The 72,089-nt window shown below is 44.3% G+C and overlaps 3 protein-coding genes and 1 long non-coding RNA gene across 4 annotated transcripts in view; 3 read left to right on the top strand and 1 right to left on the bottom strand.

Annotated features, from left to right (window-relative positions):
* LOC121404235 overlaps positions 1 to 966 on the top strand; it is a 4,345-nt gene extending 3,379 nt beyond the window's left edge. The window contains exons 3-4 of the mRNA XM_041593515.1: positions 1 to 670; positions 755 to 966. The exon at positions 1 to 670 is cut by the window's left edge and continues 2,739 nt beyond it. Coding sequence (XP_041449449.1) covers positions 1 to 670; positions 755 to 966 — 882 coding nt within the window. The remainder of the gene's footprint in view (positions 671 to 754) is intronic.
* Positions 967 to 29,421: 28,455 nt separating this feature from the next.
* On the top strand, positions 29,422 to 30,795 carry LOC121404236 (nucleolar protein dao-5-like). Its single transcript, XM_041593516.1, has 2 exons — positions 29,422 to 29,734; positions 29,837 to 30,795. The coding sequence occupies exons 1-2, from the start codon at positions 29,422 to 29,424 to the stop codon at positions 30,793 to 30,795; spliced, it is 1,272 nt and encodes a 423-aa protein (XP_041449450.1).
* An 11,973-nt stretch (positions 30,796 to 42,768) lies between these two features.
* Positions 42,769 to 43,081, bottom strand: LOC121404249. The gene is made up of 3 exons (XR_005967830.1): positions 43,056 to 43,081; positions 42,923 to 42,989; positions 42,769 to 42,806 (listed from the first exon to the last, which is right to left on the bottom strand). It is a non-coding gene; the product is annotated as an uncharacterized LOC121404249 (long non-coding RNA).
* A 9,669-nt stretch (positions 43,082 to 52,750) lies between these two features.
* LOC121404243 (cytoplasmic polyadenylation element-binding protein-like) lies at positions 52,751 to 55,879 on the top strand. Its single transcript, XM_041593524.1, has 2 exons — positions 52,751 to 53,099; positions 55,852 to 55,879. The coding sequence occupies exons 1-2, from the start codon at positions 52,778 to 52,780 to the stop codon at positions 55,863 to 55,865; spliced, it is 336 nt and encodes a 111-aa protein (XP_041449458.1). The 5' UTR covers positions 52,751 to 52,777; the 3' UTR covers positions 55,866 to 55,879.
* Positions 55,880 to 72,089: the final 16,210 nt, after the last annotated feature.

Raw genomic sequence — 72,089 nt, forward strand, 5'->3', positions numbered from 1 at the left:
CGAGTCACATTCTCCAGACCGTTCACATACACCGGAGTTGACTTCGCCGGCCCCTTCGACGTTAAAAGCTTCACAGGTCGCGCCTGTCGCATCTCAAAGGGGTATGTGTGCGTGTTCGTCTGCTTTTCCACGAAGGCCATCCACTTAGAGGCCACGTCCGACTTATCCACCGACACCTTCCTAGCCGCCTTCGCTCGTTTCGTGGCGAGACGAGGTTGTCCTCATGAAGTTCAATCCGACAACGGAAGGAATTTTGTCGGCGCGTCCCGCTCTCTGGCTGTGGATCTTCTCGAGGCACTTCGCACTCGGACTTCTGCGGTGTACAGCCAGCAGGGGCTATCGTGGCGGTTTATCCCTCCCGGAGCCCCACATATGGGGGGCTTGTGGGAAGCAGGTGTGAAGAGCTTCAAGGCTCTGTTCCAACGGTCGATGTGTACGTCCAAATACACATTAGAGGAGTTCGCGACCTTACTTTCGAAAATTGAGGCATGTCTTAACTCGCGACCAATCTCTCCTATGTCTGAGGATCCAACGGATCCGTTGGCCTTAAGCCCAGGCCATTTCCTGATTGGTGGTCCGCTACTATCCGTGGCAGAGCCAGAAATACAAGCGAGCGCCTCCTCGATCCTAAACCGCTGGCAACATCTCAAGGCTCTCAACCAGCAATTCTGTTCGCGCTGGAAGACAGAGTACCTGCGAGAGTTGCACAAGCGCAACAAATAGCAGCATCCGACAAGAGACCTCGAGGTTGGAGACCTCGTGGTGATCAAGGAGGAGAACATCCCCGCTCAGGAATGGCGTCCCGGCCGTGTGCAGAACGCGTATCCTGGAGCCGATGATAAGGTCCGTGTGGTAGACCTACTCACGGCCCGCGGCCTTATCAAGAGACCGATCACGATGGTGGTTCTCCTGCCTATGGAATCGGATGTCCTGTCCACCTACTCGCGCGGAGGCTCCGATTCATAAGCCTCCGTCCTTTTGTTCTGCTTAAATCCAACGTAGTTATCCGTACCCGTATCCGTACCCGTATCCGTATGCCAACCCATGCCAGCTCTTTACTAATGCTCCGGTGATTCCTTTCTTCATCCTAGTTTTTTCCAGAAGGCAGCTATGGCCCCTCAAACCTCATCACGTTCCCGATCCAGCCGCAGGTCGGATCGCTCACGGGCACGAGGAAAGACTTCCTTCCAGTGTCGAGTGTGTCCCGGAGTTCACCCGCTGAGGAACTGCCGGAAGTTTATCCGGTTGAGCGTCGAGAAGAGGCACCGAGCCGTACTCCTTCATCGGTATTGCTCGAACTGCCTGGCTCACGAGCACTCGGGCAAGGACTTCCGCAGTGGAGACCTATGTAAGGTGTGCTCCCGGAACTACCACACTCTGCTCCACCTGCCCGGGTCTCGGCGCCCTGCTGGCTCCTCTTCGGCTCCGTCGACTTCACCTCCGTCTCGGCGCCCTGCTGGCTCCTCTTCGGCTCCGTCGACCTCACCTCCGTCGACGTCACCTAAGTCTTCCCGCGCCAACCCACGCCCTCGTCTTCCGGTCAGCCGCCCTGTCGTTGGAAATCCGGTCCCGACAGCAAACTCCTTGCTCCAGCACCAGAGCATCAACGTCCTCCCGACGGCGATGGTGGTCCTCGCAGGCACTAAGGTGATGAGTGCGCTGATCGACCCCTGCACGCCGGTCAGCTGCATCGACGCCGAGGTGGCTAGGGAGCTGAAATTGCCCACTACTTGCATCGGGGACGAGCGGGTGTGCACCGCCATGATCCGGGCGAAGATAGGAGATTTTAAAGTGGAGGCAGTCTTCAAAATCGAGCCCCGTCTGCGCGTCCGTACGCCGATCCGTCAACTGAGCGACACCGTCCGTGCTCGTTTCGACGACTTGAGGTTGGCCAACGAGCAATTCCACAAGCCGACGACCATCTCGCTCGTCTTGGGTGCGGACTTGTATCCCAGGGTCATCCAACCTGGGTTCCTCGCCCGCGCAGACGGCCTTCCCGTGACGCAAAGCACGGTGTTTGGGTGGATCGTGTCTGGTGCATGCACGCAGACTTAAAAAATCTTTGCATTCCTGCAAGGGGGGGAGAATGTTCAGAGTGAGGATGGCGCTTGCGGGGCAACCACTTTGTGGGCATTCCAGCCACACATCGCTGTTAGCGTTCCAGCTACACAAGCGGTCGCCCTCGCTCTCGCCCTCGAGACAGTTTGCACTACAGTTTCCACTAAGTCCATCCCAATATTGGCCAATATCAGGCCACATTTTAATCTCTACTAATTCTACAACCGCATCTTTAATTACAGAGAGGCCTGCCGATCTCACTGTGCTCTGTCTGGCGCTTTTGAATGGCGGCTCTCTCTCTTCGTTTCCTGGGCCTACTTGCTTCACATCTACTGGTTGCCATGGAAGGAAGTCTACATGTCGACTCTGCAGCTGCTTTCAAATCTCACTCATAACCCTGGGTTGACAGTCTCTTGGCCCATAGCAAAGGTGTTCCAGTTTATTCCCGGAGGAGCTGTCGTTTCCCGTGTTGCAGTGCTAAAATGGCATCAGGAGCTACATCGAATCAGCCACAAGCGACGGCTGTGAAGCCCTTCAGCATCTGTGAAAGTCAGGCTTTCAACGGGGGGAGTATGTCTGGTTTCCCAGCTTCAAATTCCCCAACAAATCCCTCGAATAATAGCCAGTGGCGCAAAATAACGTAATTTCACATTTGTTTGCTATTTGCAATGCCCACTGCATATAAATATTGTATCCGCTTATAATTACTCAATCTAATAGCCTATGCAACCGTTCTTTCGTCTCTTCGACTCGTACCTTTCTCCTTTACTTTACTATCTCGCTATATCACTCTCTCGATCTATCAGCTCTCTCGTTCTCTCGAACACTCCCTCGCTCGCTATTTCGTAGCATCGCGTAGGGCACGGGCAATTCGGTCCGTCTGCCCTAACATGCCTTCGCAATGGTCATGATCTGGTCCAGCACTTGCATGCCTTTGCAATCTCTCGAACTTTTCTGCCGTCGCATATATACATACGCATATATTCGGTGACACACGAATCGCGGGCTATATATGCATCTCGTTTACAGCTTTCGTGCGCTATCGTTCTCTTTATCTATGCTGATCTCTCGCATTCTTTCTCTCTATCTATTGCTCGTACTCGGGTCAGCAGCAGCCCGAGCTTCTATCGCTTATTTTGCTCTCTCTCTCGCTTGCATTAGGGCACGGGCAATTCGGCCCGCCTGCCCTTTCACATTCTGTTATTGATCATCAGAACCGTCGGTCTTAATACCTTAAGCAATACGCGTACTGCCGCTACTAAACATTAACAAATTGATATTATAATAAACCTTCTCGGCTCTTTTATTAAAATTAGACCCTAAAACAATAGCTATTAAAAACGCTTAATAGCTTAACAATTTGTATTTAAAATGTTTGAAAATAATACAATCTGTTGGAACACTAGAAAACAGAATTCAGTTGCAGTCTCTTCCACTGAAGCAGAATATATGGCTTTGTTTGAAGCCGTGAGAGAAGCTTTATGGCTAAAATCCCCATTTAAAAGTATTAATATTGAATTAGATAAGATAATTATGAAGATAATCAGGGTTGTATAAGCATAGCTAACAATCCCTCATGTCACAAGCGATCTAAACATATCGATATAAAATATAATTTATCCAGAGAACAGATTGAGAATAAATAAATAAAAGTTCAATATATACCCACAGATAAGCAGCTAGCAGACATATTCACTAAACCATTGCCTGCGGTTCGTTTTGTCAGCTTGAGAAGCCAGCTGGGACTTCAAAAGCCAAACTGACAAAAGGCCATAGTAGAGTCCATAAAACGCATTCTGAGACAATTCTCAGAGGCGGGAGGACGTACATCAAATGATTTGATAAAATCACTATGGACTCAAGCACAAGAAGTCCATTTTAATATCCACGAGGAATATGATAACCCAGAAGAAGGAGGATACAACATGGAAGCCTACCTAGCTCTGGAAAAAGAGGTACAAAGAGTATTGGCAAAACCAGCCACATCAAACAATAATGACGTGCAGCTTCCACGCATCAACATTCCCAAGTTTGATAGGGACATACTAAAATGGTCCCAGTTCTATGACCTGTTGTCATGTATGATACATGAAACAAACATGCCCACAGTACGGAAGATGTGGTATCTAAAAACAACCGTAACTGGAGAGACAGAAAGATTAATCCGACATATCGATCTAAAGGAAGAAAATTATGTGAGCGCCTGGGAAATTCTGATTGATACATACAACAATTCCATAGACGTCGCTAGCACGGTATTAAACCGCTTCCTAAATTATAATACAGTTAATGACGACTCCAAGTCCTTAAAAGAGTTGTACGTTACAACTATCGAATCCCTGGCATCACTAAAGGGATTAGGCATCAATATATCCGCCTGGGATCCAATATTGATTGCCGTCATCAAAAATAAACTGGATGTCACTAACAGAGCCTTGTACGAGCAATCATTGGGAAGCTTAAAGGAAGTACAGGCCTTGGACACAATGCTTCAGTTCCTAGAACAAAGAGTTCGAGTTCTAGGAACAGGCAAAAAGACACAAATGTCAAGGAAAGAGCCAAAAGGCACAACATGTGCAACAGTAAACACTGGAAAATCGAAGACGCCTCTCTGCTCATTCTGAAAGTAGGCAAGCCATTGGCTCCACGGATGCGATGAGTTTCGCTCCAAATCACCATCAGAACGACTATATTGGGTACAAAAGCATAAATTGTGTGTCAAATGTTTTAAAACAAGCCACAACACAAATGCATGGCCAGGTGGGACATGTTTCAAGTGCGACAAAAAACACAATACACTACTGCACATGGACCTACCATCGGGCGTAAGTACAGAACCAAGAGCACCGACGGTTGGCGCAGCAAGTAACTTTTGCTACAGCAAAAGTAGCAGCAGAAGCAAACAGAGACAGAGAGCCAATTTCAGAGCCTTGGTGGATTCAGGATCACAGATCAACCTGATCTCTGAACGAATGGCATCAATGTTGTCAGTAAAACTTAATGATACAACATTACGCATCGAAAGAATTGGAGGTCAGTCAAAGACCAGCAATTGACCACTGGCAGATCCAGATTTCTATAAACCGGGAAAAGTCTGCTCATCGGAGCAGAGCACTATTATTCGTATTGGATTTTACAGTATAATCTCCGAAGTAAAGAAGCACGCCAAATTTGTATTTAAATATTCCTTTATTCCTTTAATTATTTTCGACTCGACTTGCCACGCCAATTATGTTTTCAAGAGTGAGCTGAACCGAGAAACCAGCAGAAGGCCGGTTGATCTCCAATACATACGCATTACTGTAACGCAATGGTTGTCTCGCTCTAACTATTTGATCCCTGACTATTTTGTATGTCACAGCAACACATACAAGAGTACGAAATATATGTATTGTGCAATACTCATAATTATTGCATCAGCAATCTAAACATATATATATATATATATTTGGGCTATTCCTGTTGTTGCTGTTGCTGTGAAGCCAACACACCTCCTCAAAACAATCATGGATCATTCACTATTAAGTCAATCCTAATACTAAAGTGACAAACCGAGCATTCTGGGCAGTGTTACATTATTTGGTCCAACATTTGTTGAATAGGTTAGGGAAACCCAGGAAAACCTAACCAGACCAAAACAAATTCAAGCAAACAAAATTCTTTCAATGTTACTTTACATTTTAAGACTAAATATAATTATATATATTGATATGGTATATTCGTATATGTACTTAACAAAATCAGCTTAGCTTTTTCAAAGTTTTGCTTTCGTTTCTAAATCAAAAAAAATGTTGTTCAACAACAAAGAAAAATTGACAATTTAAATTGTATTATTATTATTTGGTATAATCAGTTCGTTAGACCAATTTGACTTCTCAGGTCAGCAAATCGGGGTCCAGGTAAAGGTTTGGTTAAAATATCTGCCAGCTGCTTATCTGTGGGAAGATACTCAACAATAATTAGCTTATTTTCGATTTGCTCTCGTGTAAAGTGGTATTTAATATCAATATGTTTTTATCTTTTGTGACACGTTGGGTTGTTTGCAATACTTATGCATCCCTGATTATCTTCATAAACCTTTATAGGTTTATCTAATTCTAGTTTTATACTCATTGCCAATTACCTTAACCACATAGCTTCTCTTGTAGCTTCAAAGAGAGCCATGTATTCTGCCTCCGTAGATGAAGCTGCTACAGAATTTTGTTTCTTTGTATTCCAACAAGTCAGACTTGAATCAAACATCTTAAACAAATAACCTGTTGTGCTTTTTCTATCTGTTTCATTCCCAGCCCAATCTGAATCAACATATGCCGTAAACATATTTTCGTAGTTTAATACTTTTACAAAAACCAATTTAAGATTCACTATACCTTTTAGATATCTTAGCACTCTCTTCAGACACTGCCACAGCTCTCTATTATTTTTGTTGGTATATCTACTCAGGATTCCAACGGATGTGCTTAAATCTGGACGAGTACATAACATTATGTACATTAAACATCCAATTAAGCTTCGACATGGAGCATCATAAAAGTAGTCAGAATTTAGTGCATCATAGTTTAATTTGCTTGGGAGAGGTGTAGAAACTGGATTACAATTTTCCATATTAAATTTAATTAAAACGTTATTTATGTAAGCAGACTGTCTAAGTTCTATCTGATTATCTTGTCTGAAAAGTTTGATACCGATAAAATGTCTAATTTCTGATAAGTCTGTCATTCTAAATTTTCCTTTTAAATAGTTTTTAAAATTTGACATTATTTCTAAATTTTCCGTTGCTATCACTAGATCATCTACATATAATAACAGATATATGTTCTTAGCAACATCTCCCTTGTCAAGAAGATAAATACAATGGTCTACTACTGAATTAACAAATCCAATTTCTTTGAGTGTATGCTCAAACATTTCATACCAGCATCGTGCTGCCTGTTTAAGCCCATATATAGATTTGTTCAACTTGCATACTTCATTCTGTTTTGCAGTCAGACCCTCAGGAATATTCATATATATCTCCTCTTTCAAATTTCCATTTAAAAATGCGGTTTTCACATCCATATGATGAACTTTTAAGTCAAACTGGTTTGACAAGGCCATTATAAACCGAAAACTTGAGATCCTTGCTACAGGGAGCAAATGTTTCCTCATAATCAATCAAATATCGCTGTGTAAATCCACGAGCGACAAGCCTGGCTTTACATTTGATATAATTTCCATGTTCATCGTTCTTGATCGTGAAAACCCATTTGCAGTCAACAATGTTTTTATTTTCTGGCTTTTCTACCAAAGTCCAGGTCTCATTGAGAATGTGAGAATCTAACTCTTCTTTCATTGCTTGTTCCCATTTGATCTTATCATGCCTACCTTTTACTTCATCATACGAATTCGGTATGTCGCAAAAGGTATTTTGTGAACACAGCAAACTACCATGGTATTTTGTGAACACAGCAAACCACCATTTAATATCCTATAAGATATTTGTGGTTTCTCTTGCAGTCGATTACTTCGTCTGACTTCAAGATTCTCATTTTCTCCACCTTCATACCGTATATCTTCCGTGCTCTCCTTCAAGAAACTGCCGTCCGTACTCTCATTCGGGACATTAAAATGTACATCTTCCTTACTCTCATTCAGCAAATTTATACCATCCGTACTCTCATTCGGGACATTATTCTGTACACTTTCCTTACTCTCATTCAGGAAATTTCTACCATCCGTACTCTCATTCAGGACATTACAATGTATATCTTCCTTACTCTTATTCAGGAAACTTCCACCATCCGTACTCTCATTCTGGATATTACATTGTATCTCTCCCATACTTTCATTCTGGGCATCAATTTCTTGTTCTACACTCTCGTTTGGAAACACCATGACAACATCAGAGCCTTTTGTTTTTAGGGAGTCAACATCGGATTTATATACATACATTTCATCCACTATCACATCTCTGGCTACTATGAATTTCTTATCTTCTTTCGCCCATATCTTAAAACCATTTGCTGCATACCCAATTAGTATACCACTAATTGATTTGTCGTCAAATTTTCTTTTTCTTGTCTTGTTGTGAATGAACACTGAAAATTTAGAATAGTTTTTCTAATTAACGAAACCGAAATACTTGGGTGGCGTAAAGATTTATTAAAAGCGGGGACGAAATAATGTAGGTGCGCTCGATCGAATTCAATTTCAACGATTATATTTGTTAATGTGTGATTGTGTGTGTTTTGGTATGCATACGGTACATAAACCGTCTACAAATTTGTCGTCGCAACTAGAACTTGAACCAGTTGGACTGCGGAGAGGGATTCCTACGTCGAGCAAATGAGGGTCTGAAGACACGGCGACAGCCTCTGTTGATTGCAGTTGTAGAGAATGAGTGAACAGGCAGTGATGGTACTGTTTCTGATACTGATTTTATTCAACAAACTTAATTTCTATTTATAGGTAACAAAAGGTACAGAAAGTGCTGAGTCTAGTAAGAATATGGTAAAAGGGAATTGGAATTAATATTGAATTAATTTGGATTTAATATGATATTGTGTTATTGGGCAATTGTGATAGTCAGCAATTGCACCAGTGTTTTTGCCCTCTGACGAGCGATCGCATCGTTGGCAGAAATTGCTGCAGAAGCGGTTATTTTTGACTCAGCTACAATGCTTTGTCGTTTGTTATTATGTCTCCCGTTACATGGGTCGACCTGACTTATTCGATAAGTGTATATTATGTAATATTAATTACTGCATAAATATGCGACTGAACATTCTCCCGGCCGTTGAACTGGTGTTCAACCATCGCCCAAGTCGACTGAAAAGCGGCGTGGAATGGGGATTGGGGGTGATGATCCGCGTGGCTCTGCTTGGTTGATTGTTGACGGCCTTGGGTTCCATGATTGATACTTCTTCCGGAGAATGAACGCAATAATCAATAGCATTGATATTGCTAGGGCAGCATAAGTAGCGATTTGATGATGCTGCACTGTGTTGAGATGGTGTGGCAGCCTTTGTTGATTGATTGCCACTAATTGCAGGCGTAAATCTTCCAATTCTTGAAGATAGTCTGATGTCTGGTTCTCCAATTGTGCAGTTGCTGGCGAAGGGGGTGTCGTTGGTAAGCGTATGTCCCCAAATCGAGTGTAGGTTGATTTGACTTCACTGATTGTTGTGCTGAAGGTACTGATGCTTATTTCTGTATTGCGAGCAGTGCATCCAGGTGACAGTGAGAGCAAGCCAGTTCCTTCTAGTTGTATGGTTGATGGAGACCCGTTGCAAACTGCCTGAAGTCTCATTGTAGAGTGTGTTGCAAAAATCCATTTATTTGCTTGCTGAGTTTTGGACCACACCATGTCCGCCTTCGTGTGGGTCACTTCACATAAAGGTGCTGTTTTATTGTTAAACAGCTGAAACTCACAGCGATTGTCGACATTGAAGACGGTTTGATGATCAAAGCAGATGTATTCTGCGTTGAGTAGTTTAAAGCAGCGTCGAAATTCTTCTGGAGTAAATCCCATGAATTGATCTCGGTGAGTGTTTACAGTGATTAGGGTTGTTTTGAGATTGAACAAGCTCCAACTTGTTGAGTCCCAGACCGGAATCGGCATGATACTGAAAACTTCGAGCTGAAATGTTGAAACTAACGGTAGTGTCACCTTGAAAATGACGTGTGTGGTAGTCAGTGTTCCTTCAGCGCGCATTAGCCTGTATAATTGTATCACATTTTGTGTTGTGACAGGCAACATTTGATCAGCTGGCAAGTGATCCCGGATTTGGTCTAGTTGCTCTCTTAATTGCTCAGGAGATACTAGCGTTGGGCTTATTGTCCGATGGTGAATGCCGATTAATACATCAGATATGTCAGACTGCATACGTTGAAGACTCGTTGTCAGCAGAGTTAGTTGTGCTGTGAGCCCTAGGTATGACTGAATTAGATGATCGCCATGATATGTTCCTCTTTCTCGGCTGATGGTTGCCACTTGTTGTTCCAATACCTTTAGGCGGTTGTCCATGGCTGACTTATCCTTCCTGATCACGTTCATTGTGGAGTCGACAATTGACGTTTGATTTCGTAGTAGATGTAGCAGAAAGTCTTCGTTGGTTTGTACCCTTTCGATTACTTTAGCCATTTTCTCAGCATATGTAGAGTCAAGTACACCGAATAGCTGGTGTGCCACGTTTCCTACTATATCCAGCGGTGATCTGCGTTGTCGAGAGGCCTTCATTAGCATATTTCCTGTTTGTAGTTCTTTGTACAAATGTTGAAAGTGGTGAAATATGGAGTTGCACGCTGGAACATTTTTTAGTTCAGGGCACATGTGTCAGTTCGGACATTCCGGCTGACATGACTTGCATATCCTTCCAATATGGATCCAAGTCGTAGTATACAATCATGGTCCATTCGGAAGTGGTCATTCTTGAGGTTCCAAGTTTCTCATAGAATATTCCGGGCTGTTGAGGTCACTTTATTGATTGTGACCATGCTAATGGCAGCATGAGAAGTAACACTACCAATGTGGATGTTAGTGTAGGTAATGATAACCTTTTTCGCTGTGTTGGTGGCTCCTTTATTTCCGCAATGTCTTGAATAGCATTTTTGGAGCGTTTTGTTGCTACCTCCTCTGAGAATAATGGGCGAGACGACTGATGGGGCGTTTGTATACGCCGGACGATGTTTTGACATCAACCACTCGTACATGGTTGTCTTGCCCAGGATAAGTTTTGATGATGCGACCCATTGGCCATTTCATTATGGGGTTGTCCCTTCACCAAAACTAATAATCCTTCGGTCACGTTTGGAGCGGTGGTTTTCCATTTATGGCGAGTTTGTAGTTCGTGGAGGTATTCCGTAGACCATTGTTTCCAAAATGCATGTTTTAAGCGTGAAACCAATTCCCAGCGCTTAACCAGAGTTTTCTCTTGACGATCGGTGTTGACGTCAGGTGCTGCGGTCAAAGGTTCACCGATCAGGAAATGCCCTGGAGTAAGCGCACTTGACCGTGGTCATTTGACATTGGAGTTATGGGTCGGGAGTTCAGAATTGCTTCAATTTCGATTATGACTGTGTTCAGCTCCTCAAACGTCAAGGATGCTGTTTCTGTGGTTGTAACTAACAGCCTTTTCGCTGATTTTACCGCAGCTTCCCAGAGGCCGCCAAACGATGGGGCCCGAGGAGGAATGAATTTAAAATCCACTTGTTTTTTGTTGCAATGATTTGTGATCAGAGCATGTGCCTTTTCGCTAAATATTGCTTCTTTCAATTCCTTTAGCTTGTTATTTGCGCCGACGAAATTTGTTGCGTTGTCGCAATGAATAGTCTGACACTTCCCGCGCCTGCTAAGGAATCGCCGGAGTGCTGCCAAGAATGCATCTGTGGTTAAGTCACTTACTAACTCCAGATGTACAGCCTTTGTGGAGAAGCAGCAGAATACGGCAATGTATGCCTTATCTGGCCGTTTTCCTCGGATTTGAAGGTGGATCATAATTGGTCCACAGTAGTCAACGCCTGCATAACTGCATAACGGCGTGCTTGCGTAACTCTTTGTGCTGGAAGATTGCCCATGATCTGGTGCATCAGCTTTGGTCTGGCTCTGGTGCATCTAATACAGCTATGTATGATGCTTCTAGCCATCGTCTTGTCGTTGATAATCCAATATTGTTGTCTTACGATTTCCCTCATTGCTTGGGCACAGCAATGCAGATTTTCCTCATGAAGCTCTCGCATAATCGCATAATCATTTTGACTATTGAGTCGTTGTACGGTAGCAGGATTGGATGTTTTGCGTTGAACGGAATTTGAGCTTCTTCGAGTCTTCCGCCAACCCGGATGAGCTCATCATCTCCTAGTAAGGGAGATAACGAACTGATCGAACTCTTTTTATCCACTGTTTTATAGCGTTTTAACTGTTTTAAATCCGCTGTGAACTCAACTTGTTGAATCGTTCGTAGGATCATAGTGCGAGCACGCCTTAGTTCTCCTGCGCAAAGTGTTGTTGTATGTGCTCTATTAGTTTTGTAGAAGAAGCGAAACATGTACGCTACAATACGTTGTAGTTTGTTGAACGAGTTGCTATGTCTGCATATGTCTCTTCTCCGAGAGCGCTAGATGCGATTGGCTAGATGCGATTGGCTGACATGCTTAGCCTTTCTCCTGATCTGTGCAAGAATAATGGTCCGTATAGCCATAGACTATGATCCCTTAGCTTGCTTGTAGGATTCCTCTTGAAAGGACATCTGCTGCGCTATTGGCTGATTAAACATGACGCCATTGTAATTGGTTAGTCAATGCCTGGATTTTGGCGATTCAATTTGCCACGAAGGTGTGGTATGTGGACGCCTATGCGTTAATCCAGGACAGTACAACGGTGGAATCAGTCCAGAAGCTTCCTGATACTGTGTCAAGGTTCATATGGAGATCCCTTCTAACTCGAATGGTGAGTTCGGCACCTAAAACTGCAGCGCACAGTTCTAGACGTGGTAGGGATTGTTTGACGGTGGGTGCTACTCGAGACTTTGAGCATAATAGTCGTTCAGAGACCTGATTGTTTTTGTAGGTGGCTCGTACGTACACTGCCGCGCCATAGGCTCGTTCCGATGCGTCTACAAAGGTATGTAGATCCTGGGTGACTGGCACTTTTCCATCATATACGTGCCGGGGAATCTCCATTGAGTTTAATGATTGTAGGTCCTCCCGGTACTCCTTCCATTCGTTTTGGAGTTGTAATGGCAGTTCATCGTCCCAATCGAGTTTAATCTCCCACAGCTGTTGCATAAATATTTTTGCCTTGACTATCACTGGGGCAAAGAGACCCAGTGGGTCAAAGATTTGGGCCAATTCTGAGCACACGACCCTTTTGGTGATGCGTGTTGCTTGGCTTTTTGTGGTTCGTCCTCGCAGTTGGTCTTGTTTTGGCATCCAAATGAGACCCAGCGTTTTCACGCTGTATTGCTCTAATGTTTCACCTAGTTTGACGTCGTTGACAATGTCCTCTTTAGGGATTCCTTGCAAGAGCTGGTCGTTTTAGGAGCACCATTTGCGAAGTTTAAGGCCGAACGGTAGCAATATTTTATTAAGTTCTTGTTGAACTTGTATCGCTTCCTGAATGGTATCCGCGCCAGTGAGACAGTCGTCCACATAGAAATCGTTCTTCAATGCAGCAGATCCAATAGGTAATCTATGTTGGCTCGAGTTGCCAAATGATCCAGACATTTCGTTGCCAGGAATGGAGCAGATGTGGTCCCATATGTGACTGTTTTTAAGCGATAGTACCTGATATCTTCAGATGGATTGTTTCTCCAGACTATCATCTGATGAAACTGATCCTCTGGATTTATCCACACTTGTCGGTACATTTTCTCGATGTCCGCTGTGAATACGTACTTATGTATACGAAAACGTAGTAGAATGGACATAAGTTCACTCTGAACTGTGGGTCCGGCATGCAGAATGTCGTTTCGAGACTTTCCACTTGTTGATTTGCATGATGCATCAAACACGACCCGTAACTTTGTGTTGGTGCTCTCAGGTTTGAGTACACAGTGGTGTGGTATGAAGTAGTGTCTCTCCGGCACTTGAGTTGCTGGGACCATCTTCATGTGTCCAAGTCCTTCATATTCATTCATAAATTCCACATAGCCTTTCCAGGTGTCTGGTGAAATCCGTCGCTCTAAGCCAGATCGTTTCGCAGTTCCAAGCCCCCCAGGGCTAAGAGTGTTCGGAAAAAGGGAGTTTTACTATCAACCTGCCATCCGATGCTGTTTGTAAGTTCTCTATAAAGTGAGCTTCGCAATGTGCTTCGATTGGCGTGCGTGGTTTTTCTTCCGTCTCTAAATTGTCCAGAGTCCAGAATTTTTCCATTAGCTCGTTGAGTCCAATTGCACAAATGGATGCGGAGTTGTGTGCAGACCTGATTTTTCCTGCCACAATCCATCCCAATTTTGTATTTTGCAGCAACGGACCTCCTGACTTTGGCTGTTTTTGGTCTGGGAGTAGTAGCGAATAATAGTGTTCTGCTCCGATGAGCATGTCGACCTTTCCCGGTTTATAGAAATCCGGATCTGCCAATGGGCAATTGTTTGGTATGTTCAAGTTCATTTCATCGAGTGCCTGCGCTGGTTGATCAGCAATTATCTGAGGTAGTACGAATGCTTCAATTCTTTGCGTAAATCCGCCGTGAAGTGATTTTATTAGAACATTTACTCGGCTCTGCTGGTCTTTGACTGACCTCCAATTCCTTCGATGCGTAATGTTGTATCATTAATTTTAACTGACAAACATTGATGCCATTCGTTCAGAGATCAGGTTGATCTGTGATCCTGAATCCAGCAAGGCTCTGAAATTGGCTCTCTGTCCATTGCTTGCTTCTACTGCTACTTTTGCTGTAGCTAACAGGTTGTAATTATTGTTACTTGCTGCGCCAACCGTCGGTGCTCTTGGTTCTGTACTTACGCCCGATGGTATGTCCAAGTGCAGCAGTGTATTGTGTTTTTTGTCACATTTGAAACATGTCCGACCTGGGCATGCATTTGTTTTGTGGCTTGTTTTAAAACAGTTGACACACAATTTCTGCTTTTGTACCCAATTTAGTCGTTCTGATGGTGATTTGGAGCGAAAATCATCGCATCCGTAGAGCCAATGGCTTGCCTTCTTGCAGAATGAGCAGAGAGGCGTCTTCGATTTTCCAGTATTTACTGTTGCACATGTTGTGCCTTTTGGCTCTTTCCTTGACATTTGTGTCTTTTTGCCTGTTCCTAGAACTCGAACTCTTTGTTCTAGGAACTGAAGCATTGTGTCCAAGGCCTGTATTTCCTTTGAGCTTCCCAATGATTGCTCGTACAAGGCTCTGTTAGTGACATCTAGCTTATTTTTGATGACGGCAATCAATATTGGATCCCATGTGGATATATTGATGCCCAATCCCTTTAGTGATGCCAGGGATTCGATAGTTGTAACGTACAACTCTTTTAATGACTTGGAGTCGTCATTAACTGTGTTATGATTTAGGAAGCGGTTTAATACCGTGCTAGCGACGTCTCTGGGATTGTTGTATGTATCAATCAGAATTTCCCAGGCGCTCAAATAGTTTTCTTCCTTTAGATCGATATGTCGGATCAATCTTTCTGCCTCTCCAGTTACGGTTGTTTTCAGATACCACATCTTCCGAACTGTGGGCATGTTTGTTTCATGTATCATACATGAAAACAGGTCATAGAACTGGGACCATTTCAGTATGTCCCCATCAAACTTGGGAATGTTAATGCGTGGAAGCTGCACGTCATTATTGTTTGATGTGGCTGGTTTTGCCAATGCACTTTGAACCTCTTTTTCCAGGGTCAGGTAGGCTTCCATGTTGTATCCTCCTTCCTCTGGGTTATCGTATTCTTCGTGAATAGTAAAATGGACTTCTTGTGCTTGAGTCCATAGTGATTTTATCAAATCACTTGATGTACGTCCTCCCGCCTCTGAGAATTGTCTCAGAATGCGTTTTATGGACGCTACTATGGCCTTTTGTCGGCGACATAGTGAAGGCAATTTGCTGTAAGTCTCCGTGGTGACAGCGTGTTCCTCCATTTCCTCTTACTTGGGGTCGGGGTCACCAAATGTTAATGTGTGATTGTGTGTGTTTTGGTAATGCATACGGTACATAAACCGTTTACAAATTTGTCGCGCCGAGACTTGAACCAGTTGGACTGCGGAGAGGGTTTCCTACGTCGAGCAAATGAGGGTCTGAAGACACGGCGACAGCCTCTGTTGATTGCAGTTGTAGAGAATGAGTGAACAGGCAGTGATGGTACTGTTTCTGATACTGATTTTATTCAACAAACTTAATTTCTATTTATAGGTAACAAAAGGTACAGAAAGTGCTGAGTCTAGTAAGAATATGGTAAAAGGGAATTGGAATTAATATTGAATTAATTTGGATTTAATATGATATTGTGTTATTGGGCAATTGTGATAGTCAGCAATTGCACCAGTGTTTTTGCCCTCTGACGAGCGATCGCATGTTGGCAGAAAATTGGCAGAAGCGGTTATTTTTGACTCAGCTACAATGCTTTGTCGTTTGTTATTATGTCTCCCGTTACATGGGTCGACCTGACTTATTCGATAAGTGTATATTATGTAATATTAATTACTGCATAAATATGCGACTGAACAATATTCTAAAAATTCATTACACTTCATTCTATGCCTAACTAACCTACGGTGGCAAAGCGGGGCGAATTCGCCTTGAGCGAAAGAGCGAGCTTTTATTGCGCTCCCGCCTTGCCCTAACCTACTTACACTAGACTTCAAAACAATTCAAAATAATCTTAACATAAAACATTGACTAAGACGAGACATGACGAAACACCGGCCCCGTTGAAGGCCTGAGCGGCTTCAACCCATTGGTAGCGGCGCCAACTTGTGGATGGCCCGCCGAAAAATGCCACCATCGCTCCTCCTAAGGTCGACGACCCTGACCATGCCGTCCTCCGGCGTGCGTGGCGATCACCCTCCCGAGGAGCCACTCCTGTGGAGGCATGTTGTCCTCGGCCACGAGGACGAGGTCCCCTCCTTGACGTCGGGTTTCCGCTGGTGCCACTTGCCCCGAATTTGAAGTCCCAGGACATATTCCTTGGACCATCGCCGCCAGAACGCTTGCCTGACTGACGAGGCAAGTTGCCATCGCCGCAAGCAGCTGAGACCCTCCTGGTCCGGAGTCCGCAGTGCTGGGGGGGCGATGAGCGACCCGCCTGTCAGCAGGTGCCCGGGCGTGAGTGCCTCGCCGTCGCTGGGGTCCTGGCTGAGGGCTCCCAGCGGCCTGGAGTTCAGGACGGCCTCGATCCCGACAAGGACTGTGGCGAGCTCTTCGGCGGTCAAGAGCTCTTCGCAGACTTGACACCTGCCTCCCAGAGTCCTCCCATGTGCGGCGCTCGAGGCGGATATGAACGCAAATTCGCATCCTTTTCTTGACGCGAATTCGCGAACTGCGTCCGCCCCGTCTCGAGCGCCTTCTGAGAGCGCTGAGGTGGCGGCTCGCTCGACGAAATTCGTCCCGTTGTCGCAATGGATGATCTGGGGATCCTGGCGCCCAACGAACCTTTGGAAAGCCAATAAAAAAGAGTCAGTGGTCAAGTCGGATACAAGTTCTAAGTGAACCGCTTTGGACGCAAAACAAACAAAAAGCGCGATATAGGACTTGTATGGGGGCCTTCCTCGAATTTTCAATGTCGTCGAGACGGGTCCACAAAAATCAACGCCGCAAATTGAAAATGGGCGGAGAGCACGGAGCCGGTCTGCGGGTAAATTTCCCATCAGTTGCGTCAGCAGTCGAGGCTTGCATTTAAAGCAGCGGATACACGATCGAACTGTCTGACTGCAGACCTCCAGAGCGTTTACGATCCAAACACTCTGTCGAAGGATGCTCACAAGTGCTCGTGGGCCGACATGAAAATTGATATGGTGCAGATGACGAACATAGCTCCGCACGAATTGCGAACGCTTCGTCAAAAGCAATGGAAACTTGGCATAGGATATAGGAGCTTTAGCTAGTCGCCCCCCTACTCTCAACAACGAAAAAGTACACCAAGTACCAGTGTCTTCATGGATGAAAGGGTTCAACCGCTGAAGACTAGGACCAACTCTAGATCCTTTCCGAACTTTCTCGATTTCCTCACGATACTCGTGATGTTGGATAACTTCAACAATTTTGCGAAAGGCTTCATCATACTAGGTCGGTGAAACCGTTTTTTCAAACGTTATGCTCGGGTTCTTACATTTGTTTATAAAGCGGAACATATAACAAAACACTCTCAGCAGCTTGAGGTGTGACGACAATCCCTCGATGACATCTACCAAATCCGAAATTTCTACCGCAGTGGTCAGCCCGACCGCGTTCTTCCTCTTCTCCAGCTCGACATCTTCTGTAGGCTCGAAATGAGGGTTTTTTGGCCAGGTCTCTTCTTCATCCTTCAAAAATGATGGTCCTTCAAACCAGATTGACTGGACGATTTCTTTGACGTCACAACCTCTTGACACAATATCTGCAGGGTTCTGTTTTGTAGGGACATGCCGCCACGTAGCTTCATCTGACCACTCCTGAATCTCAGCCACCCTATTCGAAACGAACGTCGACAACGAAGATGGAAGCGACCGAATCCAGTGAAGAGTTACTTCAGAGTCTGACCAATAAACAGCTCGTTCGATAGGGACCCTTAATAGGGGCTTGATTCTGTGACAGAGATCCGCGAGAAGGTGAGCGGCACATAACTCAAGCCGTGGGAGCGTTTTGGTCTTGAGCGGCGCTACTTTGGACTTTGAAGTCAACAATGATATTTTTAAACCTTCTGCAGTTCTGCTACGGTCAGCAAAGGCATAAGCTCTCATGGAGGCGTCAGCGAAGGCATGTATTTGGATCGGTGACATCGGATCGGAATACACAAACCGAGGTATGGATATCTCTTCCAATTGAGACAGTGTATTTTTCAACATATTCCATGCTGTTTCCAAGTGCATCGGAATCGACTCATCCCAATCTAGTTTGTTAAGCCAAAGTTCCTGCAATAGGATCTTGCCCTTTATGACGATAGGACTTAACAATCCAAGGGGGTCGAACAACTTCGATGTCACCGACAGTATGTTCCGTTTTGTCGCTCGGAGACCCATGACTTCATTGTCAATTTTAAACTGAAAGGCATCTTCCTTAGGCAACCATGAGATTCCTAACGCCTTAGTCGATTCTGAATCCGAGATCGTTATGGGTTTTGCTGTGCTCTCAGATGCGGTGATTTCAGGTGAGTTCGAAAACCACTTCGCTAACTCAAACCCTGCGGTCTGAAGAACCTGAGATACTTCGGACTTAATTGCCCTTAGCCCATGCCCATGCAGCACCAGTCAACATGTCATCAACGTAAAAGTCGGACCCAATAACGTCAGCAGCTTTAGGGAATGTGCTTACAGCTCACTCAACCTTTACCGGCAAAAAAGGGGCTGGTCCAGTCCCATAAGTCACGGTGTTAAGCTTGTATAATCTCAAGGACTCAGATGGGTCTCTTCTCCACATTATCATCTGAAACTGCCTATCCGCTTCATTCACCATCACTTGGCGATACATCTTTTACACATCGGCAGTCAGGGCGAACCTGTGCAGACGGAAGCGGAGCAGTGTTGAGTATAATTCCTCTTGAATGGTCGGTCCGACCATCAGAATCTCATTCAAGGCAACCTGAGAGGACGTCTTCGACGACGCATCGAACACGACGCGAAGCTTGGTGGACGTACTTTGGGGCCGAAGGACACACTGATGTGGAATTACGTAGTGTGGAGTAGAAGGAACCGTATTGTCAGTCGGTGACATATGACCTAAGGAGAGGTACTCTTCCATGAATTCCAAGTACATTTTCTTCAACTCAGGCTCACGAGACAATCTTCTTTCGAGCGACAAAAACCGCCGTTTAGCAACCTCAAAGGAGTTGCCCAAACAATTTGGATCTGATTTAAACGGTAGCCTTACTTCAAACCGACCTGATGGCAATACCTGAGTCGTCTTCCGAAAGTGATTTTCACATAACGTGTGCTCAGGCGAAATAATTTTCTTTGGAGATGGCATTTCTTCCAGTGACCAGAATTTTTGCAAGGTCCTGTCAATGGAAACTAACAGCTCTTCACTGCAACTCAAACTGTTTGCCGTTTGGGGGGCAGAACTTTTGGAAACATATTTTCCCGAAACAACCCAGCCAAGAAGGGTCTTCTGAAGAGTTGGATAGTCAGGACCTTGCTTGATTTGACCAACAGCTAATAACTCAAAGAATGATTCAGCTCCAATCAGCATGTCTATTCTTTGTGGCTTGTAGAAATAGGGGTCTGCCAGTGGTAGGTTCTCTGGGATTTTCCAATCAGTTACATTAACTGACTGGTCAGGATGATAACCTGAAATTGATTTCAGGATCCAAAAATCAAAGGAGAACTCACTACCATTTATGCGCGACTTCACCACAGTGTGTATTTTATTCTTTACTTGAGAATTGGATTCACCAATGCCAAGCAAGGTAATACACGACTCCTCTCTACGGATCTGTAAGCGGTGGGCGAGGTCTTCCGTGATGAAGTTTGTTTGGGATCCAGAGTCAAGGAGAGCTCTGGCCAAAATGTGATCACCATTTTTTGTTCTGACACTTACGATCGACGTAGCCAAAATCACCCTGTCCAACGAAGTCGCATGCAGAGCATGAGAGGTGGAAGGGTGGTCCTGATTTAAAGGAGGAGACGAACTCTCTGGGGGTGGCGGCAACGCGAGACTATTATCAGTCACTGTGTATCGATGCAACAATGTGTGATGTGAGCGGCCACAAACTCGACATTTGGCGACCTTGCATCTTACAACAGTGTGACCCTTTTTCAGACAATTTATACTTAAGGACGCAGACTTTGTGAACTCGAACCTTTGCATAACCGAGAAAAGACGTGAAAATGGGTGCAGTTAGCCACTACATGGTCTCCCCGAATTGCAATAGCTGCAGCTCTGTTGGGGGGAGTGGAAGAACAAGCAAATGAACTGCGATTGTGCGACTTGCTTGGCATGACTTTTTCTTGCCTTGGCTTTGTCGACTCTTCCGCAGACAAATGCTGGTATCGACGATTTAAAACTTTTTCAAAGTCGGACCAAAGCGGCAACTTTTCGAAGTCAAGCTGTTCTTCCCACTTCTGTCTAGTCACTGGGTCGACTCTGTTCAAAACGAGATGAATGAGCATTGCATTCGAAATCTTCGTATCGTCTCCTATCGATAATAATGAACCATAGATCGATGACACTGTATCGATGAGGCTTCTTAGGGACGATGAGGACTGTTGCAAGATTTTTGGCAGATTAAACAGTGCGGAGATTTGGTTCGAGAATATTAGACATTCGTTGTCATATACTCGCTTTAGGCTGTCCATGGCCTTTGCATAATTGGCCTCGGTGACTTGGAACGCCTTTATTGTTCCTAATGCTTCATTAGAGAGGCACGAAATTAAATGATTAAATTTTTCGATCACCGGTATACTCTCATCATTATGAACAAAGAGTCCCAAAAAGGCTAATAAAATTTTTAAACTCCGAATATTTACCACTAAATTTTGGTAGTGCCGATTTCGGAAGTCGAGCACGAGTTGGGGCTGTAGAAGCTGATACCGAGGGCGGCGGATCGCTTGTTAGCTTCAAGGCATCGATAAGCGACATTATCTTTGCCTTGGTTCCAATGGCCATTTCTTCCAGCTCGGCTCCAAATTCATCTTTGCTATCAATTTCTTCTATTTGCTCCTGCAATAGGTTGGCCTTGTTAATAGCAGAATTCAGAACATCGAGTCTGCATTGTAGCTCTGTCAATTGCAATGGAATCGACCCACCCTCTAAACGATCCTCTAAGCGGCGAATGCTTTTGACTCGGTTTCTGAGCTTACTTTTTAAGTCATCGAGAACAGACTTATTTTCTTGTGCCATTTTACTATTTATAATCTACGCGACGAAAACCAATATTTTTGTAGATAAAGAAATAATAAATGTTCAAACAAGAACGAAAATCGAGAACGACAATAATTGAATGTCGAGGCACGAGGTGTACAGTTGGTTGCAAGTGACAGCCAAAACGATATACCCTCACACTGTAGGGTAGCGCGTAATTTTCCAAGTGAGAGCCGAAAGAAATATACCCTAAGAATGTAGGGTAGCGCGTCACTTTCCAACTGAGAGCCAAAACAATATACCCTAAGAATGCAGGGTAGCGCGTCACTTTCCAACTGAGAGCCAAAACAATATACCCTAAGAATGCAGGGTAGCGCGTCACTTGGCGCTCCGTTTTGATCAAGCGCGGCAACGAAATTCTCCCACCAAATACACAGCAAGCAACGGTGGATAAGCGAAAGCGAGAGACGAAAAGAATGCACCGGTGCAGCTGCTTGTATGTATGTATGTATGTATGGAAGTAAGTGTTATACACCGCGGCTTGGGTTAACGAACCAACTTTTTGGCGAATTTCACACAACGAGTGGGGAAAGGGGGGGGCGACAGTGATTGCGGTAAACGATATATATATAATTGTGCGTCCAAATAGCGGTTCAAATAGAGTATGGTATGGTTTTTGTACATATGTATTGTGAGGAATGGAGTTTCCTCACAGGGGAACCAAGTAAGGGTTAAGGCGAGAATTCACGGCGAATTCACAAGAGAGTGAGAGCCGGGGTCCGTTAGAGTGGCAGGGCTCCAGTGCATGACCAGATATGGGCATGAGAGTATGCCTCCGGTACGAGCCCGTGGAGGGAGTCGGGAATGGAGGAGCCCGCAAGGAGCGGCGCTCACGTCAGGCTAGGAACGGCGGGAGCGGGCCGGCAGCGGTCCAGCGCATGTCCATGTATGGACATGAGATCGCGCCACCAGCCCGGTCCCGTTAAGAACGTGAGGGAATCAGGCGAAGAGGCCGATGGCAGCGGTCCAGCGCATGTCCATGTATGGACATGAGATCACGCCACCAGCCCGGTCCCGTTAAGAACGTGAGGGAATCAAGCGAAGAGGCCGATGGAAAATTACCAGCGGCGCACGGATTTACCGCTGTTGCTAGGCAGAGGCGCGGACGCTAGCGTCGAAGCGAGGGTATAAGAGGAGCCCGGCAACAGTGAAGGAGGACAGTCAGTGGAGTGCGAGCAACGAGGAAAAAGCGTGAACACAAGCGAGTGCGTGAGGACAACTGACAAGGAAAGTCGACGTGAGAGGCAAAGGAAGAACCAAAGTGACCCATCCAAGAGGCAGCAGTACGACCCGGCAAAGGGAACAAGGTCTGCGAGGTGCCAGAGGAAGGACGACAGGTACCGCTTCCGCAAAGGCGATCAAAAGCGACTCAGTGGGTGCGGAGTTGTGTGTGTAGATCAGGCGTGAGCCAGGTCGGACGCATAGCCACAGCACCAGCGAGGAGCCTGAGGCGAGTGCGAGAGAGCGTGTAAAACTGAAGAACGATCCATTTGTTGTATAGAACGTAAGATCCCATAAGTATAAGATACCAATAAAACATCCAAAACCAGTAATTAAACCCACCCGTGCATTCTTTCGTGTCTGTGAGGCAACATACAAATTTGTTGCAACGAACCGTCGGCCGCTGAGCCAGCCTCGCTGAGTTAGACGGACAGAAACAGTTCGTTACAACTGGCGCCCAACGTGGGGCCTCACGACAAGCAAAGAAAGGAGTGCATCGGGAAGGGCGGTACTGAAGGGATCTATACACCATGAGGGGACGACAATGGATCCATTCCCTGACGAAGGAAGAACTGGTCCGGTGTGCCCTAGAGTTTGGGCTGGAACTGGAAGGCACCGTGTCCGAAATGCGGAGACAGTTTAAGGACTGGGTGGAGAAGCACGAGGCGGACCCAGAGTGCGCAGACATGCTGGAGGCCTGGGAGCTCCGGGCAGGTAGAGCTTCACCCTTGCCAGCGGAAGATAGGCCCGACGCGTACGAGCGTCTGCATTTGCCGGGAGGGGCGGGCGCGTCATCGGGGTGGAAAATGCCGGCAGAGGACCTCATAGCAAGCCTGGCGATACCAGACAGGAGCCGCTCCCCGAGGCCGTCCGTCAGTAGACCACGGCCAAAGAGTGTGGATCCAGCGGAGGCCCGGAACACCACGACGCGGGAGCCATCGAGGAGCCGCAACGAAGAGGGGCGGGAAGTTCCCGAGGCGCAGGCCGGGAGGCAGTCGCGCATACTATACGCGAACGTAGCCAAACAGGTGAGGGAATGGTCGTTCCGTTTCGATGGGACGGCGAAGCCCCTGGAGTTTCTGGAACAGGTCGAATGGTCGGCCGATATGTACGGTCTGGACGTGAATCTGATTCCCAGAGCGATGCCAGAATTGCTGAAGGGCCGGGCATTGATGTGGTTCATCGCCAATAATCGGCAGTGGCACACGTGGGAAGCCTTCGCAACAAGCTTCCAGGCCTACTTCTTGCCGAGGGGGTACTTCGAGAAGTTGCTCCAAGAGGTACGACAAAGGAAGCAAAAATGGGGAGAGCCATTCAAGGACTACATGGTGGACATGCAGACCCTCATGAGACCCCTCAAATGTACTCCCGAGGAGCAGATGGAGCTCATCCGCGAGAATAGCATGCCAGACCTGCGGATATTCATCAGGCCACATAGGTGCAAGGACCTGGACCACATGATGATGCTAGCGGATGAGTTCGAGGCTCTGGAGAGGGATCGCGTAGAGTTCCAGAAGGAGAGTCCAGCGGGAAGAGCGAAAGCGGCAAATCCCTTCTCGAAGTCGGCCGTGACTGAAATATGCCGGAGGTGCAAGGACGAGCCGGCCGCCGTAGCGGGACAAACAAAAGCGAAAGTGGAGGCACCGGCGGCGGAGGACCAGACGCATTCCAATATAGAGGGGGGATACGTTAAGAATCCCGCCCAAGCATGCCGACGATGCGGAAGTGACGAGCACTGGTCACAGGCATGTCAAGGGCGCCCGTTGACATTCTGCTGGAGGTGTGGAAAGGTCGGCGTCACGACATGGCAGTGCTGCAAAAAGTCGGGAAACGCCCCGCGACCCAAGCCGAGGAGGGCCGTGCCGGGGTCGCAGAATGCAGTCCCCGAAACCTAATCGGTGAACTCACCGTGGAGGATGTGCAGCTGTCAGCCGTGGTGGACATCGCAGGGAGGAAATGGAAGGCCACGGTCGACACAGGGGCCACTAGCAGCTTTGTCAGCTGTGAGCTGGCAGAACAGCTGCGAGGAGAGGGGCGCGAGGAGAAAACCGACAAGCAGGTGCGGTTGGCCGATGGACGCCGTCGCACCATCGAGACAAAAATCGAAGTGGAACTGGCGTTCGGAGACAAAGTGGTCTCAATGGCGCTTCTGGTGCTGCCAGGAGTCATCGATTCGCTGGTACTAGGCTGGGACTTCATTGCCGCAGTCGGAGCAGAGGTGACCTGTGCGGGGCACAGGGTCATGATCCCTGCGAGAGGCCGACGGAAAGGGCGGGTGGAAGAAAGGCTGTCGGTGGCAGTAGTGGAGGCCAAGGAGGAGTCCCCAGAAGGAATGGCGGATGAGGAGTCCGAAGCCGAGTATCCCACGGGAAGCAGGCGCCGCGACAGTGCAGAGGAAGGCCCGTTCGAAGAATTTCTGGCCAAGGAATTGGAGGAATTCAAGAGGATGAAAGGGGTATCGAACGTGGCGGTGCATACGATCACAATGAGCGATGCGATACCAGTTAAGCAGCGATACTACCCGAAGAACCCAAAGATGCAGGCGGAGATCAACCAAAAGGTAGACAAGCTGCTGGAAATGGGGTGTATCGAGCCATCAAAGAGCCCTTATAGTTCCCCCATCGTAATGGTTAAAAAGAAAACTGGTCAGTGGAGGTTGTGCGTGGACTTCCGACAAATCAATGCAAAGTCTATCAAGGACGCATACCCAATGCCGCGAATTGACTACATCTTAGATCAGCTGAGGGAAGCACGGTTCATCAGTAGCTTGGATTTGAAGGACGGGTATTGGCAAATACCACTGGAAAAGGATAGCCGGAAGTTCACAGCCTTCACGGTGCCAGGCAAGGGATTGTTCCAATGGAAAGTGATGCCGTTCGGGCTACATTCGGCCTCGGCCACGTTTCAGAGGGCGTTGGACCAGGTTATTGGTCCGGAAATGATGCCGCATGCTTTCGCATACCAAGACGATATCATCGTTATAGGCCGAACGAAAGAGGAGCACCAACGTAATCTGGAGGAGGTGTTCCGACGCTTAAAAAGGGCCAACTTAAGGTTGAATGTGGAAAAATGCCAGTTCGGCCGAAGGGAGCTGCGGTACCTGGGGCATTTGGTGACGGGGGAAGGCATCTGCACTGATCCGGAAAAGGTGGCCGCCATCTCAGAGCTGAAGCCACCGGCGAACGTGAAAGAGCTTCGCCAGTACCTGGGCGTCGCCTCATGGTACCGACGATTCGTGCCAGGATTCGCCACCATGGTACAGCCGCTTAGCACATTGCTGAAGAAAAAGGTGAAGTGGGAATGGGCATCAGAGCAACAACAGGCATTTGAGTCCGTGAAGGGTCGGCTGGTAGCCGATCCGGTGCTAACTTGCCCGGATTTCCGAAGAAGTTTGTGCTACAGACGGACGCCAGCGACTATGGATTGGGAGCGATTCTCACCCAAGAAACGGAGAAGGGCGAAAGGGTGATCTCATACGCCAGCCGAACGCTGAACAGTGCGGAGAAGAATTATTGGCTACAGAGAAGGAATGCCTGGCAATTGTGTGGGCCATCAGGAAGCTCAAACCCTATTTGGAAGGGTATCACTTCAAGGTGGTCACCGACCACATGGCATTGAAGTGGCTCAACAGCATAGAGAGCCCGACGGGGAGAATCGCAAGATGGGCGCTAGAGTTACAGCAATACGACTTCGAAATAGCGTATAGGAAGGGGAAGCAGAACGTGGTGGCTGACGCGCTATCCCGACAGCCCATGGAAGAGCGATGTATGCGAGCGGAGGAGGTTGGACAGGAGCCCGAAGAGCAATGCTCATGGATAAAGAAGGTCAAGGAGAAGATGAGAAGGGAGCCGGCCAAGTTCCCAGATTATGTGGAGGAGGCAGGCGGGGTGTACCGGCATATCCCGCACCGGGCCGGCGACGAAGAAGTAGTAGCTTGGAAGCTTTGCGTGCCGAAGGATCGGCGGGAGCGGGTCATGAGGGAGAACCACGATATCCCGGAGGCTGGTCACGCCGGCGGCAGGAAAATGATGGCAAGGATAGCTGCCAGGTACTACTGGCCGGGGATGCACCGAGACGTGAGGACGTATGTCAGGAAATGTGACACCTGCATGCGTTTCAAACCAAGTCAGGCACAGGCGGCCGGGAAGATGCTGACACAAGTACCAGAGGAACCATGGGCGACGGTCTGCGCGGATTTTGTGGGACCATTGCCCAGATCAAAACACGGCAACGCCATGCTGTTGGTGCTGGTGGACCGGTTTTCAAAATGGACCGAGCTGGTGCCAATGAGAAAGGCCACGGCAGAAGCCCTGATAAAGGCTTTCAGAGAAAGAATATTGGCCCGGTTCGGCGTACCCAAGGTGATGATCACCGACAATGGGGTACAATTCACCAGTCGGGCGTTTAAAAAGTTTCTGGATCAGATGGGAGTTCGACACCAGTTTACGGCACCGTACACGCCGCAAGAAAACCCGACGGAACGCACCAACAGAACGGTGAAAACCATGATCGCGCAGTTCACCGAAGGGGACCAGAGATGCTGGGACGAGAAGTGGCCCGAGTTAATGCTGGCCGTGAACTCTGGGGTCACTGAGTCCACTGGATTCGCACCAGCATTCATAGTGCAAGGGAGAGAGCCCAGGCTGCCGAAGGCGTTGTACGATGAGGAAACACTCGGCACGGGTCAGGAGACAAACACTCCGGATGAACACGCGGTAAAGCTGAAAGAACTTTTTCAGCTGGTGAGGCGGAATTTGGAAAGAGCAGCCCAGGATCAGGCAAGATATTACAACTTGCGAAAGAGAGCTTGGAAGCCCAAGGTCGGTGAAAAGGTGTGGGTTAAACAGCACCACCTGTCTAACGCAGCCGAGGGGTTCGCAGCAAAATTGGCCCCAAAGTATGCCGGTCCCTACCAGATCACTGATTTCGTATCACCGGTGATATGCAAGCTGCGTAAAGACGGCGATAGGCATACACGGACGGCACATATTGGGGATCTGAAGCAAACGACGAAGGCAAACGACGAAGGAAAATAAGGAGTCAGAAACGGGTGGAGCGATCCAGAAGCCAAAGGCGTTCGGCTGACCGAGACCCGGGCGGAGAGATACCCTCGGGGGTCCAGTGAAGTGGGAGTGATACTCCGGGTCCTGGGGTCCAGTGTGCCTGGGTCATCTACAGCCGTCGGGCTTGGCTGGGCAGAAGACACTACCCATGCGTTGCAGACGGGCGAGGAGTCGGATGATCCTCGGGTCCGAAGCAGCTGCGTGGGGCAGAGGTCACGCCAAAGGTCAAGCCGGAGGCGGCAATGAGGTGACGAGCCAGGGCCGATCGTCATATTGCAGCCAGGCGAAAGGTCGGAGGACCTGTTAGTCAGGGGCAGGTGTGACGATTGGCATCACGGATCAAGGATGCAAGATGGGCTGGAGAAGAAGCCAGAGTCATTAAAGGATAGCGCACATTCACAGTACTCACATGGGCCGAAGGGGGTGTCGATCAGTCGGGGGGAGAGGGGAAGCCGGGCGGCAAGGCCTAAGAAAAAACAAGGAAAAAAAAAAGGAAGAATATAATAAATGTGAAAAGGAAAATATATATATTTAAAGCTCTTCAAACAAAAGGGGGTGGGATCAGGTATGATCGGGTGCGAGCAGACCCCCACCGGCCGCGAAAGGGTTAACGCGGCGAAGAGCCCAATGCTGAGAGGCAGGAACCGTCGAGAGAGCGGGAGAAGGAATGCCCAACTACCGTACGACGGAACGACGGGAAAAACAGCAAGGGCTCGACAGCGGCAGCGGCTGGAGCTGTCGATCAGTCACGAGCCAGAGGTAGACGCAAACGCAAGCGCGGACTTTAAAAGAGAAAAAAAAGGGAAGAAAATCGCCATGTTGGAATTTTACTTGGAGGAACAAGCCAGAAGTGTGGGGAGCCGCAATCCCGAGATCCAGCGCCAGCGACGGGCGGAGCCCTCGCGAGGTGAGCGATGCGATCGGCGGAGCGAGACTCCAGAGTTGGAGCTCATGGCGTCCCCATTCACAAGCCCCATGGCATCCCCAAGGAGCGAGTGGTCCTCGTGGGCGTCTCCTCGAAGCAGACGGGAGCCGGAAGTGTCGCCAGGAGCAACGGAGGAGGAGGACAGCGACGGCAGCGACGTGGTGGTGGTCTCCGTCGAGCCGGCTCCGAGGAGAGCCGAGCTCCGGAGATGGCAGCTCAACGACGAGGAGGAGCGGGCACGGGAGCAGGAGCTGCGACACGACGCAGCGTTCCTCGGCATCGCCATCCGATCGGCGGAGCGCTAATTGCGTGAGCGGAAGCGCGAAACTGCAGGGCAACGGGAGCCGAAGCAGCCGTTGAAAACCAGGCCGCCAGCGACGCCATCGCAGCCGACGTCAAGGCCAGCAGCAGCGCAGCAGGGACGGACGGCAGAGGTACCGTTGCAACGGAGAGCGCAGGCCTCAGCACACCCGACAGCGCAGCCGCCAGCGACGTCAGCAGCGCAGCCGCCAGCGACGCCAGCGGCGCAGCCACCAGCGACGTCAGCAGCGCAGCCGCCAGCGACGCCAGCGGCGCAGCCACCAGCGACGCCAGCAGCGCAGCCGCCAGCGACGCCAGCAGCACAGCCGGCAGCGACCCCAGCAGCGCGGCCAACAGCCGAGACCGTGCGGAGGAGCCAGATGGAGCAGCAGCGCAATCGGCGAGCAGCAGCAGAGGCGCGACGCGAGGAGGAGCGGCGACGCGAGGAGGGACGGCGACGCGAGGAGGAGCGGCGACGCGAAGAGGGGCGACGACGCGAGGACGAGCGGCGACGCGAGGAGGAGGCCCGAAGCAAGGCAGCGGAGAAGGCGCAAAGGGAGGCGGCGCTGAACAAGGCCATGATGCGGGAAGCATATGCCGCCCTGCAACGGCAGATGGAGGCCGCGCGGCGGGAAGCCGAAGCTCACGAGAGGAGTCGAGGAGGAGGCTCCGCCTCCTCCGAGGTTCCTCAAGGTGAGGACAGGTCTGTTTAGCGGACCGACGGGGCAGCAGCAACCCAAACAGGGTGAGGAGGCACCCTTATGGGAACGCCGGCACCCCGAGCCACCGCCGCAGCCACAGAGCACACAACAACCGACGCCCCCGCAGTCACCGCCACCAAAATCACCACCGCCGAACGCACCGACACAACAGTCGTCGTCACGACAGGAGGAGGCACCGAAGGAGCCGCCACAGGAAGAGGCCCAGCGGCCCCAGTGGGTGGTCCGGAGACCGCGGTGTGCGGGCCATTTGTGTCACAAAACGTGCACACGGCGGTAAGGAATGGCATGATATGGCACCACCAAGTTATCCACATAACGTGGGCGTCGGAACCCGCACCATCGGAAGCGCAGGAAGAACGGAAAGTATGGGAGGAGGAACCGGCCCCGCGAAGCAACGCGCGTGATCCACGACAGCACCGAAGGCAGGCAGAGGCCATGAGGGCAGAGGAGACGGCGTCGGAGAAGCGGGAGCCAGCGGCAGCGAAGGCACCGGCTGCGACGGCGACAGAGGCACCGACAGCGGCAGCAACGGAGGGGGCGGCAGCGACGGAAGAGGCGGCAGCGCCAGCGACGGCGACGGCGACGGCAACGGCAACGGAAATACCGACGGCGGCGATGGAGGTACCGGCAGCGACGGTGACGGAGGAACCGGCAGTGCCAGCAATGACGACGGCGACGGAGGTACCGTCAGCGAACACGGAAAGCGAGAGGTGGGAGCGCGGTCCGTGGGTGTGGCCCTCACCTGCGAAAGACAAGCCTAGGCCTGTCCTAGTGCGGCAATCGTCGTGCCCGGATCCCAGGGCTGAGGTCGCCCGGCCGCAGCTGCAGAGACAGCAGTCGGTGGAGGAGCCGACGGGGAAGAACGTCCGCTGGCGACATGTGGATGTTGAAGAATGGCCGGAGGCAGTGGCTCGGGCGGTGGAAGGCACACGCCGGATCGGTCGACGCGTGAAGCGTCTCGTGAGGGTGCGCGGGGTGCGGTACCGGGTATCAGCATCGGCAAACCAGGTCGAGGTGTCCGTCGAGGCATGAAAGGGGGGAGGGAAAATTTGTGAATGAGATTAAAATGAATAAAGAATGAAGTACAACTTACCCCGGGGCATGGCAGCTTGATGTCGGGATACGCGGGGGTTTAACACGCGAGGTATACAGAGCCCACGAGGGCAGCAACATAAAACTTACGCGAAAACGCGGCCGGCCAGCGTATACAATAGTTACCGCAAGCGGAAGCAACACGTGAAAAGGGGAGCGGTCCGGCAACACGTGAAGAGGGTCTGGCAGCACGATCAGAGGCGCACATATCGTGCACCTATCGTGCACGCAAAGCGCGCACCTATCGTGCACGCGAAGCGCGCACCTACCGGGAGAATCATGCACGAGCTGGTTCCGGAACTGCATCGGCAGACCCGATCCGATAGGTGGCGAACCGATCGGGCAGTGGAGGAACCAGTCCGGAACCAGCGTGAGTGCGCGCCCGCGCGCATGCTTGAATTCAAATGGGAAGGTGGCCGAGAGGAAAACGAAGGGAGTTTTCCTCTGGTAAAGAAAGGGGGAAGTGTGAGGAATGGAGTTTCCTCACAGGGGAACCAAGTAAGGGTTAAGGAGAGAATTCACGGCGAATTCACAAGAGAGTGAGAGCCGGGGTCCGTTAGAGTGGCAGGGCTCCAGTGCATGACCAGATATGGGCATGAGAGTATGCCTCCGGTACGAGCCCGTGGAGGGAGTCGGGAATGGAGGAGCCCGCAAGGAGCGGCGCTCACGTCAGGCTAGGAACGGCGGGAGCGGGCCGGCAGCGGTCCAGCGCATGTCCATGTATGGACATGAGATCGCGCCACCAGCCCGGTCCCGTTAAGAACGTGAGGGAATCAAGCGAAGAGGCCGATGGAAAATTACCAGCGGCGCACGGATTTACCGCTGTTGCTAGGCAGAGGCGCGGACGCTAGCGTCGAAGCGAGGGTATAAGAGGAGCCCGGCAACAGTGAAGGAGGACAGTCAGTGGAGTGCGAGCAACGAGGAAAAAGCGTGAACACAAGCGAGTGCGTGAGGACAACTGACAAGGAAAGTCGACGTGAGAGGCAAATGAAGAACCAAAGTGACCCATCCAAGAGGCAGCAGTACGACCCGGCAAAGGGAACAAGGTCTGCGAGGTGCCAGAGGAAGGACGACAGGTACCGCTTCCGCAAAGGCGATCAAAAGCGACTCAGTGGGTGCGGAGTTGTGTGTGTAGATCAGGCGTGAGCCAGGTCGGACGCATAGCCACAGCACCAGCGAGGAGCCTGAGACGAGAGCGAGAGAGCGTGTAAAACTGAAGAACGATCCATTTGTTGTATAGAACGTAAGATCCCATAAGTATAAGATACCAATAAAACATCCAAAACCAGTAATTAAACCCACCCGTGCATTCTTTCGTGTCTGTGAGGCAACATACAAATTTGTTGCAACGAACCGTCGGCCGCTGAGCCAGCCTCGCTGAGTTAGACGGACAGAAACAGTTCGTTACAGTATTATATGGTGTTATATATGTATGTATGTGCACTAATAAATTAAATGCATGCAAATCAAACTCTACTATATCATACGGCTGTGCCAAGAATTGAAAGCGAGGTGCAATTTTTCCAGCACAAGACAATTTATATATGTATTTATGTATGTCTTCGGCTCTAGCTTTCAATTTTTTGCACAAATACCTCAGGCTCTGCGTTCGGATCTTTTAGTCCAGCTGCCACTTTCCTCTTGCAGTCCGTGCAATCACAAGGGGCCATAGGTCTCTTGGGTTGCAGCAACGGTGTCTGATGGTGAAGCGGCAGGTAACCAGCAGGGTAGCAGCAACGATTAGCAAGCGGGTGAGGGTATTGCGCGGCCGACACGACGGATTTGGCAAGTCTTTTGTTATTTGATACACACACGACGCGGGCAACTATACAATACTTTTTATTCTATAATATAGAATTAATTAGTTATATTATTTATAACTAATGTTGGCGTATTTTTGTTACACTGTTTTTACACTGTGTCACTGTCACTTTTCTTTGTTGCCTTTTTATTTATTCTTTACGTCCACCCGGGGGCGCCATGAAAATTTAGAATAGTTTTTATACCCGTACTCAAAGAAGAGTTAAGGGGTATATTAGATTTGTGGTAAAAGTGGATGTGTGTAACGCAGAGAAGGAAAATTTTCCGACCCCATAAAGTATATATATTCTTGATCAGCATCAATAGCCGAGTCGATATAGCCATGTCTCTCTGTCCGTCCGTCCGTCCGTCTTGTTGAGCGCCTGGATCTCAGAGACTATAAGAGTTAGGGTAACCAAATTTGGTTTCCAGACTCATGTGATATCACACTGCTACAAGTGTATTTCAAAATTTCGCCACGCCCCCTTCTCCAACCACAAAGGACGAAAATCTGTGGCAGGCACAATTTTAAAGATACGATAAAACAGCAGTATCGTAGAAAATGCCCATATCTACCAGATTGCTGAATCTGAATCAGATCGGATCATAATTATAGCCAGAATGAAGAAATTAATTTTCTGTTGCTTCCGTCGCCCCCTCCTGCAAGAAACCAACCACTCATTCTCTTTCTCGCTCGCACACTCTGCCGCGTTCAGTGCGCGAGCAACCCCTAACGGAGGAGATGTAGAATCTAAATGGTACATGTATAATATACATGTTAGATGTAGAATATACATAGTATATGTAGATGTAGATAACAGATGTAGCAAAAAAATGTAAAATTAAAATTATTTTTTTTAATTTTAAAGTTCTAAAAAATTATGAGCTCAAAAATGTATATACTGACTGAGTACGGGTATAATTAGAGTCGTGTCCTCAGAAACGACTCACACGTTCCTTCTCGTTCTAATTAACGAAACCGAAATACTTGGGTGGCGTAAAGATTTATTAAAAGCGGCTTTGGCTTCCTCTTATGCCACATTTTAAAAGGTGTCTTTTTGCATTTTTGTAATGCTCTACTTGGAGTTCTATTTACTAAATAGGTTGCTGTCAACACAGCTTCACCCCAAAAACGTTTATCTATGCTCGCTCCACTAACCATAGTACGAGCTTTCTCAGTGAGTGTCCTAATCATACGCTCAGACACACCATTTTGCTGGGGTGTATGTGGGATTGTCAAATGATAAGTAATACCTTTCTCAACACAATAGTTTTTCATTTCATTTGACAAATACTCCCTTCCATTATCTATATATAAGTTCACAACCTTTAAATTGAAATGAGCTTCAGATTTTGCTACGAAATCTTTAAAACAATCGAATACTTCAGACTTTTGAGTTATTAAATAGGTCACGCAATAGTGAGTATATTGGTCCACAAAAATTACAGAATAATTTCTACCATCAATTGTAGGGGGTGTAATAGGGCCACAAACATCTGAGTGAATAACAAATAAAGCTCTATCAATATAATCTTTACTTTTAAATTTGGGAAATGGCAATCTGGCTTGTTTTCCTTTAACACAAGCTATACAAATGTCATAATCAAATTTAATCGATTTTAATAGATCAATATCTTCAAACATTTTATCTCGTATAATTTCCTTTAGTTTCCCTTCACTCATATGCCCTAAACGTGCATGCCACAATCGATCCATATTAATATTATTATTTGTTAAATATGCCCTATGGCATAAATTAAATTCAACAATCGGTATGGTAGATGAGCACTTACCCTTAAAAACGATTTGACCATGTTTGGTTACTTTTACACCATCTTTTGAGAACTCGATCGTCATTCCAGCCTCTTGCATCTTTTTGACAGATAGCAAGTTTTGCGGAATCTGCTCACAGTACAGTACATTTTTCAACGTAATATTTTGTTGCCAATTATTACTAACTTGAACCACACCCATTGCTGTGGCGTATATGTACTCATCACACTTGGCGACTGTGATTTCAATCGGTTGCTCCAAAACATCAAATCTTTCAAAAAGACTCTTATCATTGACCATATGGTCGGACGCACCAGAATCCAAAACAAAAAACATGCCATCTTTTCTTTGCATGTGTTTGGATCTTTGTAACATGAAGGCGAAGGCGCCATTCTGCTGAGCTGCGGCAGCTGTCTGTGCTTGTTTTGGCAGATTTTCTTGAAGGTTCTTTAAAGCATAGCAATCCCTTTTAAAATGACCCATCTTATTACAGTGGTAACACTTCATATTCTTTTTATCTATTTTTCCTTTGAAACTGTTTTTATTTTTGTTTTTAATATTTTTAAATATTTTTCTATCACTTTGCTGGTTGTTTCCTACCGCCTGTAAAACTTTCGAGCTCGTGTCTTTGCTAGCATTCCTCAGCTTAATCTCGTGGTCCAAAAGCCGATTTTTCACGAAACCTAATGTCAATGTGGACTCAGACAAAGTCTCTACAGCAGTCACAATACCATCATAAGTCGAAGGGAGTGTCATCAACAAATGAGCTATCTTATCCACCTCCTCAATTTTAGAACCAGAAGCTATTAGTTCTGTAACCAGGTCATCAAATACGTTGAAATGACTTATGAGATTGAAACCGGGTTTCAGTTTTAATGACAATAATTGCTTTCGGATTGAAAGCTGAGATGCCAAACTTTTTCTCTCGTATATGGCGTCCAAATTTGTTAGAATTTCTTTTGCTGTATTGTCGGAAGTTGCGAAATGCAGAAACGAGTCTGACAAAAATTCTATTATCAAGCTTTTCGCTGTTAGTTCAGCTTTCATCCACTGTTCATTGTCACCCACTGTTTTATCATTATCTTCTATTACTTTTAAAACATTGTGTTCGGCCAACAGCGCTTTTACTCGAAATTTCCAGATGGAATATTTCTCGCCGTCAAACGGTTTGATGTTTCTTTTTTCTTTTCTTTATCCATTCTCCTTCTTCACGTACACACAGCCAAAGCACAGAGACGCGCACGCACACACTCACAGATACAGCGGCCGGTCCTCGTTTTATTTCACAATGGCACGTAATTTTTTTTCTTTTAATACAAATCTTAATTCTTTGTTTTTAAATATTTTTCTTTTACTCCGATGTGACTGGGCCCATAACCTATTGGATTTTACAGTCTAGTCTCCGAAGTAAAGAAGCACGCCAAATTTGTATTTAAATATTCCTTTATTCCTTTAATTCTTTTCGACTCGACTTGCCACGCCAATTATGTTTTCAAGAGTGAGCTGAACCGAGAAACCAGCAGAAGGCCGGTTGATCTCCAATACATATGCATTACTGTAACGCAATGGTTGTCTCGCTCTAACTATTTGATCCCTGACTGTTTTGTATGTCACAGCAACACATACAAGAGTACGAAATATATGTATTGTGCAAAAATAATTAAATAATAATTAAATAATAATAATCATAATTATTGCATCAGCAATCTAAACATATATATACATATATATTTGGGCTATTCCTGTTGTTGCTGTTGCTGTGAAGCTAACAATTCGCTACTACTCCCAGATCAAAAACAGCTAAATTCAGGAGGCCCGTTGCTGCAAAATACAAAATTGGGATGGATTGTGGCAGGAAAAATCAGGTCTGCACGCAACTCCTCATCCATTTGTGCAATTGGACTCAACGAGCTAATGGGAAAATTCTGGACTTTGGACAACTTAGAAGCTGACTTTATAGAGAACTTACAAACAGCATCGGATGTCAGGTTGATAGTAAAACTCCCATTTTCCGAACACTCTTCAGCCCTGGGGGGGTCTTTGGAAACTGCAACGAAAAGATTCCTGGCATTAGAGCGACGGATTTCACCAGACACCTGGAAAGGCTATGTGGAATTCATGAATGAATATAAAGAATGAACACATAAAGATGGTCCCAGCAACACAAGTGCCGGAGAGACACTATTTCATACCACACCACTGTGTATTCAAACCTGAGAGCACCAGCACAAAGTTACGGGTTGTTTTTGATGCATCATGCAAATCAACAAGCGGAAAATCTCTAAACGAAATTATGTCCATTCTACTAAGTTTTCGTATACATAAGTACGTATTCACAGCGGACATCGAGAAAATGTACCGACAAGTGTGGATAAATCCCGAGGATCAATTTCATCAGATGATAGTCTGGAGAAACAATCCATCTGAAGATATCAGGTACTATCGCTTAAAAACAGTTACATATGGGATCACATCTGCTCCATTCCTGGCAACGAAATGTCTGGATCATTTGGCAACTCGCATCCAAAACAGATTACCTAGTGGATCTGCTGCATTGAAGAACCATTTCTATGTGCACGACTGTCTCACTGGCGCGGATACCATTCAGGAAGTTCAACAAGAACTTAATAAATATTGCTACCGTTCGGCCTTAAACTTCGCAAATGGTGCTCCAACAACGACCAGCTCTTGCAAGGAATCCCTAAAGAGGACGTTGGATTGGATTAACTTATCGGCGTCCACATACCACAGCTTCGTGGCAAATCGAATCGCCAAATTCCAGGCATTGACTAATCAATTACAATGGCGTCATGTTTCATCAGTCAACAACGCAGCAGATGTCCTCATAGTCTATGGCTATACGGACCATTATTCTTGCACGGATCAGGAGATAAATGGACAAAACCACCCATCATTGAGCCCAGCAATCTCGAGAGAAATGCTAAGCAGGAGATCTAAGGCGTGCTCGCACTATGATCCTACGAACGATTCAACAGGTTGAGTTCACAGCGGATTTAAAACAGTTAAAACGCTAGAAAATAGTGGATAAAATGAGTTCGATCATTTCGTTATCTCCCTTACTAGGAGATGATGAGCTCATCCGAGTTGGCGGAAGACTCGAAGAAGCTCAAATTCCGTTCGACGCAAAACATCTAATCCTGCTACCGTACAACGACCCAATAGTCAAAATGCTTATGCATTAAGGGCAATCGCAAGACAACAATATTGGATTATCAACGACAAGACGATGGCTAGAAGCATCATACATAGCTGTATTAAATGCACCAGAGCCAGATCAAAGCTGATGCACCAGATCATGGGCAATCTTCGACAACGCAACAAATTTCGTCGGCGCAAATAACAAGCTAAAGGAATTGAAAGAAGCAATATTTATCGAAAAGGCACATGCTCTGATCACAAATCATTGCAACAAAAACGAGAAGGAACGTGTGAGTCGCTTCTGGGGACGCGACTCTACTTATACCCGTACTCAGTCAGTATATACATTTTTGAGCTTATGATTTTTTAGAATTTTAGAAAAAAAAAAATTTTACATTTTACATTTTTTTGCTACATCTGCTATCTACATCTACATATACAATGTCTATTCTACATCTAACATGTAGATTGTACATGTTCCATTCATATTCTACATCTCCTCCGCTAGGGGTTGCTCGCGCACTGAACGCGGCAGAGTGTGCGAGCGAGAAGGAAAATGAGTTGCGTTGTCGTCGTCGGGAGGGGGAGGGGAAGCAACTGAAAATTAATTTCTTCATTCTGGCTATAATTATGATCCGATCTAATTCAGATTCGGCAATCTGGTAGATATGGGCATTCTCTACGATACTGCGTTTTTAGTTTTATCGTATCTATAAAACTGTGCCTGCCACAGATTTTCGTCCTTTGTGTGGGCGGAAGGGGGCGGGGCGAAATTTTGAAATACACTTGTAGCAGTGTGATATCACATGACTCTGGAAACCAAATTTGGTTTCTCTAGCTCTTATAGTCTCTGAGATCCAGGCGCTCATCAAGACGGATAGACGGACAGACGGACGGACAGACGGACATGGCTATATAGACTCGGCTATTGATGCTGATCAAGAATATATATACTTTATGGGGTCGGAAACGTTTCCTTCTCTGCGTTGCACACATCCACTTTTACCACAAATCTAATATACCCCTTAACTCTTTTTTGAGTACGGGTATAAAAAGGGGATTTTAAATTCATTCCTCCTCGGGCCACATCGGTAAAATCAGCTAATTACAACCACAGAAGCAGCATCCTTGACGTTCGAGGAGCTGAACACAGTCATAATCGAAATTGAAACAATTCTCAACTCCCGACCCATAACTCCAATGTCAAATGATCCAACGGAGACAAATGCACTTACTCCAGGGCATTTCCTGATCGGTGAACCTTTGACCGCAGCACCTGACGTCAACACTGATCGTCAAGAGAAAACTCTGGTTAAACGCTGGGAATTGGTTTCACGCTTAAAACATGCATTTTGGAAACAATGGTCTACGGAATACCTCCACGAACTACAAACTCGGCATAAATGGAAAACCATCGCTCCAAACGTGACCGAAGGATTATTAGTTTTGGTGAAGGAAGACAACCTTCCAGTAATGAAGTGGCCAATGGGTCGCATCATCAAAACTTATCCTGGGCAAGACAACCATGTACGAGTGGTTGATGTCAAAACATCGTCCGGCGTATACAAACGCCCATCAGTCGTCTCGCCCCATTATTCTCAGAGGAGGTAGCAACAAAACGCTCCAAAAATGCTATTCAAGACATTGCGGAAATAGAGGAGCCACCAACACAGCGAAAAAGGTTATCATTACCTATACTAACATCCACATTGGTAGTGTTACTTCTCATGCTGCCATTAGCATTTTCACAATCAATAAATGTGACGCAATTTGCAAACAAGCCTGGAATATTCTATGAGAAACTTGGAACCTCAAGAATGACCACTTCCGAATGGACCATGATTGTATACTACGACTTGGATCCATATTGGAAGGATATGCAAGTCATGTCAGCCGGAATGTCCGAACTAAGACACATGTGCCCTGAACTAAAAAATGTTCCAGCGTGCAACTCCATATTTCAACACTTTCAACATTTGTACAAAGAACTACAAACAGGAAATATGCTAATGAAGGCCTCTCGACAACGCAGATCACCGCTGGATATAGTAGGAAACGTAGCACACCAGCTGTTCGGTGTACTTGACTCTACATATGCTGAGAAAATGGCCAAAGTAATCGAAAAGGTACAAACCAACGAAATCAAACGTCAATTGTCGACTCCACAATGAACGTGATCAGGAAGGATAAGTCAGCCATGGACAACCGCCTAAAGGTATTGAAACAACAAGTGGCAACCATCAGCCGAGAAAGAGGAACATATCATGGCGATCATCTAATTCAGTCATACCTAGGGCTCACAGCACAACTAACTCTGCTGACAACGAGTCTTCAACGTATGCAGTCTGACATATCTGATGTATTAATCGGCATTCACCATCGGACAATTAGCCCAACGCTAGTATCTCCTGAGCAATTAAGAGAGCAACTAGACCAAATCCGGGATCACTTGCCAGTTGATCAAATGTTGCCTGTCACAACACAAAATGTGATACAATTATACAGGCTAATGCGAGCCGAAGGAACACTGACTACCACACACGTCATTTTCAAGGTGACACTACCGTTAGTTTCAACATTTCAGCTCAAAGTTTTCAGTATCATGCCGATTCCGGTCTGGGACTCAACAAGTTGGAGCTTGTTCAATCTCAAAACGACCATAATCACTGTAAACACTCACCGAGAGGATTTACTCCAGAAGAATTTCGACGCTGCTTTAAATTACGCAACGCAGAATACATCTGCTTTGATCATCAAACAGTCTTCAATGTCGACAATCGCTGTGAGTTTCAGTTGTTTAACAATAAAACAGCACCTTTATGTGAAGTGACCGACACGAAGGCGGACATGGTGTGGTCCAAAACTCAGCAAGCAAATAAATGGATTTTTGCAACACACTCTACAATGAGACTTCAGGCAGTTTGCAACGGGTCTCCGTCAACCATACAACTGGAAGGAACTGGCTTGCTCTCATTGTCACCTGGATGCACTGCTCGCAATACAGAAATAAGCATCAGTACCTTCAGCACAACAATCAGTGAAGTCAAATCAACCTACACTCGATTTGGGGACATACGCTTACCAACAACACCCCCTTCGCCAGCAACTGTACAATTGGAGAACCAGACATCAGACTATCTTCAAGAATTGGAAGATTTACGACTGCAATTAGTGGGTGCAGTGCAGCATCATCAAATCGCTACTTATGCTGCCCTAGCAATATCAATGCTATTGATTATTGCGTTCATTCTCCGGAAGAAGTATCAATCATGGAACCCAAGGCCGTCAACAATCAACCAAGCAGAGCCACGCGGATCATCACCCCCGATCCCCATTCCTCGCCGCTTTTCAGTCGACTTGGGCGATGGTTGAACACCAGGCCGGGAGAATGTTCAGTCGCATATTTATGCATTAATTAATATTACACTTATCGAATAAGTCAGGTCGACCCATGTAACGGGAGACATAATAGTAAATGAGAAAGCATTGTAGCTGAGTCAACAATAACCGCTTCTGCAGCAATTTCTGCCAACGATGCGATCGCTCTTCAGAGGGCAAAAACACTGGTTCAATTGCTGACTATCACAATTGCCCAATAACACAATATCATATTAAATCCAAATCAATTCAATATTAATTCCAATTCCCTTTTACCATATTCTTACTAGACTCAGCACTTTCTGTACCTTTTGTTACCTATAAATAGAATTTAACTTTGTTGAATAAAATCAGTATCAGAAACAGTACCATCACTGCCTGTTCACTCATTCTCTACAACTGCAATCAACAGAGGCTGTCGACGTGTCTTTAGACCCTCATTTGCTCGACGTAGGAAACGTAGTTGCGACGACAAATTTGTAAACGGTTTATGTACCGTATGCATACCAAATCCCACACACACAAACACACATTAACAACTATTCTAATCCCTGCAGTTCCAAAAGTCACTTTTCACTCGTGATTCATTCGGTGAATCACTCATGGCATGTTCTCTGCCACTGGTGAATCACTGGTGAAACTCCAGATGAAATTTGTATGGACATGTCCGCTTTTGTCACTCGTGAAACTTCATATGAAATTGTCACTGAATTTTCTAGTGATTTCACCGGTGGCTTATACGTGTAAGCCACGAGTGATTTCACTCGGGAAACTTCCGAAAATGCCCTTAATGAAATTACTCGTAACTCATTCGAAATATCCCATATGAAATCACTCGTGACTCTTTTGAAATGTCCTATATGAAATCACCTGTGAGACTTCTCATTAAATTTAACGGAATTTCACGGATAATTTCATAAGTGAAAGCCACCCAAAAATATCTTTAAACACTTCATTCAAATAAAAGTAAATATATTTATTTTACACAGATTTTCTAGATTTTTCATTGATTTAATTATTATACCCGTACTCAAAAAAGAGTTAAGGGGTATATTAGATTTGTGGTAAAAGTGGATGTGTATAACGCAGAGAAGGAAACGTTTCCGACCCCATAAAGTATATATATTCTTGATCAGCATCAATAGCCGAGTCGATATAGCCATGTCTGTCTGTCTGTCTGTCTGTCTCGATGAGCGCCTAGATCTCAGAGACTATAAGAGCTAGGGCAACCAAATTTGGTTTCCAGACTCATGTGATATCCCACTGCTACAAGTGTATTTCAAAATTTCGCTCCGCCCCCTTCCGCCTCCACAAAAGACGAAAATCTGTGGCAGGCACATTTTTAAGGATACGATAAAACTAAAAACGCATTATCGTGGAGAATGCCCATATCTACCAGACTGCCGAATCTGAATCAGATCGGATCATAATTATAGCCAGAATGAAGAAATTAATTTTCAGTTGCTTCCCCTTCCCCCACCTGACGCAATCTAGCAACTCATTTTCCTTCTCGCTCGCACACTCTGCCGCGTTCAGTGCGCGAGCAACCCCTAGCGGAGGAGATGTAGAATCTAAATGGAACATGTACAATCTACATGTTAGATGTAGAATAGACATTGTAGATGTAGATAGCAGATGTAGCAAAAAAATGTTAAATGTCAAATTTTTTTTTTAATTCTAAAATTCTAAAAAATCATATGCTTAAAAATGTTTATGCTGACTGAGTACGGGTATAAGTAGAGTCGCGTCCCCAGAAGCGACTCGCACGTTCCTTCTCGTTTTTAATTATCTGTAGGGCCTTCCTTAACTGACTCGATCAGGTTAATAAGCACCAATGCTCCTGAAATGATATAAAAAATAAAAATATTTAGCCACGGAAGGTAATATTTTTTGAACTAACTTCTGAGTTATGTTCAGATTTGCATAAAGCAATACACATATGAAATTTGATTTTACCTTTGAGGCATTTTAAACAATTACTCCTGGACTAATATTTTGATTTTGACTTCAGAAATGTTTTGATCTGTAAATAAATAAGTCAATTTGAACATATATATCTTGTAATTAAAAATGCTGTATTTGCAGTTACATGGGTTTCCTCGAGCAAAAACAAACACGCGCAGTGTTGCACATGGTTAACGGGACCACACCGCTTGAATGTTCTAGAATCTAAACATATTTGTTCTTGCGAAACCCATGTACAACTTTAATTTAACTAACAACGCGCACTGTAATCACTGAATCCACTTACCTGACTTTAAAAACACTAAAAAACCACTTTTAAAAGGAATAAACATATAAATAGACGCTCAACTCAAAAAAATCACAGCCGCTCGCAACTAAAGATTGCACCAAATAATCGGTTTTTCTCCCCTCATCCCTTTGAGGAGACGAAATGCGTGAGAGTGGAAGAGTTAGGGTCGATCTACAGCAGTTGAAGCTGGTCAGAATTTCATGCTGACGTCGACGTCGCTGCCTTTGTCGACGTCGAGCTCGAACAATTTTTCCTATGACACTTTCATGCCGTGACAGCCAGAACTGCAGGGAAGTTACTGTAAATATCGGCTGACGCAATCGATAGCCGTTCTTCCTAATTACATGCAAAAAAAAACACATCAGAAGAATGTTTGTGTGTATGCGTGGTAGGAAGAAAAGGAGATGCCGATAATGCCGATGACAAGTCGATGCAGTAGAACTGACCAATAAAATTAATTTGTAAAAGATAAAACGGGTGTATTTTCTAATGCTAAGCCTCGAAGTATGCCCTACTACCTTGTAACGTGGGATGTGGGATGTGGGATTGTCAAATGATAAGTAATACCTTTCTCAACACAATAGTTTTTCATTTCATTTGACAAATACTCCCTTCCATTATCTATATATAAGTTCACAACCTTTAAATTGAAATGAGCTTCAGATTTTGCTACGAAATCTTTAAAACAATCGAATACTTCAGACTTTTGAGTTATTAAATAGGTCACGCAATAGTGAGTATATTGGTCCACAAAAATTACAGAATAATTTCTACCATCAATTGTAGGGGGTGTAATAGGGCCAAAAACATCTGAGTGAATAACAAATAAAGCTCTATCAATATAATCTTTACTTTTAAATTTGGGAAATGGCAATCTGGCTTGTTTTCCTTTAACACAAGCTTTACAAATGTCATAATCAAATTTAATCGATTTTAATAGATCAATATCTTCAAACATTTTATCTCGTATAATTTCCTTTAGTTTCCCTTCACTCATATGCCCTAAACGTGCATGCCACAATCGATCCATATTAATATTATTATTTGTTAAATATGCCCTATGGCATAAATTAAATTCAACAATCGGTATGGTAGATGAGCACTTACCCTTAAAAACGATTTGACCATGTTTGGTTACTTTTACACCATCTTTTGAGAACTCGATCGTCATTCCAGCCTCTTGCATCTTTTTGACAGATAGCAAGTTTTGCGGAATCTGCTCACAGTACAGTACATTTTTCAACGTAATATTTTGTTGCCAATTATTACTAACTTGAACCACACCCATTGCTGTGGCGTATATGTACTCATCACACTTGGCGACTGTGATTTCAATCGGTTGCTCCAAAACATCAAATCTTTCAAAAAGACTCTTATCATTGACCATATGGTCGGACGCACCAGAATCCAAAACAAAAAACACGCCATCTTTTCTTTGCATGTGTTTGGATCTTTGTAACATGAAGGCGAAGGCGCCATTCTGCTGAGCTGCGGCAGCTGTCTGTGCTTGTTTTGGCAGATTTTCTTGAAGGTTCTTTAAAGCATAGCAATCCCTTTTAAAATGACCCATCTTATTACAGTGGTAACACTTCATATTCTTTTTATCTATTTTTCCTTTGAAACTTTTTATTTTTGTTTTTAATATTTTTAAATATTTTTCTATCACTTTGCTGGTTGTTTCCTACCGCCTGTAAAACTTTCGAGCTCGTGTCTTTGCTAGCATTCCTCAACTTAATCTCGTGGTCCAAAAGCCGATTTTTCACGAAACCTAATGTCAATGTGGACTCAGACAAAGTCTCTACAGCAGTCACAATACCATCATAAGTCGAAGGGAGTGTCATCAACAAATGAGCTATCTTATCCACCTCCTCAATTTTAGAACCAGAAGCTATTAGTTCTGTAACCAGGTCATCAAATACGTTGAAATGACTTATGAGATTGAAACCGGGTTTCAGTTTTAATGACAATAATTGCTTTCGGATTGAAAGCTGAGATGCCAAACTTTTTCTCTCGTATATGGCGTCCAAATTTGTTAGAATTTCTTTTGCTGTATTGTCGGAAGTTGCGAAAATGCAGAAACGAGTCTGACAAAAATTCTATTATCAAGCTTTTCGCTGTTAGTTCAGCTTTCATCCACTGTTCATTGTCACCCACTGTTTTATCATTATCTTCTATTACTTTTAAAACATTGTGTTCGGCCAACAGCGCTTTTACTCGAAATTTCCAGATGGAATATTTCTCGCCGTCAAACGGTTTGATGTTTCTTTTTTCTTTTCTTTATCCATTCTCCTTCTTCACGTACACACAGCCAAAGCACAGAGACGCGCACGCACACACTCACAGATACAGCGGCCGGTCCTCGTTTTATTTCACAATGGCACGTAATTTTTTTTCTTTTAATACAAATCTTAATTCTTTGTTTTTAAATGTTTTTCTTTTACTCCGATGTGACTGGGCCCATAACCTATTGGATTTTACAGTCTAGTCTCCGAAGTAAAGAAGCACGCCAAATTTGTATTTAAATATTCCTTTATTCCTTTAATTCTTTTCGACTCGACTTGCCACGCCAATTATGTTTTCAAGAGTGAGCTGAACCGAGAAACCAGCAGAAGGCCGGTTGATCTCCAATACATATGCATTACTGTAACGCAATGGTTGTCTCGCTCTAACTATTTGATCCCTGACTGTTTTGTATGTCACAGCAACACATACAAGAGTACGAAATATATGTATTGTGCAAAAATAATTAAATAATAATTAAATAATAATAATCATAATTATTGCATCAGCAATCTAAACATATATATACATATATATTTGGGCTATTCCTGTTGTTGCTGTTGCTGTGAAGCTAACAATTCGCTACTACTCCCAGATCAAAAACAGCTAAATTCAGGAGGCCCGTTGCTGCAAAATACAAAATTGGGATGGATTGTGGCAGGAAAAATCAGGTCTGCACGCAACTCCTCATCCATTTGTGCAATTGGACTCAACGAGCTAATGGGAAAATTCTGGACTTTGGACAACTTAGAAGCTGACTTTATAGAGAACTTACAAACAGCATCGGATGTCAGGTTGATAGTAAAACTCCCATTTTCCGAACACTCTTCAGCCCTGGGGGGGTCTTTGGAAACTGCAACGAAAAGATTCCTGGCATTAGAGCGACGGATTTCACCAGACACCTTGAAAGGCTATGTGGAATTCATGAATGAATATAAAGAATGAACACATAAAGATGGTCCCAGCAACACAAGTGCCGGAGAGACACTATTTCATACCACACCACTGTGTATTCAAACCTGAGAGCACCAGCACAAAGTTACGGGTTGTTTTTGATGCATCATGCAAATCAACAAGCGGAAAATCTCTAAACGAAATTATGTCCATTCTACTAAGTTTTCGTATACATAAGTACGTATTCACAGCGGACATCGAGAAAATGTACCGACAAGTGTGGATAAATCCCGAGGATCAATTTCATCAGATGATAGTCTGGAGAAACAATCCATCTGAAGATATCAGGTACTATCGCTTAAAAACAGTTACATATGGGATCACATCTGCTCCATTCCTGGCAACGAAATGTCTGGATCATTTGGCAACTCGCATCCAAAACAGATTACCTAGTGGATCTGCTGCATTGAAGAACCATTTCTATGTGCACGACTGTCTCACTGGCGCGGATACCATTCAGGAAGTTCAACAAGAACTTAATAAAATATTGCTACCGTTCGGCCTTAAACTTCGCAAATGGTGCTCCAACAACGACCAGCTCTTGCAAGGAATCCCTAAAGAGGACGTTGGATTGGATTAACTTATCGGCGTCCACATACCACAGCTTCGTGGCAAATCGAATCGCCAAATTCCAGGCATTGACTAATCAATTACAATGGCGTCATGTTTCATCAGCCAACAACGCAGCAGATGTCCTCATAGTCTATGGCTATACGGACCATTATTCTTGCACGGATCAGGAGATAAATGGACAAAACCACCCATCATTGAGCCCAGCAATCTCGAGAGAAATGCTAAGCAGGAGATCTAAGGCGTGCTCTCACTATGATCCTACGAACGATTCAACAGGTTGAGTTCACAGCGGATTTAAAACAGTTAAAAAAGCTAGAAAATAGTGGATAAAAAGAGTTCGATCATTTCGTTATCTCCCTTACTAGGAGATGATGAGCTCATCCGAGTTGGCGGAAGACTCGAAGAAGCTCAAATTCCGTTCGACGCAAAACATCTAATCCTGCTACCGTACAACGACCCAATAGTCAAAATGCTTATGCATTAAGGGCAATCGCAAGACAACAATATTGGATTATCAACGACAAGACGATGGCTAGAAGCATCATACATAGCTGTATTAAGTGCACCAGAGCCAGATCAAAGCTGATGCACCAGATCATGGGCAATCTTCGACAACGCAACAAATTTCGTCGGCGCAAATAACAAGCTAAAGGAATTGAAAGAAGCAATATTTATCGAAAAGGCACATGCTCTGATCACAAATCATTGCAATAAAAACGAGAAGGAACGTGTGAGTCGCTTCTGGGGACGCGACTCTACTTATACCCGTACTCAGTCAGTATATACATTTTTGAGCTTATGATTTTTTAGAATTTTAGAAAAAAAAAAATTTTACATTTTACATTTTTTTGCTACATCTGCTATCTACATCTACATATACAATGTCTATTCTACATCTAACATGTAGATTGTACATGTTCCATTCATATTCTACATCTCCTCCGCTAGGGGTTGCTCGCGCACTGAACGAGGCAGAGTGTGCGAGCGAGAAGGAAAATGAGTTGCGTTGTCGTTGTCGGGAGGGGGAGGGGAAGCAACTGAAAATTAATTTCTTCATTCTGGCTATAATTATGATCCTATCTAATTCAGATTCGGCAATCTGGTAGATATGGGCATTCTCTACGATACTGCGTTTTTAGTTTTATCGTATCTTTAAAAATGTGCCTGCCACAGATTTTCGTTCTTTGTGTGGGCGGAAGGGGGCGGGGTCGAAATTTTGAAATACACTTGTAGCAGTGTGATATCACATGAGTCTGGAAACCAAATTTGGTTTCTCTAGCTCTTATAGTCTCTGAGATCCAGGCGCTCATCAAGACGGACAGACGGACAGACGGACATGGCTATATAGACTCGGCTATTGATGCTGATCAAGAATATATATACTTTATGGGGTCGGAAACGTTTCCTTTTCTGCGTTGCACACATCCACTTTTACCACAAATCTAATATACCCCTTAACTCTTTTTTGAGTACGGGTATAAAAAGGGGATTTTTAATTCATTCCTCCTCGGGCCACATCGGTAAAATCAGCTAATTACAACCACAGAAGCAGCATCCTTGACGTTCGAGGAGCTGAACACAGTCATAATCGAAATTGAAACAATTCTCAACTCCCGACCCATAACTCCAATGTCAAATGATCCAACAGAGACAAATGCACTTACTCCAGGGCATTTCCTGATCGGTGAACCTTTGACCGCAGCACCTGACGTCAACACTGATCGTCAAGAGAAAACTCTGGTTAAACGCTGGGAATTGGTTTCACGCTTAAAACATGCATTTTGGAAACAATGGTCTACGGAATACCTCCACGAACTACAAACTCGGCATAAATGGAAAACCATCGCTCCAAACGTGACCGAAGGATTATTAGTTTTGGTGAAGGAAGACAACCTTCCAGTAATGAAGTGGCCAATGGGTCGCATCATCAAAACTTATCCTGGGCAAGACAACCATGTACGAGTGGTTGATGTCAAAACATCGTCCGGCGTATACAAACGCCCATCAGTCGTCTCGCCCCATTATTCTCAGAGGAGGTAGCAACAAAACGCTCCAAAAATGCTATTCAAGACATTGCGGAAATAGAGGAGCCACCAACACAGCGAAAAAGGTTATCATTACCTATACTAACATCCACATTGGTAGTGTTACTTCTCATGCTGCCATTAGCATTTTCACAATCAATAAATGTGACGCAATTTGCAAACAAGCCTGGAATATTCTATGAGAAACTTGGAACCTCAAGAATGACCACTTCCGAATGGACCATGATTGTATACTACGACTTGGATCCATATTGGAAGGATATGCAAGTCATGTCAGCCGGAATGTCCGAACTAAGACACATGTGCCCTGAACTAAAAAATGTTCCAGCGTGCAACTCCATATTTCAACACTTTCAACATTTGTACAAAGAACTACAAACAGGAAATATGCTAATGAAGGCCTCTCGACAACGCAGATCACCGCTGGATATAGTAGGAAACGTAGCACACCAGCTGTTCGGTGTACTTGACTCTACATATGCTGAGAAAATGGCCAAAGTAATCGAAAAGGTACAAACCAACGAAATCAAACGTCAATTGTCGACTCCACAATGAACGTGATCAGGAAGGATAAGTCAGCCATGGACAACCGCCTAAAGGTATTGAAACAACAAGTGGCAACCATCAGCCGAGAAAGAGGAACATATCATGGCGATCATCTAATTCAGTCATACCTAGGGCTGACTACCACACACGTCATTTTCAAGGTGACACTACCGTTAGTTTCAACATTTCAGCTCAAAGTTTTCAGTATCATGCCGATTCCTGTCTGGGACTCAACAAGTTGGAGCTTGTTCAATCTCAAAACGACCATAATCACTGTAAACACTCACCGAGAGGATTTACTCCAGAAGAATTTCGACGCTGCTTTAAATTACGCAACGCAGAATACATCTGCTTTGATCATCAAACAGTCTTCAATGTCGACAATCGCTGTGAGTTTCAGTTGTTTAACAATAAAACAGCACCTTTATGTGAAGTGACCGACACGAAGGCGGACATGGTGTGGTCCAAAACTCAGCAAGCAAATAAATGGATTTTTGCAACACACTCTACAATGAGACTTCAGGCAGTTTGCAACGGGTCTCCGTCAACCATAAAACTGGAAGGAACTGGCTTGCTCTCATTGTCATCTGGATGCACTGCTCGCAATACAGAAATAAGCATCAGTACCTTCAGCACAACAATCAGTGAAGTCAAATCAACCTACACTCGATTTGGGGACATACGCTTACCAACGACACCCCCTTCGCCAGCAACTGTACAATTGGAGAACCAGACATCAGACTATCTTCAAGAATTGGAAGATTTACGACTGCAATTAGTGGGTGCAGTGCAGCATCATCAAATCGCTACTTATGCTGCCCTAGCAATATCAATGCTATTGATTATTGCGTTCATTCTCCGGAAGAAGTATCAATCATGGAACCCAAGGCCGTCAACAATCAACCAAGCAGAGCCACGCGGATCATCACCCCCGATCCCCATTCCTCGCCGCCTTTCAGTCGACTTGGGCGATGGTTGAACACCAGGCCGGGAGAATGTTCAGTCGCATATTTATGCATTAATTAATATTACACTTATCGAATAAGTCAGGTCGACCCATGTAACGGGAGACATAATAGTAAATGAGAAAGCATTGTAGCTGAGTCAACAATAACCGCTTCTGCAGCAATTTCTGCCAACGATGCGATCGCTCTTCAGAGGGCAAAAACACTGGTTCAATTGCTGACTATCACAATTGCCCAATAACACAATATCATATTAAATCCAAATCAATTCAATATTAATTCCAATTCCCTTTTACCATATTCTTACTAGATTCAGCACTTTCTGTACCTTTTGTTACCTATAAATAGAATTTAACTTTGTTGAATAAAATCAGTATCAGAAACAGTACCATCACTGCCTGTTCACTCATTCTCTACAACTGCAATCAACAGAGGCTGTCGACGTGTCTTTAGACCCTCATTTGCTCGACGTAGGAAACGTAGTTGCGACGACAAATTTGTAAACGGTTTATGTACCGTATGCATACCAAATCCCACACACACAAACACACATTAACAACTATTCTAATCCCTGCAGTTCCAAAAGTCACTTTTCACTCGTGATTCATTCGGTGAATCACTCATGGCATGTTCTCTGCCACTGGTGAATCACTGGTGAAACTCCAGATGAAATTTGTATGGACATGTCCGCTTTTGTCACTCGTGAAACTTCATATGAAATTGTCACTGAATTTTCTAGTGATTTCACCGGTGGCTTATACGTGTAAGCCACGAGTGATTTCACTCGGGAAACTTCCGAAAATGCCCTTAATGAAATTACTCGTAACTCATTCGAAATATCCCATATGAAATCACTCGTGACTCTTTTGAAATGTCCTATATGAAATCACCTGTGAGACTTCTCATTAAATTTAACGGAATTTCACGGATAATTTCATAAGTGAAAGCCACCCAAAAATATCTTTAAACACTTCATTCAAATAAAAGTAAATATATATATTTTACACAGATTTTCTAGATTTTTCATTGATTTAATTATTTTTAATTATCTGTAGGGCCTTCCTTAACTGACTCGATCAGGTTAATAAGCACCAATGCTCCTGAAATGATATAAAAAATAAAAATATTTAGCCACGGAAGGTAATATTTTTTGAACTTACTTCTGAGTTATGTTCAGATTTGCATAAAGCAATACACATATTGTTGCGAAAAGAAATATATAATTTTGAATTTAACCCTTCTTGTACCGTACAACGAATATCGGATATTTTGTAAGTGTGACCGAAGTCAACACATTATGTATATTTTTGATTTAAGATGAGTTGGCAGTCATTATCTAGATGTCGACTGAAAATTGTGGTGTATAAAGATTGACGAAGCTGTAAAAAATAAAAATTGAATAAAAAGAAGTTGTCGGTGCACTATAAATTCTTGTTGGTTTATAAGAAATAACCCAACGACGACCAAAAATAAACATAAAGCCTGTGCATACGTGGTGCAAGGTTTGGTTGACGGAAATTATAGAATTCGGTCATTTGAGCCGGATTAGTAACCCTCTGCCTCTTTGCTAGGTGAATATGAACACTAACATGGTCATTTGAGCCGGATTAGTAACCCTCTGCCTCTTTGCTAGGTGAATATGAACACTAACATGGTCATTTGAGCCGGATTAGTAACCCTCTGCCTCTTTGCTAGGTGAATATGAACACTAACATGGTCCTTCGAAGCCCACGGAACGGCATATGGATTGCGTAAAACAGACGCGCAATTTCATCAGATGGTGAAATAGATCTGTATGTATTCCAAGCCTGATCCAAGACATACACATCCGCACATACACTTTGACGACGACTAGTGTATGTGTACCGTATGTAGACAGACGTGCAACAGAAAGAGACAACTACTGCGTGTTTTTTGGTGATGCTCCCGACAGGAGACAGAAATGGGAATACATACATACATAAAAACAAACACCGAAATACGTACAGAAAAAAACTGGCGGAAAAAAGAAAAATTGTGACGACAACTGAAATCGACAAATCTGTTCAAATCGACGAACAAAAGATCGTAGACAGCGATAATGGGACAAAAAAAGAAGATAAACCACACTCCTCATCCCGACAAGACACCGCAAGTGGAAATGGATGCTACTATCAAGCCGAGGACAAGGTCAAAGGTAGCGGCATCAACACCGATGGAATCCAACGTAATCAAAAAGGCTGCAGACAAGCAGTCCGAAGGAGGCCGATCACCACGTACAACCAAAAGTAGCCAAAACTCACGCACATCGTCTAAGGTGCAAAATTTGATGAAACAACTGGATTTGAATACAAAACAGCAGCAGCTTGCCCAGCAAATTGCGACACAGGAGCAGCAGCGCCAACAGCTGGCACTTCAACAAAAACATCTGGACCTGGAACAAGAGCTGCTTGAGATGCAGCTACAAGAAGAAGAAAAAGAAGATGACATCGACCACGGCGACGACAATGATGGCAAATACGCTGAGATCCGTACAAGTGAGTGGGTTAGCACAACACGTAAGCTTAAATTTGAAAATGAAAGTCTTAATAAGTCAGAAAATAATAAGGATGTGGAAACATTCATGGCAAGGCAGACAATAAAACAAGACCTACCGACATTTGCAGGGGATCCATTAGAATGGCCCATATTTTATTCCGAATTTGAAAATAGTACAAACGCATGTAAATTTAGCAACTATGAAAACATAAGTCGTCTAAGAAAAGCATTAGCAGGTCGTGCCAAAGAATGTGTACAATCTCTTTTGTTGTTACCAGATAATGTGTTGACGATAATAGAAATCTTAAAAGAGAGATTTGGCGACTCGAGTCATATTATAAGACAACTGATTGATAAAATTAAGAATTTTCCATATATAAAAGACGATAAATATGAACGACTAATCTCATTTTATGATATAATTACAAATCTAATTCATACATTGTTGTCCATCGAAGATTTAGATCATATTCGTAACCCGTTGTTACTTGACGAAATATTGGAAAAATTACCTATGTCACAGCGAATTGCATTTATGAAACACTTTCAAAAATCTAGATCAGCTGAGCCAAAAATAATAGTTTTTCAAGCATGGCTAAGTGAAACCATTAGGGCTGCAACCACGATAGGCCTGGGGCAGCATAAGTCCAAAGATAGTACTTTAACAGTTACAAATCATCCAAATAATGCAACCAAAGAATATAGAAAAGGATTCTGTAATTATTGTAAATCGACTGATCATTATGTTACGACATGTGGAAAATTTAAAGACTTACATATTGACAAACGATGGGAGCATGTGTCTCAAAATAGCTTGTGTATATCTTGTCTGGGTAAAAACCACTTGATGAAAGATTGTAGACGCAAAAAGCAATGCAAAATAAATAATTGCAGTTATAATCATAACAATTTGTTACACAAAGATAAAGCTAACCGTCAAGAAAATCAACCAGATAAGCCAAACTATAATGATCAGTGGAACTCAAAAATAGAAAGCAATTGTAATATTTATGAAGGGCAGACCAAAGTTTTGTTAAAAGTAGTACCTATTTGTTTGATCGGACCCAAAAAGACAATTGACACGTATGCACTTCTTGACGAAGCATCGACTATATCCTTGTTAGACGAACAAGTAGCCAATGACTTAGGACTGGATGGCCCAATCAGACCATTAAAGATGCAATGGACCAATAGTGAAGTCTACGAACAGGAAGATTCAAAAATGGTCAGTGTACAGATCAAGGGTAAAAGTCAAGGTGCTAAAACTTTCACTATGAGAAAAATTAAAACAGTCTCGAATCTAAACTTACCTTTACAAACTCTGAAAATAGACGACATGACCGACAATTTTAAATTTTTGAAAAACTTCATTGACTGTTCATACGAAAAGGCACATCCAAAAATGTTGATAGGACAGGACAACTGGTCTCTTATAGTTTCACGCAAACTACATTACGAAGCATTTAATGGACCAGTCGCGAGCAAAACCTTGCTGGGCTGGGTTATTCATGGAGTAGTAGCACCAGACAGACAGAGAATTGAAACCAATTATTCTTTTCATATCAGCAACCAAGTTTTAAAAGACCAGGAATGTGATGATTTGGATGTTTTACATAATCTCGTCAAATCTTACTGGTCAATCGAGAGCGAATTAACTGTTCAGAACGACTATCCCTTGTCACTTGACGACAAAAGGTGCTTAGAAATTGTAGACAAATCTCTAAAGCGCGTAGAAGAAGGATTCGAATGCGGTTTGTTTTGGAAACAAGAAGATATACGACTTCCAGAGAGTTACAACAATGCGTATTCTAGACTAATGGCCTGTGAAAGGAAAATTGACAAAAACCCTATATATGGAAATAAATATGAAGAAACAATTAAATCACATATTTTAAAAGGATATATAAAAAAGTTGGACTTGTCTGAACTAGATGTTCAGTCACCTGTGACTTATTATCTTCCCCATTTTGGCGTACAAAATGTAAATAAGCCAGATAAGTTGAAAATTGTGTTTGACGCTGCATCTAGGAGTCATGGGTATTGCCTCAATGATTTTTTGCTACCAGGACCTGACCTTTACAATCAATTGTCATCTGTTCTCATGAATTTCCGTGAACATAAAATTGTTTTTGTAGGTGACATAAAAGAAATGTTTCTACAAATAAAATTTCAGCAGATAGATCGACCAGCCCAGAGAATTTTGTGGCGTGAAAATAGGCGACAAGGTATACCAGACGTCTATGAAATACAAGTTGTATTTTTTGAAGCTAAATGCAGTCTAAGTATTGCACAACAAGTTAGGAATCGTAATTCAAGTGACTTTAAGAAAGAATACCCTAAAGCCTAAAACATTACATGGACGACTACTTGGGAGGAGCAGATGACATTATCAGTGCCATACAACTGATTAAAGATCTTACATATGTACATCAGCAAGGAGGGTTTGAAATGTGCAACTGGATTTCAAACTCTTCAGAGGTTTTAGACCATATAAGCCCGACAAAATGCCACAAAAAATCGATATCTCCCAAAAAGATTAAAAATTTAACAGAAGAGCGTGTTTTAGGCCTGATGTGGGATTATGAAAAAGACAGTCTTGCTTATAACTTAAACTTTACAAAATCTCTTAGTGAAATTTTGAAATTGGAAAGGCGACCGACGAAACGTGAAGTCCTTAAGATTACGATGTCAATTTTTGATCTTCTCGGATTTCTTTCCCATTTTCTCATATCGAATAAAATACTGTTACAGGCAATCTGGGATAGTGGCATCAACTGGGACGACCCTATCATAGATGAACATTTTGATTTGTGGAAAGAGCTAAGTAATTCGTTTGATATTAGTAACTTTATTATATTAGTAACTTCAGTGTACCAAGACTTATGACAAAACTTCCAATAAATGACTGTGAAGTACAATTGCATATATTTTGCGATGCTTCCAAATATGCTTATGCATCATGCGCATACGTACGATTCCAAATTGACGACAAAATTGAATGTAGTTTAATAGCTGCAAAGTCACGTGTAGCACCACTCAAACCAATGTCAATTCCGCGGTTGGAATTACAAGGAGCTTTATTGGGAGCAAGAATGAATAAAATGATTAAAGAAACTTTGAATTTAAAAATAGGCAGAACGCATTTATGGACAGACTCGGAAATTGTTTTGTATTGGCTCAAGTCGAGCAGCAAACGCTTCAAAACCTTTGTTTCCCAACGCTTAGGAGAAATACAGGAGATATCAAATGTAGGAGATTGGAAGTATGTTCCATCGAAATTAAACCCAGCCGATGAGGCAACCAAAATCACTAAAATAGATTTTACAAACAACAATTTGTGGTTGACAGGTCCACAGTTTTTGCATAATAATAGTGATCACTGGCCAGTAGGAAAGATTTCAGTTGGGTCACAGGATATCGATCCAATTGACAAAGGGTATGTTAATGTCACTTCGCTTCTGAGAAATGATATTGACTTACCAGACGTTCTTCGATTCTCGAACTGGTTGCGGTCTTAAGAACCACAGCTTGGACACTACGTTATGTAGACCATTTAAAGCTCAAGAGACAAAATTGTAAGGAACTGACAGCCAAGGAAATAGATAGGGCAGAAATTTTAATATATAAAAAAATGCAACTTGATAGTTATCAACGTGAAGTTGAAAAATTGACCAAAGGTGAATCTGTTGATAATTCAAGTAGTTTAAAATCACTACTCTTAAAAATGTCAGATGACGGCTTAATTAGACTCAAAGGTAGACTGGACAATCTTAATGACAGCGACTATGACTTCAACTCGAAAAATCCCATTGTTCTAAGCAAAGACCACCCGATCACAAATCTTTTAGTATACCATTATCATCAAAAAAATTGTCATATTGGGGTAGAGACAGTTCTATCAAATCTTAGACATAAATTTTGGATCACAAAGTGTCGAAATACACTAAAAAAAATTATACGTAATTGCCAGTATTGCAAAAACAAAAGAGGACAGCCACACAAAGCTATAATAGGGCAACTTCCAAAATGTAGGATAGAACCAACGGAGAGAGCATTTTTAAAAGTGTGCGTAGATTATTTTGGTCCGATAGAAATAACAGTAAACAGGAGTCATGTCAAGCGATGTGGTGTAATATTTACATGTATGGCCTCTCGCGCAGTATATCTTGAGGTAGCCGAAGACCTTTCATGCAACGCATTTATGCATTTATTTCGTCAGTTTGGTTGTCGACGTGGTTTTCCAATTGAAATGTATTCGGATAATGGAACAAATTTTAAAAGAGCAAGCAAAGAAATGCAAGAAGTTATAACTGACTGGCCCAAAGATGAATTGTTGCAGTTTCTGACCACCAAAAATTGTTCATGGTTTTTTAATCCACCCTTGAGTCCGCATATGGGAGGAGCCTGGGAAAGACTTGTACAAGCTGTAAAAAAGTATTTATGCTTTCTACTGAAAGAAAGATTTCCTAAAGAATACACATTGAAAACATTGTTTTGTGAAATTGAGCATATGATTAATAGCCGACCACTGTTGTATGTACCATCCGACTCCATGGACTCGGTACCATTGACTCCAAATGACATTTTAATTGGACCCGATTTTAGGGATTCATTTTATTCAACAGCCACTGATGGAGATTTGAAGGTGTTAAATATGTGGAAGGCGTCTCAAAGACTGGCCGATATGTTTTGGTTAAAATGGAGGAAAAGAATATAGACAATATCTTTTATACAGTCGTAAATGGACAAAAGAACAAAGTATGTTAAAAGAAGGTGACGTTGTTTTGATAACAGATTCTGATTTACCTAGAAATATTTGGCCTAAGGGCATTATTGTAAAGACATATCAAGCTACGGATGGATGCGTTCGTATTGTAGATGTTAAGATAAAAGATAAAATTTATAAACGACCTATAGTAAAGTTAATCAAGTTAGATGTTAAGACGAATGTGTAACCCGACATTGTTAAGTATTGCTGCTATTCATAATTGAATAATTAGTTGCTGCAATACTTGGGAGGAGAATGTTGCGAAAAGAAATATATAATTTTGAATTTAACCCTTCTTGTACCGTACAACGAATATCGGATATTTTGTAAGTGTGACCGAAGTCAACACATTATGTATATTTTTGATTTAAGATGAGTTGGCAGTCATTATCTAGATGTCGACTGAAAATTGTGGTGTATAAAGATTGACGAAGCTGTAAAAAATAAAAATTGAATAAAAAGAAGTTGTCGGTGCACTATAAATTCTTGTTGGTTTATAAGAAATAACCCAACGACGACCAAAAATAAACATAAAGCCTGTGCATACGTGGTGCAAGGTTTGGTTGACGGAAATTATAGAATTCGGTCATTTGAGCCGGATTAGTAACCCTCTGCCTCTTTGCTAGGTGAATATGAACACTAACATGGTCATTTGAGCCGGATTAGTAACCCTCTGCCTCTTTGCTAGGTGAATATGAACACTAACACATATGAAATTTGATTTTACCTTTGAGGCATTTTAAACAATTACTCCTGGACTAATATATAGTCCATCAGCCCAAACACAAGACACTGCACAAGGCAGTCCCTCAGTCACACACCCAAGACACTGTACTACGCAGTCCCTCAGTCACACACCCAAGACACTGCACAAGGCAGTCCCTCAGTCACACACCCAAGACACTGTACTACGCAGTCCCTCAGTCACACACCCAAGACACTGCACAAGGCAGTCCCTCAGTCACACACCCAAGACACTGTACTACGCAGTCCCTCAGTCACACACCCAAGACACTGCACTAGGCAGTCCCTCAGCCCAAACACAAGACACTGCAACCCCCAGTCCAACGGCTCAAAGGCAAGGTAACAAGATCCGCAAGTAATCCATCGTACACAAACCCACAAAGAATTAAGTAATAAAATAATAAACACCAACAAAACCAAAACGACGAATTTCTTGAAGTATTTTTTTGTCAGCAACAAAACGCTCCTCCTGCGTCCTACCTCTCTTTCGGCCGCTCCGAACCTAAAAGTCACCTGCGATCTACAAATTGTCTTGTAGTGGACCCTGGACAGACTGATGCATACCTCAGCCTGAAATAGGACCCTCACAAGTGGCGCCCGAGCAGGGACTTTTTGGTGACTTTAAGGAGACTAACACCTTAATACGGAGCTTTGTGGAGTAAAGACCCACGGGCACTGAAAGAGACGAGACTAGCAAGGATCAATAACCGTCAAGCCCAAAACGCAAAATCCAGTCGCGAGCAAAAGTGCTACAAGCAGAAATACCACAAACAACACGTAAGTCAGTGCTACTAACCGCCGAAACACACCATGGAAGCCCACGGAGCCGGTCAACCCGACGAATTTTACCCGGAGGGACTCCATACCAATCCACGAGTCACCACCGGCTGGATCTACAAACTCCGGCGGGATGAGCTGGAAGTCCTGGCCGAGGAATTCGGATTCGGAAACGACGGAACAGTCGAGGAACGAAGAAAGAGATTCGCTGCACTAGTCGCCGGAACACTCTCGCAGGATGCCTGGGTTCGACTGGCCGACCTCGAACGGCAATACGCCAGACCAGCAGGACGCTCCAAGTCGCCCATGCCCACCACTCCTGGGCCGTCTGACCAGCGGAAAACCGACCCAAAAGCCGGGTTACAAGTCCCCACAGCGGCCGAATACAGCACACCCTGCCCACCACGCATCGTAACGCCAGCCGATCTGCCCAGACCTCCAGTTACGCAGACCAGCCGCTCGCCCACCCAGAGGATCGTGCCAGCCATGGACTCTTCCACCGCCCACATCGCGGAACAGATTCGGAAATGGGGGATCAGGTTCGACGGACAGGACGATCCACTCGCGTTTCTGGAACTACTCGAGGAACGTGCTCTCTCATATGGGGTGGACACAAATCAGCTACCTCGGGCCATGACAGAGCTTCTCACCGATCGGGCCAGTCGCTGGTACCGCACCAGTCAACTACAAGGCAGCTCATGGGCATATTTCCGCCAAGAATTCTTGACTTTCTTCTTGCCGCCACGGTATTTTGAACAATTGGAAGACCAGATCCGAGCTCGCAAGCAAGCGAGAGGAGAATTGTTCAAGGATTACCTCATCGAGATACGTCTACTCATGCACCACGCCAGGTACGACGCAGCCAAGGAACTAAACAGGATCTACGATAACGCCCTGCCAGCATACCAGATGTATGTGCGGCGACACGAACTACAAAGCTTAGCACAGCTCACAATGTTGGCCACCGAGTTCGAGAGCATCCAAGAGCGGACCATCCCGACCACTTTCGCACCCCCGCGGAACACTCCAAGATACGCAAGGCCGGCTTCAGAGCAGAGGAATTGCGACTCGCACCAGACGCCATTTCTGAGTCCCCATTGGGAATCGACAGACACACCAGGGAGACCACCAGCTCATCCAAACAGTACGGCGAATCCCGACGTAGCCCATCACATGATCACGACCCCCATCACCAATCCACGCGCAGCCTGTCGCCGGTGTGGTGAAGCGGGGCATGCGGCATAAGTAGCTTTATATAGGCAGTCAACTATAGGACAGTGTTAGGAATACAAAACAGAGAAGGAATTTACACAGAATAGTAAAAAAAGGTTTAAGGTCATCGAGGTCCTTTTACCTGTAAATGCTTGGAAAAAAAACTACCTCTAAACTATTACATCAGAATCATTTCAAGGAGATGAAATACCTGTTTAAGGGTTGTTTTGAATTGCAGCATGGAACCAATATAATAAACAAGTACATTTTAAATAAGAGAGAGGAAAATGAGCATGAGTCAGAGGGAGGATCGAACGATAAATTTTATTTGAGAGAGAGAGGATCGATATCGATTTGAGAAAATTTACAGAGGAGAAAAGCAAATTTAGTTTACATTTTCACCGATAGGTGGCGCCACCAAGTAGTAAAGGATAAGGGTTGATCGTATATTTACTATACGAAGTATTAATTTTTGTATTCATCATATAATTTTATGTTTTGATTGCTCCTCCTATACATGGTTCTTAACACTGAAATTATTTTCTAAAGGATTATGTTAATATCAGATACTGAAACCATTTACCAATTATTTTCCTAATTCAATATATAATAAAATTTCCTATAAGTATTTACTTTACTTTAAAACAGGAAGCAGGTATTGAGCCTTTTGTTTCAAACGACTAAGTAGGAGTTAGGAAGATAAATAGAACGTCATTTCGAAAAAACTCTTAGTTCTCTTCTTATAGTGAAAGTGGTTAAACAATACAAAAAAAAAAAAAAAACAAAAATTACGAAAATGGAATCCCAAGTTGCTTGTAATCTGTGTAATCAACCCATCAAGCTATCAGAGTTCGGTTCACATTATGACAGTTGTTTAGGACCTCGGAACCTTGTTGAGTGTGAACTGTGCTATAAATCTTTAGAGTCAACGGAGGTCGACTCTCATTATGAAATTTGTTTAGGTCTCCGGAAACAAATTACGTGTGACAGATGCTCTAAATCCATGGATTTAACAGAGCTCGACTCTCATTATGAGGTATGCTCGGATCGTCGAAATGCCTTCGAAATCATAATGAGCAAAGCCTCTAGGACAACTAACCACCAAGGTCAGTCAACGTCAGGATCCGCAAAACGTCCTAGAATTGATACTACAAATATTGTTTGTTCAATATGTGGAGAGAGCTATCCTCCCTCTAGAGAAATGCGCCACATTATGTCTGAAAAGCATAAGAATGCAACAGCAGAACAACTAGAGAATAATAAAAATATCATCATAATTTCATCAGGGTCGAAATTCCCATTAAAGTCTTATCGAATTCAATCTAATAACAGTGGTCAGATTGATTTAAAAGAATTTTATAATGACTGCAAGAAGGATATAACCAACTTAATGGGTTACTGTATGAGTGAGTACAGAACAGTAAAGTTCAATTTAAAAGTATATGGACTATATGTAAAGCAAATTGATGATGAAACCTTAACGGAAACCATGAAGCATTTCATAACGCCATATAAGAGTATTTATGAACATGAGTTAATTGACGAACACCTAAATAATGCTCTTGAACACTTAATAACTCAGAGCAGTGAGTTCCAAGAGAAGGATTCAGGTTGGGCGATAAAAAGTTTTAAATATTTTGAGCTAACCATAATTAAATTGGAAAATATACCTGCAAATAGGTACATAGAAGCACCCAAAAAAATAAAATCACGATGTGCTATAATCAATGTCAAAAATGTTGATGATTTTTGTTTCAAGTGGTGTATTATAGCATCGCTAGCATATAAAAGACACTTAGAAACTACATTTCTAATACCAGCTAACAAAAAATCGGCTCGAGAAAAATTAGCAATCCCTTCAAGCTATCGACAGGTGGACATAAGACAAGATACCATTTATTATGAAGGCGTTAGACTCGATTTCACTGGGATTGAGTTTCCAATAACAAACAAAGGAATAAAACGATTCGAAACACTCAATGAGAATATCAGCATCAATATATATGAAATCGATGATAATGGAAAAAACGTTATAGGACCTACCGTGAGAACTAAAAAGATTCGTACTCAACACATAAACTTACTAGGAATTAATAGTGAGGTTGAAATGATGCATTATGCCTATATAACGTGCATGAAGAAGTTATGCTATTCCCAACATAGTAGATCTCATTCTGCTGCATATTTTTGCGAAAATTGTTTGCAATTTTATAGTAGTACAAATACTATCCATGACACTAAGGAGTGTGGTAAAGTTGCTGCTCTATATCCAGAACCCAATACCAAAACGGTATTTAAAAGTTTATCAAAAAAACTATCACCACCAGTTGTAATTTATGCTGACATCGAGGCTGTTTTGGAAAATTTCCATAGAAATTTAAATGATCCTTCCAAATCATCCACTACTATGGCGCAGAGGCATACAGCATGTGCAGTGTCATTTTATGTTGCACATAAATACAATCCTCATCTAAATGAGATGTGGACCTATGAAGGTAAATTTAATCAAAATTATTGTAAGCTTTTAAACATTACGATTTCATTATTTCAGGACCTGATTGTATTGAAAAATTTTGCCAAGTGCTTCGGGCTAAAACTGATAGTCTTTATGAGATGTATTGGAAATCAACTAAAAAACCAATCTACGAATTCAACATTTGGGATGAGGATTATCAGGAACACGAAGCATGCGATGCCTGCGAGGAGAAAATTTCGGTTGATGATCGTGAGAAATTTTTTAATCAGTTCACGGGTCGGTATGTAGGACCTATCCATAAGGCGTGTAAACAAACATTTAGATTGAGCGATCCCTTTTTCCCTGTAGTTTGTCATAACTTGTCTCGTTATGATATACATTTATTTGTTACATCAATAAAAGATGAACTAAAACCCATTCCTTGCAATAAAGAGTTATATATTGCTTTAACTCAAATTTGTAAACTCGATTCATATCAACATCAATACAAAACGAGAAGGAACGTGTGAGTCGTTTCTGGGGACACGACTCTACTTATACCCGTACTCAGTCAGTATATACATTATTGAGCTTATGATTTTTTAGAATTTTAGAAAAAAAAAAAAATTTTACATATTACATTTTTTTGCTACATCTGTAGATTGTACATGTTCCATTCATATTCTACATCTCCTCCGCTAGGGGTTGCTCGCGCACTGAACGCGGCAGAGTGTGCGAGCGAGAAGGAAAATGAGTTGCGTTGTCGTCGTCGGGAGGGGGAGGGGAAGCAACTGAAAATTAATTTCTTCATTCTGGCTATAATTATGATCCGATCTGATTCAGATTCGGCAGTCTGGTAGATATGGTCATTCTCTACGATACTGCGTTTTTAGTTGTATCGTTTCTTTAAAATTGTGCCTGCCACAGATTTTCGTCCTTTGTGGGGGCGGAAGGAGGCGGGGCGAAATTTTGAAATACACTTGTAGCAGTGTGATATCACATGAGTCTGGAAACCAAATTAGGTTTCTCTAGCTCTTATAGTCTCTGAGATCCAGGCGCTCATCAAGACGGACAGACGAACAGACGGACGGACATGGCTATATCGACTCGGCTATTGATGCTGATCAAGAATATATATACTTTATGGGGTCGGAAACGTTTCCTTCTCTGCGTTACACACATCCACTTTTACCACAAATCTAATATACCCCTTAACTCTTTTTTGAGTACGGGTATTATAAGATACATAGATTCAAACAGGTTTTTAAATTCAAGCTTAGAAAAACTAGCTAGTTATATGGATATATCAAATTTTAAAATTTTGAAAACCAAATATCAAGATGAAAAATTTGATATGCTACGACGAAAAGGAGTATTTCCCTATGATTATTTAGATAGTTTTCAAAAATTTGATGACCCACAAGAGAATATTTTTTTAATTCTCTGAATGATGAGGAATGTAGTGTTGAGGATTATAACTTTGCTCAGAAGGTTTGGAGGACGTTTAACTGTAATAGTATTAGAGATTACTTAAAATTATACTTAGAAAGCGATGTTTTAATTCTAGCTGATGTATTTGAAAATTTTAGGAACCTATGTTCAAGAGTATATAGCTTAGACCCCATTAATTATGTTACTGCTCCTTCAGTTTCATGGGATGCAATGCTTAAATACACAAAGGTAGAATTAGAACTTATAAGTGATCCTGATATTTATAATTTTTTAAAAACCGCAATTCGAGGAGGTTTGACTCAATGTACCCAAAGGATAGCAACAGCAAATAACAAATATTTAAATGATAAATTTAGGCCCAGCGAAGCAATCAACTATCTCTCCTATATTGACGCCAACAATTTATATGGTTGGGCTATGAGTCAGCCACTTCCATATTCAGATTTTAAATTTCTAAGTAACGATGAAATTATATCTTTCAACGTTCATAATACATCGGAGTGCGGTAATGAAGGTTTTATCTTAGAAGTAGATCTGAAATATCCCGATGATATTCATAATAAACATAATAGTTTACCATTTTGCCCCGAAAATAAAATTCCTCCAGGAGGAAAGCAATCAAAACTAATTGCTGATTTAACAGATAAAAATAATTATATAATTCATTTAAAACAATTGCAGCTATGCATAGAGCAAGGTATGATTTTATAAAAAATATCTCGTATATTATCATTTAAACAGTCCTGTTGGTTAAAACCTTATATTGACTTAAACACATCACTTAGAAAATTAGCTTTAAATGAGTTCGAGATAAACTTTTATAAATTAATGGTAAATGCCGTCTATGGTAAAACAATGTAAAATGTTGAAAAGCGTCGTGAGATTGCCTTAACAAAACATTATGCTTCAAGGCAGAATTTAGCACGGTTTAGACAACGAATAGCTAGACATAATTTTCACAGTGTTGAAATCTTTGGAGATAATTTAGCTGCAATTGAGTCAACTAAGTCAAAAATTGTCGGGTCCAGGTCCTCCCGACCAAAAATCGGGGGAACTGAACCACGGCCATGGCTGGAGGTGCCTGGCGGGTAGGCATAAAACGCTAGGGGGTGGTTCCCCCGAAAAACATCAACCACGTATGGACCTTCGGGCCTAATATGGAGAGGACAGACGGTCAAACACGGGTTGGGATGTCAACCCAAACGTCGGTGGAAAGCGTGACTGCTACCACCGGCGGGCACGGGGAGGAGCAATCCTCTCTGCGTGTCGCCAGCGGTCACACCTCTGATATGGCGGGAGCAGGTCATGTCAGTTGCAATGCTACTGCCACAAAACGGACTCACTCCAAGCTGAGCCGCACAGGTGCCTTAGTCGAGACAGACTCGGACCTGGAGAGCGTGCTCTCGGTCAGCAAGACGGAGGAAGATAGCCTTCTCCGCTCGCCTGAACCAGGTTCCAGCTCCCTGCGTAGGGAAGGGCTAGGGAGGGCTAGCGTTCTAGGGAGGGGATGAAGGCTAAGGCTCAATACAAGGCGGCGCTCAAGATCCGAAGCCGGCTCCAAGGCAGAGAAGACATCTCCCAAGAGGAGAAGTCCAAGCTAGCCTGGGCCGAGCATAAGGTAGAGGAGGAGGGCCGCCTACACTTTGCGCAAATGCCGCAAATGAAAGCGACGAAGGGAGAATTTGCCAATAAGGTGGAGGAGATTCTCGCCACCAAAAGGTAACGCTCGACCGAGAGCGTCAGTAAGGACACTCCGGCGAGCAAGCGGCAACGCGGGCCCAAGGGGTGGGACCTCCACCCAAAACGGCAAAGAAGCCCAAACCCAAGGCGAAGGTCAATGAGGTGAACAAACGACATCTGATCGTGGCACTCATTGACCGGAGTGACGAGAATGGCAAGATGACGGAGGCGCGGTGGAAGATGGTGCACGCGCAGCTCGTAGAGTCGCTGTTCGGAAGAATGGAGGAGGACCCAACAGCCCCCATGCCCACGTTCGATGGTGCTGGGTGGCTTAACGGGGTCAAAATACTTAAATGTATGGACGACCCCACAATCAAGTGGCTGACGCAAACGGTCTGCCAAATGGAGGCGATGTGCGAGGGGGCCAGACTGGAGGTTGTGGATGGGAGCTAATCCCGTCCATACCAAAGGCGAAGGTACTCTTCCCCATCGAAATCCAAGGAGACCGTGCGCTGAGGCTGCTACAGCGGCAGAACCCAGACGTGCCAACGGCGAACTGGAGGATCCTGCACATTGGGAGCCCACTACCCAACGGGGCCCAGAGTGCGATCCTCCAAATCAGCAAGGAGGCAGAGGATCTGCTGTACCCCAGATTCGGGAAGATGGCGTGGGGCATGGGTAGCGTATACCTCCGCCTCAAAAAGCGCCACCCCGAAGACAAGGACACGCACACCCTGCAGGCAGGCGAGGTGGAGAAGGACCTCGGTCTGGAGTCCATCGTGGAGGCCGCTCAGGGTATGGCGCTGGACGACTCCGAAGAGGAGGAGGACGGAGACCTGACAGTAATAGTCAACCCGTCGAGTGTAGTTGAGCCAGCCTCCCATGTCAGTGAGGGTGCTGCAGCTCAACCTCCATAAAAGCAAACTCGCGTCGACGGAGCTCCTCATCGCCATGGAGCAAGGGCCCGTCGACATAGCTCTGGTCCAGGAGCCATGGCTTGCCTCTGGCAACGCTGTGGCCGGACTAAATTCCTCTAACTACACCCTTTTCCACTCACCATCGGTAAGCAGGACCAGAACCAGAACCAGAACGGAAGGGCATCCATGCTTACCTTTTGTCTCATTACAGCACTGATGACCTGACTGCTGTGATGCTAGAAAGCGAGGAAAAGCACCTTATGGTAGCTTCCTGCTATATGGCACACGACAGGCCAGCTCCACCGGAAGAGCTAAGGAGTCTGGTGGCGGATGCCAGCCCGAAAGACCAGCAACTTCTGGTTGGTACGGACGCCAATGCCCACCACAGCGTGTGGGGGAAGCCCCGACATCAACGACAGAGGTGAGTCACTTTTAGACTTCATACTATCAACTAACCTAGATGTAGCAAACGTAGGGGAGGAACACACCTTCGTAGGTCCCACCTCGTCCAACGTACTAGATCTAACACTCGTAACGGGAAAGAGTACTTTGGTATCTGGCTGGAGAGTCCTTGAAAGACCATCCTTCTCAGACCACAAGTACATTCAATTCAAGTGCGAATTTAAATACTCTCCGAAGATAACTGTTTATAGAAACCCCCGGAACACAAACTGGGAAAAGTTTAAAAAAACAGTTACTTCAAAGCTCGCGACTCGCCCGGGCACAGTGAAATCCCCGGAAGACATAGAAACGTCCCTAGAGACCCTGTCAAAGGAACTACTGGATGCGTACCACGCATCATGCCCACCCTCGAGAACGAAAAAGAGGACCAAACCACTCTGGTGGAACCGGGACTTATCGCTTCAAAGAAACAACCTCAAAGAATTCTTCAAAATCGCCAAACAGGCGAACGAGGATATAATCAATGAGGAATACAAAACCCTACTCAGGGAGTACAAGAAGGAAATACGCAGGGCACAAAGAAACTCGTGGAGGAACTTCTGCTCCAATATCGAGACAGTCCCAGAAACGGCTAGACTCCGGAAGCTGCTATCAAAGCAACCTACCATACAGAGTCAGCTGAAGCGAGAAGATGGACAGTGGACTGAGGGCAGTGAAGAAGCCCTAACAGCACTGAGGTTGCTGACGCTACAACGCATCAGGACCTAGTAACTGAGGAAGTGCATCCCCCAACAGGTCTCATATCGTCTAAGAAAATCCACTGGGCTATAGACTCCTTTGCGGGTACAAAAGCACCTGGACTAGACGGTATATTCCCAGCCATGCTACAGGTGACCAAAGACGTGATCACCCCATGGCTCTCTGCAATATACTCAGCTTGCCTGAGCACAGGCTATATCCCTATCCAATGGAGGACCTCGAGGATTCTCTTCCTTCCAAAGGCAGGAAAGTGCAGCCATATGAGCCCCAAGGATTATAGACCGATAAGCCTTACATCCTTTCTACTCAAAACACTAGAAAAGCTGCTGGATCTACACATCAGGAATGATGTAGGGAGACTGATGTCAACCAACCAGCATGCCTACACCAAAGGGAAATCGGTAGAGACGGCACTGCACTCGCTAGTAGCCACCATCGAGAGAGCCCTCCATAATAAAAAGTATGCTCTAGGAGTGTTCGTAGACATATCCGGAGCATTCAACAACGTCACTACGAACGCTATTATGGACCGCCTAGAAGCGACCAACACACATCCCGCAATCAACCTCTGGATAAAGAACCTTCTAAGTTGCAGACGGGTGCAATCAGAGTGGGGCACCGCTTCCATGGTGAGGGGGGCGCATAGAGGCACACCACAAGGTGGGGTCCTGTCGCCCCTCCTGTGGAACCTGGTGGTCGACGACTTAATAAAGAGATTCGAGAGGAGAGCCCCAAAAATAACAGCCTATGCAGATGACATAAGCATAATTATTACGGGAGTATGTCCATCGACCCTCAGCTCCATAATGGAATCAACACTCAGGGAGATATGTGAGTGGGCAGGAAAAGTAGGACTCAGTATCAACGCGGACAAGACGGACCTCATCCTCTTTACCAAGAGATACAAGGTACCGGCATGGATCCCCCCGAAAATTGATAAAACCAGGCTGACCCCGAAAACACAAGTCAAATACCTCGGCATAGTACTGGATAGCAAGCTGGCATGGAGGCCCAATGTGGTGGAAAGGGTGAAGAAGGCCACCATTGCGCTATACGCATCCAAGAAGATGCTTAGCAGCACTTGGGGCCTGTCACCCGCTCTAATGCACTGGATCTACATCTCGGTGGTGCGACCGACTCTGCTGTACGGAGTCTTAGTGTGGTGGCAAGCGACAGAAAAGAAGACGTACAACAAGCTTATGGAAAGGACCCAGCGGCAGGCACTGCTCTGCATTACGGGGGCGCTGAGGTCAACCCCAACAAAAGCTCTCGAAACCATAATCGGAATAGACCCCCTGGACATCCACGCTCAACTGACTGCAGGAAAGGCGGCACAACGCTTAGTAGCATCAGGCAATATGTCTCTACAAGGATTCGGGCACAGTTCAATTGGCCGAGACATGACCAGTATATCTGACTACATGATCCCCCAAACTGGCCTGGATGTAAAAACAACCTCATACATGGGACCCGATGATTGGAAAAGGGGTCGGGACCAGACTCAACACCTCAACATCTACACTGATGGCTCCAAGATGGAAGGAGGAGTAGGAGCAGGCATATACTGTACAGACCCTGAGATAAGGCTGTCCTATAAGCTACCGGACCAATGCAGCATATTCCAGGCGGAAGTCTTCGCCATACGGAAAGCGGCAGAGGCTGCTCAGTCTACGGATCGTCCACATGACGTGATCAACCTGTTCGTGGACAGCCAGGCGGCGATAAGATCCATGCAGTCGTCGGCGGTCAGTTCCAGAAATGTCTTGGCAAGCAGGGAGGCACTAGATATCCTAAGCACGACAAAGTCAGTGCGGATCTACTGGGTTCCCAGCCACCAAGGCATCGATGGCAACGAGATGGCGGACGGTCTGGCTAAGGACGGCGTCGGGCTGGAAAACGACAGAACTGAGAACGTGCCTGTCTCCCTTAGAACGCTCCAAAGCGATTTAGAGAAACGGGCCGACACACAGGCAAGAAGCAGGTGGAGCAGAACCACCACCTGCAGAACCTCAAAAACCATGTGCAAGGAGCGCAACAGGAAACTCAGCCACTACATACTGCACCTCCCACGGAAGGACTGCAGAATGTTGGTGGGAAATACTCACAGGTCACTGTCTGGCCGCGGCACATGCCGTCAAACTAGGCATCACCAACAGTGGCCACTGCAGGAAATGCGAGGAATCCGGGCAACTGAAACCCTGGAACATCTCATCTGCAACTGCCCGGCCCTCTCAAGGGCTAGGAGAATATACCTGGGCGCCCCGGTACTGGCATCACTGGAAGATGCCTCCAAGAGGACGCCAGGGGAACTGCTAGCCTTTGCCAAAAACACCTCGATCCTTAGGGACTTCAAAACCTCATAAATATTTTCGAAAGGTTCATACACCCCCATCCGGACAACTAAGGGCCATATTGGCCTATGCGTGGCCCCGTGAGGGCCGTCTGGGTTAACCTAACCTAACCTTTATTTTTTATTATGATGATTGGTTGATTGCTTATTTAAAAGTGTTTGCTTATACTCAAGAACATCGCGTTTTATTTGATTACACATTTTTTTGGAAATTTCGAAACATAATCGGGTTAAATCTATTTGAACATTTTTATCATAAGTACCGTCTAAATCAGATAGTTGAACATCAAATTTTTGTAAGGCTGCACACTTAGGAATAATGTTATTATAGTAAAGAAATGTAATTTGTTGTTTAAGTATCGTATTCCAACAAAAAAATGTAGTAAAAAAAATTCCTAGTCTTAAAAATGATCTCCAGGACTCACTATCAAATTCAATTTTATTTCCAAACTGATTTATTATAAAAACATACTGCTTATCAGATTTTCGAAATCTAAAATTACATTTAATAGTAGCCAATAATGGATGGTCTATAATTGTATCAGGCATTAAGAAATCGTACTGATCAAGTTTTAATTGAATATACTCCTTGTATGTAACCAATTGCATCCATTCATCTTTATCTAAACCAACGAAATTGTTTTTGCTTTGCTGCATCCAGATCATTGGAGTGAATTTTCTTGAAGTTGAAAACCCACACTTTAACTTTAAATTATGTATGACATAATATTCGAGTCCGAAAATGACTTCGTGATCCTGCTTCTTTCTAGTCAACCTAATTCGTTTTGATTGAAGCGTTTCCATTAGGGTTGAATGCTTTTGTTAAACTAAGAACTATGACTGAATTGAGCTGTATATAAAGGGGATACCTATCACCGACTCATTCAGTTTCTTACAAAATCTCAAACCAACATGAACACAATCGACAGGAAATCAAGCGTTATAGTTGATTTTCAATATCTCTTTGGAAATAACAAACAACTTTTTATTAAGGAACTAGCGTTTATGCAAACCGGAACAGTAACTCCAAACTTCTTTCATTTCAAACCACCATATCACCTAAATGAATTGGATAATGAAATTATTAAACAACAAAACATTCATCATCAAACCATAAATGGATTGGAATGGTCAGATGGTGAAATATCATATTTAAGTTTAGGTGAAATACTGTCGCCACTAAACAGATTTAGCACTGTCATTGTACGTGGTGAAATTAAGAAGAAGTTTTTATCAAAGTATCTAACAAATAACATTATTGATATCGATATTGGAAAAAGTCTGACCTTCTATCCAAATTTTTTTACCAACTGTAGAATTCACAAAAAAGTGCCTCTTAGATGCGCTCTAAATAATTTATTTAAGCTTTTTGTTATCTTGGAAAATTCAAATTATAATGTATACTGTAGTGGTGACTCATATGTATAGAATTTCAGTATGTATTAAGCATTGGACTAAACTAGTTGTTTAAAA

This window comes from Drosophila obscura, unplaced genomic scaffold, assembly GCF_018151105.1.
Source record: "Drosophila obscura isolate BZ-5 IFL unplaced genomic scaffold, ASM1815110v1 contig_191, whole genome shotgun sequence".
In the NCBI taxonomy this organism is placed as follows: domain Eukaryota; kingdom Metazoa; phylum Arthropoda; class Insecta; order Diptera; family Drosophilidae; genus Drosophila; species Drosophila obscura.

What these genes read in the sequence shown, in the direction of transcription:
- LOC121404236 (XM_041593516.1), top strand. Translation starts at nt 29,422, where the DNA reads ATGGAGCAGCAGCGCAATCGGCGAGCAGCAGCAGAGGCGCGACGCGAG. An exon ending in CTCCTCCGAGGTTCCTCAAG is followed by an intron (nt 29,735 to 29,836) that starts GTGAGGACAGGT and finishes CCACCGCCGCAG; the next exon opens with CCACAGAGCACACAACAACC.
- LOC121404243 (XM_041593524.1), top strand. Translation starts at nt 52,778, where the DNA reads ATGGAATCCAACGTAATCAAAAAGGCTGCAGACAAGCAGTCCGAAGGA.